This window comes from Psammomys obesus, unplaced genomic scaffold (genome assembly GCF_907164565.1).
Source record: "Psammomys obesus unplaced genomic scaffold, mPsaObe1.curated_primary_1811, whole genome shotgun sequence".
NCBI classification, from domain to species: Eukaryota; Metazoa; Chordata; class Mammalia; order Rodentia; family Muridae; genus Psammomys; species Psammomys obesus.
In genome coordinates, this window is record NW_026596064.1 from 2,926,189 (window position 1) to 2,998,277 (window position 72,089).

The 72,089-nt window shown below is 45.3% G+C and overlaps 1 non-coding gene across 1 annotated transcript; it reads right to left on the reverse strand.

Moving 5' to 3' along the window:
- Positions 1-35,802: 35,802 nt before the first annotated feature.
- On the reverse strand, positions 35,803-35,875 carry Trnak-cuu (transfer RNA lysine (anticodon CUU)). Its single transcript has one exon. It is a non-coding gene; the product is annotated as a tRNA-Lys (tRNA).
- Positions 35,876-72,089: the final 36,214 nt, after the last annotated feature.

Below are 72,089 nucleotides of genomic sequence, written 5' to 3' on the forward strand. Positions count from 1 at the left end.
CTGGGAGCATGGTCTATTTGCCACCAATCTACATAGACAGGATCAGCTTTCTTGGTTGAATTCTGAGTGCTTGTTTCACTGCTCCTTTCTGCTGATAATTAAATTTGATAGTCCAAGTAAAAGAGTGATTGATATCATTTAGCAATATGAAGTTTCTATTCAATTTCTAATTCTTCCTGGAATCTCAAAGCTATTCTGAAGGAAAATGAAAGGAAGACAGGTATTCTGTGCCTACCGGGGGCTAGGGACTGTCTCACAGGATACACCATTTCAGGCTCTCCATCATCCTCTGAGGAAAAGACAAAACCAGGACGCTCAGCTGAGTCGGAGGTTGTGCCTGAGGTCGCCCTGTGGGGTGCGGTGACAGGAGACACAGGCTGTGTTGCTGGGCACCGACCCCGGCCTCCTTCCATCTTCACACAAGCTGAGTCACGAAACCCACTTTTTCCACAAACCAAAGAGGAGTTCCCCAGAGCACACCGGGTGCGAGGATCTGTGCCGAGGATGTCGGGTAGGGGGTGTTCGTTCTGAGCTGTGGAAGCCGGAGCAGCTCCACGGGTGCCGGAATCTCCTGGGGTTGCGCAGGGGAAACCCGAGTAACCACTAGTAAAATTGTCCGCTACCTACACTGCGCAGGTCACCTGACAGCGTCAAATCTCACCGTGCCCGGCAAGGGAAGTACCCATATACCAACTCTAAAGATGAAAACATGGAGGCTAACAGAGCTGGCCTAGCTCCGCCAAGGTTGCACAGCCAGCCTTCGTCTCGTGGGAATTTGAGGCGAGGCTTTGTGCTCTAAACTGTATCCTTCTGCTCTTCCGTGTCTGCTCGGTGGCTGCTCTCTCTCATTGCAGACCGCTTCCGGGAATCCTTTCTATACGGATTGTCGCGTTATTTCCTTTTTAAATTGTCTTTGCTTATCATTTATCTTTATGCTTTGTTCTGACCTGCCCCTCACTCCCCCATCGTTGTAACTTTCTCCCCGCATCAACCGCAACACAAACCTGCGGCTCTTTCCTGTTGCAGTTTTGCAGGAAGTGACTTCTTAGAGACAGTACCAGCGTTTCCAAACCCACCCCAGCCCCAGAACCTCCGCCCTTGCCTAAGGGAAGCTTTCAAACTGGATGGACAAAGATGCTCTCAGCCAGCCTGGCTATTAATCTCCCCTGAAATAGGGCCTGGGAGTGGATCTCTCCGGACAAGGTCAGCTCAGCCGTCTCTATCAAATTGGATTTGATGCCATTAGGTAGGGAATTTGAAGATGGTACCTCACACACTGTCTCCAAGACAGAATCCATCTCATGTCCTAAAAAAAAAAAAAAAAAAAAAAAAAAAAAAAAAAAAAAAAAAAAAAAGTCGCTTTTTCACAGTGTTTGTTTTTCTTAGAAAATGGCTCACACTCCCTGTCAAGCCTTCTGAGCTAGAGACTTCAGGAATCAGCTGAGAAGTCCCTCTCCTGGGCCTCTTCTGCCTTCAGTCCCTCGGCAATGACTGTTTGACCTGCTTCCTTCTGATGCCTCAGCTTCTCCTAGAAAGACAGATGCCTCCTGGCCCCATATGCTTCTTTCACTTGGAAGCTTATCAACCCACCCTGGTGGTGGCACCAGCCCTCGGGCCACCCTGCCTACCCCCAGCAGATCAGCACGCCTCCGCACACCTCTGCACACCTCTGCCCTGCAATTTGAACGAGCTAAGTCCATCACCCTCCTGGGACTTCACCTTCTTAAGTCTCCCTGTTACCTTTTATATAAACCCTCAACTCCTGGTCCAACTGCGTGGCCGTTTGTGCTTCGGCACCCTCTTAAGGAATGGCCACTGATTCTCAGCTCTCCCTACATTCCACGCATTCCAAGTCACAGCATCCGGAACTTCAAGTATTTATCAGCGCTTGTAGCTTCCCTGTAAATAAGTACATTTCATCTCCCCTTTGGGCTAAAGAATCAGAGGCTGGCAAATTCTAAAAGTCAAGTTTTAAAGATAAACCTTGATGACTTTGATGATCATAGTCTTTTCAATAGGTGGTGTTGGGGGGAGGGCTGGCGGACTTTGGAGAGTTAGCCAGGCCTTCAGTGAGGCTGGGGAGACTGAGTGAGCCCTCTGGACTCAGATTGCCCCAACATCTTCTTTCTGTAACCCAGTCCCTTCTCTGTGTTCCACATGGGTTTGCAGATGCGATGGCCCCTGAGCCTCTGGATTAATAATTACTGCCAATCTCCCCGAGGCCGGGGAGAAGTCACTGTATTCTGTATGTGGACTGTTCGCAGATCCCATTGCTTGAGTTTAATCAGACTAATGAACCAGCTGGCTTCCTCTCGAAAATGATTTCTGCTGTTTTCATTACTGAATAAGAGCTCAGCAGGATTTGAAAGGAAGAGAGCAGAAAATTCGGTTTGGGAGAAAGGGCGTCCTCTGAGTTAGCTCACCAGCTGACGACTTAGCTGTGTTAGTGGGTGTGGAGAAAGAACTGTGTGGGCCTTGGTGTCGTCCTGTCCAGGCTTGGAAGAAGGCAAATGTCCCCAAGGAAAGGAGAGGTTTATAAAGACAACTCCAGGTGACTTTCAGTCCACTGTCTTCAAAGAAAAATAGCCAGGTGGTAAAACAAAACAAACAAAAACCCAACTCAAAAATGCATTGATTCATACAACAATGACCAATGACAGTGTGTCTCCAGGAGATCTAGTGCTAAAAGTGCAAGGGTGAAGCCAATACGGGTACCACCTCAAAAACCTGTGGACTCTTTAATTCAAACTGAGGCTTACAGTCAGCTCAATAGTAAATGCCAGGCAAAGCTCCATACAGCCTACATCGGCCTCCTTTAAAACCCACCACTGCGCAGAGGCTGGCAAACCGTGGTGAAGACAGGAATGGCGCAAGGCAGGGGACTCAAGTGTTGAATCTAAATATGGGGTGCATGTAGGTCCTGTGGAAGAAGTGTCTGCCAGTAGAAAACAACCCCAAACCTCAGAATTAGTAAACCATGTAAAAGCAAAGAAATGGATGAACCTCCTCACCCCCACCCCGTGGACAGCTGGAAGCAGGGGTTATATCAGACCTTGATTTCTCCTCCTGCTCCCACTCTGTTGTCCAGTTTTACCCTTCATTCTCTCATGCTCTAGCTTGACTTCTTCTAGGTTGCAGAACACAAGAGTAGTCTGCTGAAGGAGATCCAAGATGGCGGTGCCGGGAGGACACTGTGTGAGGAGCAGGACAGCAGTGTCACACCAGCTATTGCGTTTCCCAGGTGAGAAGAATAGTTTGCTTTGGTTCCAATATTTGAGATCTCAGGGAAGGATCTTGACTGATCTGACTTGAGTTAATTGCCCGCCCTTGAACAGCTGTGATATAGGGTGGGTATCTGAACATACTAGCTCCTGCTTGATTCATGGAGTTTGTCTTCATGACTTTTCTATTGCTATGGTAAGATGCCGTGACCAAGGCAACTTATAAAGAGGGTATTTTTTTTTTTTAAATAAAGAGTTTATTTGGAGCTTACAGTGTCAGGGGATGAGTTTATGATGATTTTGTTAGGGAACATGGCAGCAGGCAGGCAGGCAGGCATGGCACTGTATCAGCAGTTAAGAGCTTACATCTTGATCCACAAACATGAGGCAGAGAAAACTAACTGGGAATGGCGTAGACTTTTGACACCTCAAAGTACACCCCAGGTGATATACCTCCTCCAACAAGGCCACAGCCCCTATCCTTCCTAAACAGTTCTACCAACTGGGGATCAAGTATCATCATATATGAGCCCATGAGGGCAGTTCGCATGCAAACTACCCAGAGTTGGAATAAAAAGACCGGATCTCCTGAACTGCCTTAAATAACCCAAGGACTAGAAGAACTAGGGCTAGCAGACCAAGCAGCAGAAGGAGATGCCTTTTGGTTCAACACATCAAGAGTCTGAATGAAGCTGGATGGCTAGTGAGTGATCTCACATGGTTCCAAACTTCATCTCATCCCATTTTCACAGAAGCCCCTTAGAATCTTGGCACCGTTGACATGGGAGGAGATTAGGAATGAGAGAAGGTAGGTGAGTCCCTAAAGGTTATTTAGCCGGTAAGTAACGGCCCTGGGATTTGAACCTGCGAAGCCTTATTGACCACTGTTTTATGTTGCCTCTCAGATCCATTCTTCAAGACAAACCCTGAGTTGTTTCAGATCAGTACCTGCTTCACCTTCAGCTGGCCTTGAAGCTTTTGAATTCTAATCTTGGCATGAAAGCACTTTTCCCCTGTTTTTCCTGTTTGGGCTGTCAAGGGGGGTGAGGGGACATGCCCACCCCCACTGGTGAGTGCTGACAGTGGGGGAGATGATGACACCCACCCTGGTGAGGGTGATCTTTATTCGGTGTACTAACCCGAGTGCTAGGTTCTTCTGGGAACAACCTCATAGACACACCCAGAATCAATGTTTTGCCAGCTCTCAGGGCATCTTTATTCCAGGCGAGTAAATTATCACAACCATCAATGCAGTAACTCCATGATGAGGCCCAACTGAGGAAAAAGCCCTGGCCTGTAAATGTTGGGTGGGGAATGGCTGTCAGGGAGGTAGCTTCCTTCATGAGGATAGAAGAATCACACAGAAAAGATGGAGACACAGAAGGGGCATCAAGCCGATGCTAGCAGCTGCCTGTACTGTGTGGTCTCTACTCTGTTTCCCAGTAGGCTGTATTTCCTCTAGAGCCCAGGGGTCACATGCAGCCATGTATCCACACAGTAGGCTGGCCTGGATTTAGACACTGAGTGACGGAAGTGTTCTAAAGGTCTATGACGAGGACCACCAGGAGCTCCCTTTGGACTCTGGGAAAACATTTCCTATTGAATTCTGGGTCAGATGATGAGCAGCAACGGAACACAGCACGGAGGATGAGGAGAAAGCAAGAGCAACCGAAGCTGCAGTTGGGACACTTCAGTTTCTACGGCCCCATCTCTTCTCTCTTCACCCTTCGTTTGAGTTTTTACTCAGCTTCATTATTCTTGAAAGGAGAAAGTAAGAGAATTTGTCATTTGAGACAGTCAAGAGCTGTTTTACTTTTCCCCCTTAAATCCAAAGCACCCACAAGGCCACAGTAACACTACGTAATGGGAAGTACAGGACTGTGTTGATCCCCCTCTATGCCTGGGAAGGATAGTATATGGACAGCTAAGGATAAAAGAAGAGTGTGGGCACCGGAGCTCAGATCGGTATATGGTCCGTTTATTTCCTTATTTAGCAGGTTTGTAAACGTCACAAAATTTCAATGTCTCAGATCTCCAGGAGGCAGCAGCCGAAGCTCCTGGATTCACTCGCTTGGTTAGCAGAGGAAGGAACCGTGATCCCGACTCAGACCCCACAGTTCCGAAGCTCTTTGCTTGGTCTCCTTTCGTGGGTCCCTCGCGGATACCCTCAACTCATCTTTGGAATGAAGTGAGGCACAGGGAGTTAGAGAGCCTGGATGGACCAGGTATGAAGTTTTCTTTCCATCTCTCAGCCCCCTGGAAACTCAAGGGATCTCGGTGCTGTCACCGAGCCGTCTCGTCTGTGAAAAGGCAGAAATCTGTGAAAACCCGCACACAGGCTGAGTGTAGGAGCCAGAAAAATTAAGGTCGCTAAAGACACCCAGCAGTGTTCACACTGCAGGTGCCGAGTAGACGGTAACCACAGCTAACCCTGCCTTGGGCTTTGAGGCTCCTTCTTGTTCAGCTTTGCTGGTTAACAGCAGTGGTTGTTGGTGGAGTGAGGAACACTGTAGCGACAGCTGCGTTAGCTGATGTTTGTACAACAGGGAGAAGTCTTCGCACACCAGCAAGCAGCTCATTTATATTCACAATAATGCTCTTACACAGACACCATTATTTATTTGCATCTTACAGTTGGAATTTGTAAGGGTGTGGGGGGGGGGACAAAGAGGACAGATGTAGCTAGTACATAGGACAAGGATCAAATCCAGGGCTTAAGGGTTTTTGTGAGGCACCCACCTCCAGATGGACCTCAGGCTTTGGCCATGACTTCCACCCTCTGCAGAGCCCGAGGCGTTTAAACGGAAGTAGGAAGGCACCTGACAGAATGGCTGTGGTTGCTGACAAGGTAGACTCTGTTGGCTTCTTGGCTCCAATTCCAGGAAGTGACCTGAGGCGGTTGAAGCCAGGGAGAGCAGCGAGGAGAGAGGGTGGGTCATTGTTACAAATTCCCAACAGTCCAGTTCCCAACAGGAGACTCTGCCAAACCTCACTAGGACCGAAGAGACAGAATGAGAGAAATGAGCTTGAGGCTGGAGAGACCCCCGGAGAGAAGCTGAGCGGGTGGGGTGGGGTGGGGTGGGGGCTCCAGGGCTCTCATCTGTCTACTCCATGGGTGAGCGCTGCAGGGGCTTTGCTCCCATTCTCTACTTTCAATTGCCTCAACAAGAACATTGACTTACGAGTATGCATGCACTCTTGTGTTTGTGCGCCTATGTGTGTGCATCTACACTAGTGTGTGTGTGTGTGTGTGTGTGTGTGTGTGTGTGTGTGTGTGCACGCGCGCGCATCCCCACACTCAAGAGGAGAAGAAATGAAGGTCCTGCCATAGACAGCTGCAGGGAACTCAAGCTTTAGGACTGCCCGCTCACTCTCCCCTGAAGCTGAGCTAGCGTCCTCTCCCCCAGCTTGTCAGCAGAGCTGCCAAGCTTCTGATTCAGTGACATTTTACAGGATCGCTGTGTTCTTTCTTCAGAGCCATTGGAGATAGAACTGGGAACAGGAAGCCCACTGTCTTAGAGGATTGCATCAAGAACTGTGTTCCCCAAGCAGCTGATGGCAGTGGGGGTTGGAAGGAAGGAGCCAGCACCCCTGTGTTCCAATCCTGGCATCTAAAATTTTCACTCACTGCCTTTTCTTTAATCCCCTCAGTAAAGCAAGAGTTGGCCAAATTTCCTATTTACAGGTTAAAATCAGGGCTGAGAAACATGAAAATGACTTGCTTACAGCCATTCAGTGAATAAGCATCTTATAGAATATCTAATACACACACATATTATATACACTTTCCACGAGGACCCTTCCTTTGTATCACAAACCTGAATTCCCGAGACAGCCACTGGCTTGTAGGGCAGTGGGATGGTGTGGCTTCAGAGGTTTTCATGCTTCAGCTCCCTCTATAGACTAGAAATCCAGGCCTGTAGGGAGAGCCTCCCTAGACAAGCAGGCAAATATCACCTACCTCTCCGCACACCGGTAGGCCCATTCACTGGCATCCTCTCAGTCATTCCTGCCACACACTGAAGAGCCTTGGAGCTGGAAGAGGGCGTCTGGATCGTTGAGTTGACAGCTCTCTTTCATGGGCTAAAAGTTGCTTAAGGTAAACAGCTCTCTAGTCTGTAATTGGAGGACCACAGACTATGGACACGTTTACGAAAGGAGCAGTTGTTACAAGTACACAAAATGGGCTGTGATGGCAGCGATACAGGGCATTCAGCACACACGTCCAGAACCGTGCGGCAGCCTCGGGCGTGACGGAGGCGGTTTGGGTGCCAGGGATGATGGTTGTGAATGGGGCTGGGGTGGATAATGACAGTGGGAGTAGGGGAGACAGTGGCAAGGATGGTAACAGCGGAGGTGGTGGTGACGATGGCGCTGGTGATGGCGGTGGGGGAGATGTTGACGATATTGGAGTGGTGGAAGAAGTGCTGGTGGCAATGGAGGCAGCAGGTTGGTGAAGAAACCAGGTTGTCAGGAGAGATGACGGTGGTAATGGTGACGGTACGGAAGAAGGCGCCAGGGTTAGGTGGCAGTAGTAACAGCAGACATGGAGATGACCCTAGAGAGTGAGGTGAAAATGTAAGAGGTAGTAGTCTTGGAGAGAGCATCTTACTTCTTAGGCTTAGGGCAAGCCGGATTTCCCAAATATAAAGGAGCCAGCATACACAGGGAGAGCCTGAGGCTCCATGTTGGCAGAAGGCACATTCTTCTCAGAACACCACGTGATTCCTTATGTTGGCCCAGAGCTCATCTCTATGAAGATGAAACAAGAACAGTGTAGATCTTCCTGGCCTGTCCAGTATCTTCTATTCCTATGTGAGTAGACCACAGAGCCCAGGGCTTCTGTGCAAACTCACAGGAACATTCAGGTCTGTTCACTACTAGACATTCATCTTGTAGGCACACATACTCACACACGCACACACACACACACACACACCACGAATCTCCCATTGTGTGTACATCACACGCAGTCACACACACGTGCTCCCTCTCGTTTCTGCTCCTGCTTTTTGTCCTAACAAGCCAGCAGACAGAGGATGGAGTGCGGCTTAGAATGCCACAGGTCCACATCCACTGTCTCTGCCAAGGCTGGCTGCCTCGCACTGACAGCTTTGCCACTGACAGCTTTGCCACTGACTCAGCCACTGAGACACGCTCGGGAAGAAAATCAATATGTTGTTTGTCTCTCTTGAAGTGAGGGCACACCAGATGAAAAAGTCTCAATGGGTGGCTTCTTTGTAGCAGCTGATTCCCTGCTGTGGGCTCCATCTAGTGTGGTCTCACCTGTTAGCAGTGATATCAGGGGTGGTTGATAGAAGAGAACCCTCTTCTGCATAGTCTGTATTAACTACTATGGCTCGTTGGCACTCATGGTGAGTGTTGTGAGCAAGGCTTAATACAGCCAAGACCCATCAAACACCCACTGCTCCACAGTCTCTCTTCCTACAGAAGCATGTGTGGTTCATACTTCATGGGTCCTCCATGCGTTATCACCCCTAATGCTTCCTGTAGTCTGACCTAAATCATAGACTCACTGCCATGTCTGTCCTTAATAATGCCTTTCTTTTCTCCGATGGGGGAAGTAATGACACCTGGGCAAGCTGCTCCATTTCTTGGGCGTGGGCTAGTGCTTTGAAAATGTATGCTAAGGGGAAAGGCGGTGGGGAGGGTGGGACTGGGAGGAGAGGAGGGAGGGGCTGAGATAGGGATTTAAAGTGAATAAATTAACATTTTTTTGAAAAAAGAAAATATATGCTAAGTGAAGAGAACGAGGCCCGAGTGACATGCGTGTGGCAGTTCTTTAGTTTCCCCCAACCCAGGGCGCTCCCCCGTCCCCAGTTCAGTGCAGGCTAAGAGCCAGCCTTAGGCTTTGCAGCCTCCTGGAAGGCAGAACCCCACCCAGTGCTATCAGACCACAAGTAAAGATTCCAAAGATACAGGCTATGCCCTTGCCTTCCTGAATGGACACAGCAACAGCCCGTGTCGGCATCTGGCACGCTCCAGAGACTCGTACAGAGCTCCCTTCATGAGGACAAGATCAGTGGCAACTACAGGCTTTTCAAGGTTTGTGTGGTGACTCAGAAATCAGCCACAAGCAGCACCATGTCCTGTATGGATCAATGGCGTAGCACTGCCCTTTCCTGCCAGTGACATTTCTGGATTGCAGCCTTGATGAAAGGAGAGGCTCCCCAATCAACCATGGGGGAAAAATTCAGCATTTAGGGACCCTAAAACAACGCCTAGGTTCCACAGTGGGCTCTGTTGGCTGAATCCCAGCTGAATCTTGGTCATATCTGGCCATCCACCCATTACCAGCTTCAAGCATCCCACTGGCTTCTGTTGCTGGTCTAGATATGGGGATGTGGGGTGTTTCCCTAAGACTAAGGAATCACAGCCCACTCTAAAAAGCATCATGCATCTTGATTAGGATTAAACAAATCTGATAGCAATTGATTGTAGCCATCAAAAGCCTAAGAGGACAGCCAGCTTGAAGACAAAGCTGCTATGGAAACAACAGGGTAAATTCTGTGTCTCTGATACCCCACAGAGATACAGAACGCACAATGTCCAGGACCTGCCCTACCCTGGGCCTCTAATTAAGTCAAATGAGCTGTTTCCTTCCTGGATCAGTCACCTTGACTTGCCACGGCTCTGTTCCTCATAGCCCAAAGAATCTTAAGTGAGGCGCTCTGTACTGTAGACAAAGAGGAGGGCTCTTCTTGGAGAATGAACAGAAAGCAACAAGTCTGGTTGTCGATTCTGGGATATTTTCATCTGCAGTGACATCAGAGGAGAGCCCTCTCTCTACAGCAGTCCTGCAGAGCAGAAGGCAGGCCTTCGCTCACTGCCCAGGGACAGCAAGGGGAACACAGGCATGGAAGGCAGTCTCCAGTTGGCTGGCCAACTGTCCAGTGTAAGCTTGGCATTCAGACCACGGTTTTCATCCAGCCTTTATCTAGGGGGCTCCATCCAACCTTGAAGAATTACGCCTTAGAAATTCACATTCTTTGGCATGCTTTCTGCGGGCAAGGGAAAAACAGAGAGAGAGTCGAGTCGAGTCTCTCCTTTTTTTAGAATCAGATCTCAGGTGTTGCCTCTTATGATTGACCCAAGAAAGTCAACATTCCCAGCTTTAACAAAAGGCCCTGCTTAAGTTGCACTAGTTGGGAGAAATATTTGTTGGATGAGAAAGAGAAAAAAATGCTCAGAGCAATGACACCAGTATGAATTCCAGAGCCAGAACTGGATTACGAGGATTATTTCTTTGTAGAGCAGGCAATGAACCATGCCTCTCCACCAAGCGTGGGTTTCCAAATCAGCTGGGCTTAGTAAGCATGGGTCAAAAGTGGCACCATACAGCACATACTCTTGTTGTTATGTCGGCAGGAGCAGAGCAGACCCCCTTGTCTGAGTGTAACTGTTTCTGCTCTCTGCTTAGTGTTTGAGCTTCAGCAAGTCTCTTAGCTCGTTGGGCCCCCATCACTTTTTGAGCAAATTTATTACCTGTATTCCCATGGTAACTGAAAAGATAAAGTGTCCACTTGTGCCAGGAATATGAGTAGTTTCTCAATACACAGTATGTAGCTTCAGTTATTGATAACCATCCAGCCCACCTCTCTTCTTTTCTATGACTCGTTTTAGAAAGTCTTCACTCTATCTTCGTAACCTAATATTCTGCTGGCCTTTCATGTCAGCCCCGGATTTGGTGCTCTACTTATTCTTGACTAATAATGTATATACTAAGGGTTTTGGGGAATATGTCTTAGTTAATTATTAATAACTACATGGGATAGGTTCTATAACCACCTTATTTTCCCTGTAGAGGTTCATTCTGACAGGTTCCAGACATTCATGACTTCCTGGTCCCAGGCCATGACCCAGGTCCTTCCGCCTAGATAGGACTCCCTGGGTGTACTGACACATATTACACACAGACCCTGGTTATATGCAGAGGGAGCTCCATGGGGCAATGAGCCCATGAAGCAGGTCCTTCAGGGACATTGGAGAAGTACATGCTTCTCCTTGGCGACTTTGCCTTTCCAAAGACTTGAGTGTGTCCAGTGGGAAACTGTGCCAAGGGATGGGTGATGCTGGGCATTGGCAGGATACTAACAGTTTGAGCCCTTCTGGTGAGGCCCATCCCCTTAGGGGTCAGCCAGTGCCCGCAGACTCTCTTGCAGCTACTTCAGTAAGTTGCCTTTCAATGGGCTTTGCCATCAATATTAAGAAACAGGAGGCAGAAATCAGTGTGGTAAATCAAAGTAATTCTGGCTTGAGATGCTTGTTCTCAGAGAGCCTCACCATTTTGACTTAGTTCAACCAGTATTTTCAAGGGATGTTCTAGGAACTAGACCAAGAGATACTATACTCGGTACTTGGACCAGAGGTAGGTGATTCGCTCTTCTGTCCTAGAGAAGCCCAGAGCCTGGGGAGAGAGGTGAGGAGAGGGACAGTGAGGCAGAGTGGAGTGATTATTGTCCTTTATAAGGTGACCATATATAGCGCACAATCTGGACGAAAGGTCAGTGCTCCATGGAGATGGGGGTCAAAAAAATCTTCACAGAGGAAATGACCCAGATATTGATTCCATTAATATTTGTTGGCTGTCAACTGGCACTAATTTTCATGCTAGAGGATTTCACAGGCATCACCACATTTATGCGTCACAAGGTCCCTGCGAAGCAGGTGTTATTAGCCCTGTGACTTCCTAGGATGAGGAAGGGATGTCAAGAGGTCTTGTGGCTAACAAGTGAGACTGGACCTTAAGCAGGAACTCTCAATGTGGCCACCCAAGAAATGGGAGGGGCTGGCTTTGGGGCCCGTTTCAATTATGCAGACATTTCATTGGTGACATAATGGACCCGAAGGCCACTGTGTGTGTGTGTGTGTGTGTGTGTGTGTGTGTGTATGTACGAGTGTGCACATGCATGTGGGAGTGTGTGTGTGTGTGTGTGTGTGTGCTTGTGTTTGAGCACATGCTTGCCCCCTGTCTTGAAGATCTTAGACTTAAGGAGGGAAGAGACCTGAGAGAGTCTAGAAGCTGTTATGCTTCTCTGTTACATTGCAAATAGCCAGAATAGTATATAGGCTTAGAAGAGAAGGAGACAGACAGACAGAAGGAAGGGGTGGTCCAGCCTGGGCAGCAAGAGCTACAGGGAGTGAGGAGAGGAACCAGTGTGCAGTGTGAAGGCAGACACTCAGCAGTAGCACAAGATTTGGGGATGTGCAAAACAGGTAGCCTAGAGACCGAGGGGGGGGGGGAGTTCAGGAGGAAACACTGGAACCAAGCCTGGAAGGAGCCAGAAAAAAAGAGACACCACTGTTTGGCTCTGCCAAATGTCACTACACACTTAGTTAATAATCTCCATTACCTCCTATCTTGTGGGCACTGCGGCTCCATGTCTCCGGAGGTCCGAGGAATGTGAGGGGCTGAGTCAGGAGACGGTTTTGTTGTAGGTCAGTAATAGCTGTTCTGACGACGGTCAGCAGCGGGTTACCTAGTCTTCTAGATTGTTCTTCCCCCAGCTCTCCTCTACCACACCAGAATGTAGGCCAGGTCTGACTTGCAGGCTGCAGGGGGCAAGGGGCCGGAGGTTGGGGGGGAGATGCGGGGTAGAGCACCTCAGTCAATCCAACTGCCGGTGAGGAAGAGTCTTGACTGTGAATTAATTTCATGCCATAAAAGATCGATCCGTTTCTGCTCAACTATGTAGCATCTTAAGGAAGAGATTAAAATAAAGCTCCCCTCCCCCTCAAAAATAGACACAAATGATGGGAGTGTGGTTTATAGGTGATGGAGGGTCAGTATCCCCCGGGGTTCAGTAAGCCTCAGGCTCTACACCAGTGAAGGAGGGAAGCATGGAATGGCCAATATGGTCCCTAGGGACTTTTCAATTCTGACATTCCAGGGTTGTGGGGCCAACCCCTCTTTCCAGCGTTTGATTGGAGACGGTGGAAGCCCAGAGCCTGGGAACTTGAGCCAGCTCTACAGGAGCATGGGCAGAGGCAGCAGCTATAAGAACCAGCAAACTAGCTTGGGGCTATAATTACCACATGCACTATTTAAGGAAGGCTATTCTGGGCCCACTCTCCTCCACACAGTTTTCCCCCAGATTCTTTTGTTACTATATCATATTTCCTTTTCCACAGTGTATGCTCCTTTGAGCAGTTGCCCAGAGACAGAAGGGGTCACTGTAGCATTCCAGGCCTTGGCCTGGTGTGTGTGGCTTAATAACATCCTTCAGAGGCATTAGGTCCATGTTTGTAAAACCTGTAATGGTCACCTATGTCAAGGTGCTTGCTTTCTCTGTTATGTGGGTGTACTTAATTAAAGTTAAGGACATGGAATCAGAAGGTGGCCGTGTGTCGTCCAGATGGCCTACCTGTAGTCACATGTCAGATGCTGGCTTCAACACTGGGGTAAATGATGCAGTTTGAAGCCAAGAAGTGCCAAGAGCCAGCAGAAGTTAGAAGAGGTGCAGGTAGATGGGTCCTGAGAACCCCCAAAGAGAGTATGGCATTGTGGGCACATTGAGTTCTGCCTGTAATGTTGATTTTGGACGTTTAACCTCTACCATTGGAGGAGAATGAATTTCAGTTACTTTAAGGCACTAAATTTGTGACAATCTATGATAGCAGACACCATGACCACGGTAACTCTTATAAAGGAAAACATTTAATTGGGACTGGCTTCCAGTTTCAGAGGTTTAGTCGATTATCATCGTGGTGGGAAACATGGCAGCATGTAGGCAGATGTGGTGCTGGAGAAGGAGCTGAGAGTTCCGCATCTTGATCTGCAGGCAGCAGAAGGAGAGACTGTGTGGACTCTCCTTCCTGGACTCACCAGAGACTGTCTGTCTCAGTTTTCTGCATGGGATTTAGTGCAGGGTCCACAGACTTGGGAAGGGAGAAGGCTTAGAGGCCCAGGCTATGCCTTGTGGGTAGAGGACTTAACCTCTCCAAGGCAGTTTTCTCATCTACAAAATGGGAATGATCCCTGACTTGCTCACCGCTACGAGTTAACACAGACTTCAAGGCAATTTGTCTCTTTTAAAGCTCTCTGCCTCTAGCTATTATTTTTCATTAAGTCTTCTGGGCACAGTCCTGCAACAGATCCCCACGAGTATCAATGCAGAGCTCCTGGGAGATGCAATTAAGAGTCAGATTGGGGAAAAAGTGTGTGGCTCTTGCCACTGACCTTCTTGAGTGCTTGTTTTCTATCATTCCATGAGAAAATGCAATGGTCTAAAGTAGGGCTTCTCAGCCCTAAACTGTAGTCACTGATACACCTTAGCCAAAGGCTAGACAAGATTGTGAAATCCTCAGTGTGTTCATAGCTGTCTTAGTTAAGGCTTTATTGTTGTGAAGAGACACCATGACCACAGCAACTCTTATAAAAGAAAACATTTAATGGAGCTGGCTTATAGGTTCAGAGGTTTAGTCCATTATCATCATGGCAAGAAACATGGTGGTGTGCAGGCAGACATGGTGCTGGAGAAGGAGCTGAGAGTTCTACCTATTGATCCGCAGGCTGCAGAAGACTGTGTCCCCACATTGGGCTTAGCTTGAGCATATAAGACCCCAAAGCAGGCTGGCCTGACACAGCCTGCCAGAAACAGTGGCTAGGTCTGCCCAGGGCCCTCTATGCTCCACTTCCTCTGTGTGCCCCACACCCCAGTTCCCCTGCCTGGGCCATTTCTGGGTCCCACCCGATATGCGACTGCAGAGACCCGCACAGATCAGGAAGCAGCAGGAAAACCAGAAGACTGCAGCCTTCTGAGATCACGCGTTCTACCTACAACCCCAGAGACCAATTACCATCAGAGACCACCAGGCCTGATAATAACAGAGTCAACCAAATGGCTAGAGGTCAGCGCAAGAACACCAGCCACAAAGCAACCCAGGGCTACATGACACTACCACGACCCAGCTATTCTATCCCAGCAAGTCCTGAGGATCCCATCGCATCAAAAGCACAAGAAAATGATCTTAAATCTGAGGTTATGAAAATGATAGAGGCCTTAAAAGAAGAGAATAAATTCCTTAAACAACTGCAGGGAAATACAACCAGACAGGTGAAGGAACTGAGTAAACCCCTTAAAGAAATACAAGAAAATACAACCAAATGGGAGAAGGAAGTTAATAAAACAGTCCAGGACCTAAAAATGGAAATAGAAGCAATAAAGAAAACACAATCTGAGGCAATCCTGGATATGGAAAACCTAAGGAAGAGAAAAGGAACTACAGACACAAACATCACTAACAGAATACAAAAGATAGAAAAGAGAATCTCAGGTGTAGACGATATGATTGAAAAAAATGTTAGATTTAACATTTTCTTTGACTGAAAATGTTAAATCTAAAAAGTTCTTGACACAAAGAAATCTTGACATCCAAGAAATCTGGGACAATGTGAAAAGACCAAACCTAGGAATAATAGGAATAGAAGAAGATTCCAAACTCCAAGGCCCAGAAAGTATTTTCAACAAAATCATAGAAGAAAACTTCCTCAACCTAAAGAAAGAAATCCCTATAAGCATACAAGAAGCCTACAGAATACAAAATAGATTGGATGAAAAAGAAAATCTTCCCACCACATAATAACCAAAACACTAAATATACAGAACAAAGACAGAATATTAAAAGCTGCATGGGAAAAAGGCTAAGTCACATATAAGGCAAACCTATCAGAATTACACCTGAATTCTCAACAGAGACTATGAAATCCATAAGGGCCTGGACAGATGTCATACAGATACTAAGAGAGCACAGATGTCGACCCAGACTACTAAACCCAGTAAAACTTTCAGTCACCATATATGGAGAAAACAAGATATTCCATGACAAAACCAAATTTAAACAGTACCTAGGCACAAACCCAGCCCCACAGAAGATAGTAGAAGGAAAACTACAACCCAAGGAGGCTAACTACCCCCAGAAAAACACAGAAAACAACCCACAGTGGCAAAAGCATGCACGTGCGCACGCTCACACCCACTTACACACACTCTGCCACCACAAATATCAAAATAACAGGGAGTAACAACAATTGGTCGTTAATATCTGTCAACATCAATGGCCTAAACTCCCCAATAAAAAGATACAGACTAACAGAATAGATGCATAAATAGGACTCATCATTCTGTTGTCTACAAGAAAGACACCTCAGCAATAATGATAGATATTACATCAGAATACAGGGATGGAAAAAAGTTTTCCAAGCAAACTGAGACAAGAAACAAACTGGAGTATCAATTCTAATTTCTAATAAAACAGACTTTCAACCAAAATTCATCAAAAGAGATGGGGAAGGGCACTTCATACTCATCAAAGGAAAAATTGACCAAGATGGCATTTCAGTTCTGAATATATAGGCCCCAATGCAAGGGCACACAGATTTATAAAAGAAACATTACTAAAGCTTAAACCACACATCAGACCCTACACAGTTTCTCTCACCAATGGACAGATCATTGAGACGGAGACTAAACAGAGAAATAACGAAACCAACCAAAGTTATGAATGAGTTGGACCTAACAGATATCTACAGAATATTCCATCCAAACACAAAAGAATATACCTTTTCTCAGTACCTCATGGAACCTTCTCCAAATTTGATCACATATTCAGACACAAAGCAAGCCTCAACAAATATAAGAAAGTTGAAACAGCACCTTGTATTCTAGCAGACCACGGATTAAAGCTAGACTTCAACAACAACAGGAATAATAGACTGCCTACAAACTCGTGGAAACTGGACAACTCTTTTAACTTAATGACCACTGGGTCAGGGAGATAAAGAAAGAAAGAAATTAAAGACTTTCTAGGATTCAGTGAAAATGAAGGCACAACACACTCAAACTTATCGGACACAATGAAAGCAGTGCTAAGAGGAAAGTTCATAGTGCTTAGTGCTTTCAAGAAGGAATGTGGAGAAAGCTCATACTAGCAACTTAACAGCTTACATGAAAGCACTAGAGAAAAAAGAAAGCAAACACACCCAAGAGGAGTAGATGGCAGGAAATAGTCAAACTCGGGGCTAAAAATCGGTAACCGAGAAAAAAAGAGAACAATACAGAGAATCAGCAAAACCAAGAGTTGGATTTTTTAGAAAATCAACAAGATGGACAAACCCTTAGCCAAATTAACTAAATGGCAGAGGAATAGTATACAAATCAATAAAAGCAGAAATGAAAGGGAGATCTAACAACAGACAATCAAGGAAATCCAAAGAATCATATTCCAAAGATCATATTTCAAAAACCCATATGCCACAAAATTGGAAAAGCTAAATGAAATGGATCATTTTCTTGACAGATAACACTTATCAAAGTTAAATCAATATCAGCTGAAAAATTTAAATAAACATCTAATCCCTAAGGAAATAGAAACAGTCATAAAAATCCTCCCAACAAAAAGAGCCCTGGGCCAGATAGTTTTAGCATAGAATTCTACCAGACTTTCAAAGAAGAACTAATACCAGTACTTCTTACACTATTCCACAAAACAGAAACAGAAGGAACATTGTCAAACTTATTCTATGAGGCCACAGTCATCCTGATACCTAAACCACACAAAGACCCAACAAAGAAAGAGAATTTCAGACCAATTTTCCTTATAAACATTGATGCAAAAATACTCAACAGAATACTTGCAAACTGAATCCAGAAAAACAACGAAAATGTCATCCACCATGATCAAGTTGACTTCACCGCAGAAATGCAGGGATGTTTAATATACAAAAAAAAACCATCAATATAATCCACCATATAAACAAACTGAAAGAAAAAAATAAACATATGATCATCTCATTAGATGCTGAAAAGGCCTTTGACAAAATCCTATACTCCTTCATGTTTAAAGTCTTGGAGAGATTAAGGATACAAGGCACATACCTAAACGCAATAAATAAACGCAGGCCAAAGCCAACATCAAGTTAGATGAAGAGAAACCTAAAGCATTCCCACTAAAGTCAGGAACAACAAGTCTTCAGCCTTTCACCATAGCTCTTCAATATAGTACTTGAAGTTCTAGCTCGAGCAATAAGACAACTAAAGGAGATCAAGGGGATAGAAATTGGAAGAAAAGAACTCAAAGTATTGCTATTCGCAGATGATATAATAGTATAAAGTGATCCCCTAAGATTCTACCAGAGAACTTCTACAGCAAAGTGCCTGGGTACAAAATTACCTCAAAAAAGTCAGTAGCCCTACTTTATACAAGCCACAAAAGGGCTGAGAAAGAAATTATGGAAACAACACCCTTCACAATAGCAACAAATAATATAAAATATCTTGATGTAACTCTGGCTAAGCAAGTGAAAGACCTGTACGACAAGAACTTCAAGTCTTTGAAGAAAGAAATTGAGGAAGATTTTAGAAGATGGAAAGATCTCCCGTACTCATGGATCGGTAGGATTAATTTAGTAAAAATTGCCACTCTGCCAAAAGCCATTATTAGATTCAATGTAATTCTCTTCAAAATTCTAACACAATTTTTACAGACCTGGAAAGAACAACCATTGACTTCATATGGAAAAAGACCCAGGATAGCCAAAACAATAAATTCTGTACAATAAAAGAACTTCTGGTGGTACCAACATCCCTAATTTCAAGCTATATTACAGAGTGATAGTAATAAAAATTGCATGGTATTGGCATAGAAACAGACAGGTTGATCAAACCAACTTGAAGACCCAGAAATAAACCCACAGTCCTACGGGCACTTGATTTTTGACAAAGAAGCCAAAACCATACAATGGAAAAAAGATAGCATCTTCAAAAAGCGGTGCTGATCTAACTGGATGGCTGCATGTAGAAAAATGCAAATAGACCCGTATTTATCATCTTGCACAAAGTCCAAGTCCAAAGATCAAAGACCTTGACATAAAACCAGAGACTCTAAATCTATTAAAAGACAAAGTGGATAAAAGTCTGGAACTCATTGGCATAGGAGATAACTTCCTGAAGAGAACACCAGCAGCACAGGCTCTATGATAAAAAATTAATAAAGGGGATCTCAGAAACTGAGAAGTTTCTGTAAGTCAAAGGACACTGTTAATAGAACAAAACAGCAGCCTACAGATTGGGAAAAGATCTTCACCAACCCTACATCAGACAGAGGGCTAATATCTAAAATATACAAAGAATTTAAGAAATTAAACATCAACAAATCAAATAATCCAATTAAAAATGGGGTATGGAGCTAAACTGAGAATTCACAACAGACGAATCTCAAATGTCTGGAAAGCACTTAAAGAAATGCTCAATGGCCTTAGCCATCAGAGAAATGCAAAGCAAAATGACTCTAAGATTCCATCTTACACCAATCAGAATGGCTAAGATCAAACACTCTAGTGACAACACATGCTGGAGAGGATATAGAGCAAGTGGAACCCTCCTCCATTGCTAATGGGAGTGCAAATTTATATAACCTCTCTGGAACTCAATCTGGCACTTTCTCAGAAAATTGGGAATAGTTTTACCTCAAGACCCAGCTATACCACTCCTGCATATACCCAAAAGATGCTTCTCCATTCAACAAGGGCATTTATTCAGCTATGTTCATAGTGGTTTTATTTATAATAGCCAGAAACTGGAAACAACCTAGATGTTCCTCACTCAAAGAATGGATACAGAAATTGTGGCACATTTACACAATGGAACACTACTCAGCTATTAAAAACAAAGAAATCACAAAATTTGCAGGCAAATGGATAGAACTAGAAAAGATCATCCTGAGTGAGGTAACCCAGATCCAGGAAGATGTACATGGTATGTATTCACTTATAAGTGAATATTAGACCTATAGTACAGGATAATCACACTAAAATCCACAGACCCACAGAAGCTAAGTGACAAGGAGGGCCCAAGGGAGGGTGCAGCATGTCACTCAGAAGAGGAAACAGAATAGACAGCAGAGGTGGATGAAGAGAGGGAACTGGGAAGGAGATGGAATGGGGAAGGAAGCAAGGGTGGAGATCAGATGTGGGGAGAAAGGGGGGGAAGTGCTGGGAACAGGAAGGGAAACTGAGGAGAGGACATCTCTTTGTCAAGCTGGAGGCCTGTAACGGGTTAGACTTCTGGGAGCATATGGATGTGACTCTAGCTGAGACTCCTAATAGAGAGGACATGAAGACTTAAGTGACCACCTCCTAACCAGGCAGGACTAGTGGAAAGACGGGGACAACTCACCGACAAAACCTTTGATCCAAAAATTACTCTGTCTACATGAAGTACAGGGATAAAGAGGGAACAATGATGGAGGGAATGTCCAACCAATAATTGGACCAACCGGAGACCACCCAACGGTAGACAGCCAGCCCCTGACACTATTTAATGATGCTCTGTTATGCTTGCAGACAGGAGCCTAACTTGACTGTCGTCTGGGAGGCTCCAGCCAGCAGTGGGTTGAGACAGATGATGGGACTTGAAGCCAAGTATTGAGAGGAGCTTATGGAGTCCTGTGGAAGTGTTGGGGGAAAGATGGAAGGACCTGGAGGGGACAGGAACCTCACAAGAAGACCAACAGAGACAACTAACCCAGTCCCATGGGGGCTTTCAGAGACTGAGACATCAACTAAGGAGTATGCATGGTCTGGAACTAGGCCTCTTGCGCATATATAGCCAATGGGCAGCTTGGTCATCATAGGGGCTGCCCAGTGAGTGGAGGGAGGGGCTGTTTCTAACATGGACTCTGTTGCCTGCTTTTGGATAGTGCCCTGGCAGTACTGTCTTGCCTAGCTTCAGGGGATGCGGATATGCTCAGTCCTGATGTGACTTGGTGTGCTGGGGAAGATTGATACTATTGATACTATTTCTGGGGGCAAAGGGAGAGGGGAAGGAGGATAAAGGGGAAGGAAGAGAGTGGGAGGGAATGAGGGAGGGGGTCCCCTTGAGATGTAAAGTTAATGAATGGAAATTTTTTTTCTAAATAAAAAAGAAAGTGGCATCAAACCAAACAAAACAAACAGACAAACAAAAACCCTCAAAGTACACCTCCACGGTGAGACACTTCTTCCAACAAGGCCACACCTACTCCAACGAGGCCACATCTCCTATCATTGCCACTCTCTATGGGCCAGCATTCAAATGTATGAGTCTATGGGGTCCATTTCTATTCAAACCACCGCAATGGTCTTCAAACACCATAGTGAGAGGCTTTGACATGTCTGATGACTGGAAAGCATTGGCCTTGCTTTGCCATTCCAACGTCCAATGTCAAATTTTTTGAATGTAGGAATATATATGAACAAATGAATAAACTTGAAGGGATGAACCCTGACCACACACACAAACCCCCACACTGCAACCTTCTTATAACCTACAATATTGTCCCAATGCAAAAGACTGGTGTTTCCTGCCACTACTTCCCTATCTCACATTATTTCCATGGATCTCTGTTTGACTGAGACAAATTCTTGTGAGTCTCCATCAGAAATCCAAGTCCAGAACTGGTGAGCACTTCTGATGATGTGTCTTCCCTTGAATCCGTAGGGATCCCAAACACTCACTACTCTGGGGCCTACAGGCACAACACTAGGCCTAGTCTAGTCCACAAAGTAAGTACATCCTCTAAGCCATGTACTTTCTAGCTGTACCTCAGGACTGGGAGCTTTAAAAAAAAAAAATCAGGATTTTCTATCTTCTGTTTACCAAGTTCCCCCTCTTCTTCCTCAGAGGCTGTTGGAGCCTCTTCTAGATTTCCAGTCTGCTGCTTTAACAAACAACAGGCAAAAAGCAACTTAAGGAAGAAAAGGTTATACTTGGCTTCTGCTTTCAAGTCACAGTCCATCATTGAGGAAAGCTGGGGAAGGAACTCAAGAAGAAACTTGTGGTAGAATCCCCAAGGAATGAAGCTTGCTGGCTCAATCATGAGTCATGGCCAGCTAGCTTTCTTATACAGCTCAGGACCATTTGCCCAGGGAATGGTGTTTGGGCCTTCCTGTATCAATCAACAGAGGAATCATTCCCAGACATGCCTACGTGTTGACATGACCTGGGAAATCCTTCAATTGAGATTAACTTCTCAAGTAATTCCAGGCGATGTCAATTTAACAGGTAAGTTAAGTAGGACAGGGCCCCACTATGGGCTCTGCAGATTCTGTGAGAGACACACTTGGGAGGCAGAGAGAGGATAAAAACATTCTGCAATTCAATGGAATATTTGACAAGCTGTACTCTTTTCTTTGTTATTATTATTGTTATTTATGTGGCATATGCTCATTTTATAGATCTGCGAGTACCAGAAAATGCCGTCACGGCCAGGTGCACTTTTAATCCCAACACTCAGAGGCAGAGATGGGAAACTCTGTGAATTTGAGTGCAGCCTGGTCTACATAGTGGCTTCCAGGTCAGCAAGGATTACATAGTAAGACCCTATTTCAAAATAAAATGTCATTATAATTCTAATAATTCCACCATCTCATCTATTAACATTCTGATATATTACTTTTTATTCATTTTCCTGTAATTTTCATGTGAATCAAATTATAGGTTACACTCTTAAACCTGGCTCTCTAAACTGAACATTTAGCATAAACTACTTCTCATAGTTTAAAGTTTTATAAATAATTATAAATTATTTATAATAATTTTATAGTTATTATAAATTATATCTTTAGATACTTTTATAAATGATATCTTTAGATATAATTTATTTTTTACTTTATATGTTCATTTATTTATTTTTGTTTTGTTTAAGACAGTATTTTTATGTAGCCCAAGAAGGCTTTGAACTCAAGATTCCTTACCCCAAGCCTTCTGAGTACTAGATTCTGGGAGAGTACCACCTTCCCAGGCTTAGAGATCATGTGAAGACCAGAGGTCAACCTCATATGTCTTTCTCAATCACTCTCCACCTCATTCTTTGGGACACTCTCTCTCACTAAAGCAGGCACTCCACAATCATCTAGTTTGGTTGGCCAGAAAGTCCCAAGAATCACCTGTTTCTGTCTCCCCACTGCTGAGGTTACAAGCAACATGCTATCATCATTTTAATTAAAAAAATATTTGACAGTTTCATAAAACGATATAATAGATTTTAGTCATTTTTACTACCAATGCCCTGTCTCATCCCACACCCTTTCCATGAAACCCTTTCTCTTTCCAATAGGCCCCTCCCACTTTCATGACCTTTTGGGTATGACTCGTTAAGTTTAATATGGTTGTTTACACGAGCATGAGCATGAGTAGTAGATTATTTACTTATTCATGGCTGCATTCAAGAAATTACCTCCTTTCCCAATAACTGCTAACTACCGATAGTCCTGAAGGGAGATGTGGGGCCTCATGGGCCCTCCTTCCCATCCGTGATGAAATGTTGATGGATCTGGTCTTCTGCTGTTAGACATAGCCACAGGGAACTCGTGAGTGCAGTGGCCACATCTTGTCCAGAAGACATCTTTTAGTGGTACATCTCCCCATGCTGAGGTCCTTATACCTTCTCTTCTTCAGTGTGCCCTGAGTATTGGAGAGAGTGATATGGATGCCCCACATAGAATCAAGTGTTCCTCCCTTGCTTGTTCTTGGCACATTGAACGTTTATGATTCTGAGTTAATGGCCACCTGCTGTAATAAGACACTTTCCTGAAGAAGACTGAGGGCAGTACTAACCTACGGATAGGAACATGAATATTTAAAAGGCAGGAGTGCTTTCCTGTGCAGTGGCAATGCAATCAAAAAGCACTTGGTTAATCCTACAGAGGTCATGCCACTATTACACTGGCAAGCTTATCCTGCCAGGCAGTTCATTACTGTAGCTTTCAGGCTTCAGAGGAAGTGTCAATGACTTTTGTCCCTTAGCAGGCAGCATAGCACATTCCAGCCTGATGAAAGCTAGCCATCAGGGCCAAAGCTTTCAGCTTTGTTCCAGCTTGATTTCTCTGTTTTGTAATCAATGCAGGTGGTGTCTTCACCAATAGGGTCTTATGTCAAGCTCTGGGGGGCAACCAAGATCAATACATGGGTACTGGGGGTACAAACTCAGGCCCACGTGCTTGCAAGCAAACACTTTACTGACCAACCCATCTCCCCATGAAGCAGGATTAGAGGAACATAGGCAGGCAGGCAGGCAAGGAAAGCTAAGGCAAACTCCTAAAGATGATGGCTTCTAGTTCCCGGACGTCTCTGCGAGGAGGAACTTCATGAAAGCACAGGGACAAGTATCTAGACAGAACCAACAAGAGAAAGGGAAGGACCCAGGTGACCTATGAAATGACCAAGTGAGTGACTGTTTAATAGATTTCCAGCTTTGGGTTTCCCTCATCAGGAATGTGTAATGTTTTTCTTTTCTCTGAGGCTTGGTCTTCTCTCTTCTCTGGTCATTCAGTTCTTTGTGCCAGGGAACAAACTCAGCAATTACCTAGGCTATGTCCAGCCCCTGAGACATCACTTTTAATAGCCACATAAAGCCTCTCAATGTAATTTTTCCAAGGATTGCCAAATGTAAAGTGCACAGAAGCCATCCATCAGCACTCTAATTCTGTCCTATTTTCTTCAACCCACGTACATCCCATTTGCAGAATTTAGCAAGAGGATGTGTCCATTACCAAGTCAGTGAGCAGTGTAGGCCATTTTTCTGCAGTCCACAGAGAAGATTCAAGAAAGATTTTACTTATATCCTATACCATATACCAATACTCACAACTATGTCTCCTAACCACTTCTGACTTGTATTAAATCTGAAACCCCATGTAGCTGGAGTGCCAGAAAGAAATGTTTGCTTTTCCAGCTTTTTCTCTCCTTCTTCCTTAGATATCTTCCTGTTCCCCATTGTACTTTTAACTTACCCTTATAAGGATTCCCAGCTTCCCACATGTTTTCTTCTGGAAGCCAAAGTACTCAAGGGATCTCTGATCACCGGATCTACCTATCCTCCTTAAAGGGCACTTTAGTGAAAATCATTTGATTCCCCAACTGGCCTTTGAAAAATCATCCACCCCCAATGACCTCACTTTTACTAGGTGCTCCTTCCCGACACATTTTCCAAGAGTAAAGACTTGGCTCATTTTATTAAACCGGTGAAAATAGCATTTCCTTGATTTGTTTTTCATGGGATCAATTCTTATTTTGTTAGCTCTGAATGGGAAAAACTTGTCTTAAGAAGGAAATGGAAATCTGCCCAGGCAAATGTACAAAATGTTTATATGAATGTCATGGATATCCAGAAAATGGACTATCGACCAACTCCAATCGGTGGGTATTTGATTAAGGGGAGAACAGATACAATTTAAATAAAGCATTCCGGGCAACAGATAAAAACATACGGTACAGGAGGGACTGAACGAGTGAGACGGTCATTTTAGTTTGCCATTTTTGTTGCTGTGCTAAAACACCATGCCCATGAACGACTTGGGGAGGAAAGGGTTAATCATATCTCACGGGGTTAAAGTCCACCATTGAGAGTGCAGTCATGGCAGGAGCTCAAGCAGGAATCTGGAGGCAGGAACCGAAGCAGAGAACATGAGGGAATGAATGCTGCTTGTTCAGTCCTTGAGGCTGGATGTCTCAGCAATTGGGAGGTGTCCCATAGCGGCCGTATCAATCAGACCAAGGAGGTTCCTAAGTTAGTGATGGAAGTCTGGAAATCTTGGTTCTGCTATCAGCAAAGGAGTCCATTGCAGCAGGAAAAGGGTGAATGAAGTATATGCGAGAGGGAGGCCATGTGGGAGAAGGCAAATGATCTTCCTTCTGTCAGCAGCACCCCCCCCAACCCCGCCTTTTTAATCTGGGCTCTACCAGAAGGCGCCACCCACACTCGGGGGGTTCTCCCCGCATCAATTAAGGCAATCAGAACACTTCTTCAGCTGAGGCTCCCCACTCAGCTCATTCTAATTTGTAACAAGTTGACATTAAAACCAACCCTCGCAAGCCCCGGGAGGGAATGCCTTCATCTTCCAGGAACTCCACCCCTGCTCCCTAGACTGGACGCCTAGAGGCTCTTCTTCTTCAGGTGACCTGCTGGTGCTGGGTTTAGTAATCCACTCTTCGTTTCTGGGAAGCCACAAGTTGGAGTGCGCCCAGAGGGAACCTACGGTCTGAAGGGCTCAGAGAGGAGCCGGGAGGAAACGGTGGGAGGAAGTAGACTGTGTGGCAGCCACTAACAGGAAAGAAGGCCTAACCTGGGAATCCTGAGGGTTCAGCAGAGTCATTGGCTCCAGGAAGAGAGGCAGTGCGGGCAAGAGACAGAAGCAGCTATCCCTTCACTGAGCGCTCAGCAGGCTGCCTCCCCACAGCCCTTATGTTAGCCAGAGTGGCGCAGTTGAAACAGCCCTGAGAGCCTCTGCATCGCCCCAGCGACCAGGGTGAGTGGGTGGGCTAGAGTAGGAGAGAAACTTCCAAATACATTGAGAAGGGTAGGAACCATAGCTTCCCCCTTCTTGCCACCCGGGGACTCCCCAGACCTGGAGTATCATTTGTCCTTTGATGGCTGTGAGAGACTAGTTCCAAAATCCAGCACGGCACCCCAGTCCAAGGATGCTAAAGACCCTTATTGCATAAGGTGTGTTATTTGTACATAATCTGTGTGTATCTTCCTGAGTACTTTAAATCATGTGGAGATTCCCTACAAAACCGAACACAAGGCCAATGATGTGTAAAATGTCATGAAATAATACTTAGCCTCATGTATAATGCATTCGAATATTTCTGTTCTATCCCATTTGATCTTTTAAAATGCTGGCCACAACCCACTGCATAACAGCTGCTATACTGCATTGTTTAGGGAATAATGACAAGGAAAAAAAAAGTCTGTACATGGTTGGTGCAGAAGTAATTTAAGAAAATTATTTTCAACTGTGGTTGATTGAATAGGAAGATTCAGTGCCCACAGATGCACTGGGCCTCTTGCTGCCGCCCCTGATAAGAGTCTTTGCCATTGTCTCTCCTCCTGGAGAGAGGAGTGAGAGGGGTACAGCTTCAGATTTAGTTGGGGTACAGTTTCAGATTTAGTTCATGCATAGAAGCGAAACAAACAAACAAACAAACAAAAACAAACATGTGCCCAAATGAATTGAATTGTAGCTAACAAACAAGTTTTTAATATTATGTTCTAAATGTAGCATGGTAACCCAAGGATGACGGCAAAGCTCGTGGCTATCTGAATTCTCCAACAACAGTAGAGGAAGAAATGAGAGAAATAAGGAATCTAGCTGCTGGAGGAACTCTATGTATCTATATCTGTCTATCTATCTATCTATCTATCTATCTATCTATCTATCTATCTATCTATCATAATCTCTCTCCTCTCACTGGTTGTGGACATATACTTATAGATATTTCAGGAAGGTAAAAAATTATTTCTAGAAAACTTAGTTCCACAACTGAATACAAAAGAAAGCATATGTCATGAGAATGGCCACTGTTTCTGCACTTCCGACAAGAGCATCTTTGCCCCATGAGTGTACATGACCGCAGCCATATTTTAAAGAGCATGCTGGTCCTTTTTTCAGCCTCTCCTAGCCATAAAGTCACACCCAACTTTTGCAGATCTCAGAAATCTGTCATCCCGGTTAATTTTTGGTTCTGTTCAGCCGTTATCTTCCTCTTTTCTCGGGAACTTTTGTCCTCTCTCCCACGAAGCTCCTCTGTACTGCATCCGTCCCTACTTCCCACACCACCGGCTCAGCTTCCTTACTCATTGGAATTTCATCTGGAAAGATGTATCTTCTGTTTCGTGTGTTTGCTGGGTGCTAGATCTTCTGGGAGGGAAGTCATCAGCCAAATGGCTTTTTTTTTTTTTTTAGTGGATCTGCTACTAGCTTGAGTCCTAGTGTTACCCTGCTCTCTTCTGGGCCAATTAATTCTATGACTTGCACTAGAAACATCCTTCCCCAAGGCCAGGATCCAGTGTTCACTCCTCTTACGGGATTACCTACTTGTTCCTCTGCATGTTGGCACTGTGTGTGTGTGTGGGGGGGGGTGTGTGAGAGAGAGAGACAGAGAGAGCGCTCCCATCTCTTTTCTGACCTTTCGGTAATGATTGTGTTCTCCACGCTTTTATGAAGAACACCTTTTCATTTGTCTTCTCCCAGCCCGATCACTGTGACCAGAGTTCTACAAGAACTGCTGCCCCACAAGTAACCTGTCTGATTTTGTTCACCAGCCCTGTTCTGTTTATGTGTGGATGGACATCTTAAACAGCCATAATACAAAGCAATGCCTTAGTTCCCCCCCCACTCCAGTCTCCTTGGTCCTTTCGAGCTGGTGGGCACGGGACGGGACGCTGTGGTTGGCCCCATTTTCATCTCTTGCTTCTGTGGACAACAACTTCTTATCCTCAGAATCACTTCCCAGCCCTGTGCTTATATCTCTGCTAGAATGGTTGATTGCTACATCCCACCCTGTGGGCACAGGGAAGGGGCTGATGCCCAGTTGATGTCACCTGATCTTCTTGTCGTAGAGACAGACTCATGGGTAAACGTATGTTGCAAGCTGGGTTTACCTCTTCCTCCGGAAGCACGTGTGGGCCATTAGTGGGGTGAGATAAACATGGCTGAGCAAGAGCACTCCACTGGAAAGGAAAGGAGAGCAGCAGAGCACTGGAAGTGGCAGAGACCGGGTGATCGCATCTCAGTCCCCACATCCATTTATGCCTGGATCTCTTCTTGATGCTTCTTCTCCCACCCTCCCTCTTCTTCCTCTTCCTTCTTTGCTTGCGCGTGCGGCTGCTGTGGTTTGAACGTGCCCTCCCAAAAGCCTCAGGTGGGAACTGAATCCACAGCATTAGCAGCATTTGACAATGGGGCCCAGCGGGAAGTGTTTAAGTAAGCAGGCTGTATCCTCGTGAGTGGGTCTATGCCAATTAGATGTGGGCTTGAAGCTATTAGTCTGATCTCCTGACATTCTGCCTTTTACCATGACAATATAGTCAGAAGGTCCTCACCATACAGGCCCTGGACTTTGGACTTCTTAACTTTCAAAACTGTGAAAAAATAGACTTATTGTTTTCAAGACAGCTGTTTGGGGTGGAGTTAACCATTTGCAGCCCCCACATGTCTGTATACATATAGAAATGATGCATAGTTGAGCACCTATTCTATGCCAAGACATGTCTTTTCTTCTGTAAGTCCCAATATGGATCAAATCAATGGGCTGATCAACCTCATAATACACAGGAAGGAGAGAGGCCCCTGCTGAGTACACAGTGACCCGGCAGTGCTGCTGAGACTGAAATACTTTTTTATTGTGATTTGAACTTATTTTTTCAATTATAGCTAAGTAAGTACATATATTATTAAGGTGAAGAGGGTGAAACTGTGTAGATATTTGACTGTTTGGCCTAAAAGCAGTTCCATACAGTTCAGCAACTACCAAAGAGAAGCAAAGATGTCGGGAAGCAGAACTTAGTCTTATTCTATGTAATGGGCTCTAATGTTTTAACTCTATTATAGTGGTTCTCAACCTTCCTAATGCTGTGACCCTTTAATACAATTCCTCATGTCGTGGAGACCCCGAACCATAAAATTATTCCGTTGCTACTTCATAGCTATAATGTTGCTTCTGTTAGGAATCATAACATCAAGGTCTGGTGCTTAGGATATCTCACATGGTACTGCTGTAAGGGTCTCGAACCATAGGTTGAAAACTGCTGCTCTTCTAGTCAATCATTTAAAATGCGCGGGACAACATACTGCACTGATTTTAAGATACACTAATGAGCCCTGACCTGCAGTTTAAGAAGGTACGACTCACATAAAACTGTCATAGCAGCCGGTCTTCTCTGGGTTCTTTTTCCTTGCCCTTTAATCTCAGTTGAAATCCCCTTGTAATGATCTTGAGGTATGATGTCATTAACCAGTAGCATTTCAGCTGCAGCTTGCCTGCCATGACCCAGGTCTGGCTTCTCTTTAGAGGGTCCTAAAGGGGCTGATCCTGCTCAGACCTAAGGCCTGGGGATATGGCAGGCACACTACCAGGACCAGCTTTCTGGTTTTGGTGGAATGGGAAGGAAGGTTTGTGGCAAAGGTTCTGAATATAAAGAGGTGTGTGTGTGTGTGTGTGTGTGTGTGTGTGTGTGTGTGTGTGTGTGTAATAGGGTAGTGGACACCTGTGCCCTACCTGGCCCACTAGGGGCAGAGTTCAAACCCTAGGGGACATTGTATGATCTGGTGTTTGGGGGTAAGGGGACGAGGGCAGTATGGCCCTGTCCTGGCACGGAAGAGACTCTTGAGCACTGGCAGCATGCCCACAGAAACAGCTCAGGATCAAGAGGACAAAAAGGCTTGCCCAGGAGAACAGCTGTGAAATTGGGCCTGTGGAGTCGGATTGCAGGGGTGCCTGGCATGTGCCCCTAGGGGTGTGAGAAATCCTGAGAGAAACCTTTATAGGTGCAAAGACACAGCTTGAGCCAAAAGGGTAGCAGCTACTGAGATGTGTTGTCTGGCTGGCTGATAGGGCTAGGGAAATGCAGATTCCACTAAGCGAATAATCACATTACAAAACAGTGTACTTGCAGAGTGCATCACCAAGAGCACTTTCAAGCATATGTTTCTCAGTGAATGCCAGGTGGGCAGGGAGCAAGCAATGGCTGTGGGAGAGTGGTGGACATTCAGTAGGAAGGCCAAGGTCACATAGCCAGAAAGAAACAGTGCAAGGATGCTAATCTGTCTTCAGACTGCTGGTTCTGCTTCTTCTACCATTTAGGTCATCTCCACCTAAAGTCGGGTCATCCAAAGCCGTTTGCACTCGCTCAGCAGAGGATTATCCCTCAGACTATGCTGGGCCTCTGTGGGTCGGACATATTGTTGGTGGAAATAGCAAACTAAAGACCACACTGTCTGCCTTTCGATAACTGGGATTTTTAAAGAAACCAGAACTTCCACTCTACCCTCCAACTATTTCCTGCTCCCCAAGTTCCCCAAGGCAATGAGTCATCACAGAGCATTTGGCTTGGTGCTCCACAATCTGTCTTCAGAACAGATTGCCAAAACTGGACTTGGTTGTTGTTTTTCCTGGGGGTTGGAAGGGCAGGACACAGGAGGCCACTGATGGTGCCTGGTTGTTGTCTTGCCTATCGCTGGGACCCATCACTCAATATTCAACGGTAAAGCACCTGACCTCTTCCAACCTAAGTCTTTAGAGCAGTACTTATGTCTCTACTTCCCTTGGAGGGATGATAATCCAAGAAAGCTACCTGTGCTCCCGCCTGTGGGCAATTGGGAGGACGTGGAACCTTAACGTAAGAAAGTTAAGTCATTGAGGGCATGTTCTTGAGGGGATACAGGGAGCCTAGTTCCTTCTCTTCCTGTCTCTTCACTTCCTGTTTGTTGTGAGGTGAGTAGTGTCTTCTCAGATGCCTTTGTCATAATGTGATGCCTCCCAGGCTCAAAGATAAGAAGGCCAAACAACTATGAACTCAAGTTTCTGAAACCAAGAGAAAAGCCAAACTTCCTTTCTTTTAAGTTGATTGGTTTATGTTTGTTATAGTAACCAAAAGCTGGTGAACACAGAGACTGTAGGAGAGCAAGCCTGAAGATGGGAAGTATTGTATATATGAGCTGAGTGATTGGAAGTTTGGCATTACTGGATCATTTTTTTTTCCCTTGAAAAATAGTAGTGAATATCTCTAGTGTTAGGACTCAGTAGCCAGAGGTGAAACTGCAGAGTTGGGCAGGAGTCAGACTGTGGGAAAACTTAGGGTTACGTAGACCAGATGATTTATTATTCAAACCAGGATGCTTGGGGTTGGGAGTCCCCAGCTATACCTCAGGATAATGGGGTTAATGTGGAGTGGTGTGGGTGATGTCTACTCTCTCTTCTAGGGACTACAGAAGAAATTTTGCATAGGCACAATGAGGCACACTTCAGAGCTTCAGCAGGAAGGTAACAGAACCAGATTTACATTGTTGTTATGCAACCTGACTGGAAAAAAAATCAGTTATTAGCAGGACTGTTAGCTGGTCACTTGTCCATAGACAACGTGCGAAATTTATTCAGGGCACCAACAAACAGTTACACAGTGCATTAGAAGATCTATGAGTAGCCCGAGCCTCCAACAATGTAAGTGAAAGTGACAAAAAGTTTTGAAGGTTTGCTTTTGGGATCCAAAGGGTGTTTCTGTTCTCTGCATCTCTGCAGAACAAGAGCAGCAGACTCCTGTACTGGTGTGCATAAAATATGCTTCCAGTTCTGCTGATGCCGTAGACCCAATGCCAGCTCTCCAACCACATCAGTTATGAGCATGAAATATGTCAGGTAACCCCAAAAATGCTCAACAGGAATGCATGCTGACAGAAGATGACAGCCGGGCATCCATCTCCCTCCTCATCAGGTGGCTCTGCACGCTGGTTAGAGCAGTAAAGGATGGTTTAGGCTCATAATCAAGTGAGAGTGAAGGTACTGGGTGCACACTTCATGCACGCACGCTCGCATGTTTCTCTCTCTTTTTAAATCCTTACTGTTAGTCTACTCTTAGGCTACATTACAGTTTTTAAAAACAAGTATTGTCCAAAGCTGGAAGAACCTGAGTGGGAACATGTGAATGAACGAAGGGAGGTAGAGAAAATTTAAATTAGAAAGGATAAAGCCTGCTGGGGGAGCAACTGAATGAGAAAATCTTAAAAAGAACAGCAGTGTAAAGTTTCCTGCAGCTCAGATGCAGGCCTTTGTGACTTGAAGGCCACATCACATGGCATATTTCTATTGTCCTGACAATGCATTGTGCTTACCTCTCTTTATGGGTTTGTGCAATCTCTGGCATGTTGTTTTGGAATCATACCGTAGCAAGCAATGAATAAATGAGCCTTAGAGAGAGTTAAATCAGGAGACCACTAAGACCAGAATATAAGGACAAATGCTGTCATTACTGTTAATGTTTGGATGATAAATTCTTGTTATAAATATAACCTTTAGTAGCTTGACGGGGGTAGTCTGTAGGAAAATGAGTACATCACCTTGATACAGGCTGGCATTAGAGTCTATAGTCCCCAAATGGACCTGTAGAACATTGTGTTGGAGGGTCACGGCCAAATCACTTAGTTTCTATTTCAACAACATAGTTGTGCTTTTTCCCTAGCTTCTCACTCTCTTGATGTGTGCTCAAAGGTTCAGCCGAAACTTGTGATTGTCTAGGAGGTGGAAGGATTGTCTCTTTGTCTCAACTGAGGGCTTGTGTCACCCTCAAGCTGTGGCCTTGACCTCCTGCTGGTTTGGGAGCTCCTGTCCCTTCAGTCCCATGGAGCTCACAAGCACAACACAGCTACCTACATTTATTTATTTAATTAATTTCAAAGAATTATCTTTAAATATGTGTGTGTGTGTGTGTGGGTGAGAGAGAGAGAGACTTTATGTTGGACTATGTGCACATAAAACCCATGGAGGTCAGAAGAGGACATCAAATGCCCTGGAGCTGAAGTAACAAACAATGTGACCTACCTGATGGGTGGTAGGATCCAAACTTGGGTCTTCTGCAAGAGAAATATTTACTCTTAGCCACTGAGCCATCTCTCAAGTCTCTGTATTTACCTTTTAAAGGATTTTGTTGTTGGACATTGATTAGAAGATGTGTTTGGGTGATAGATCGGGCAGCCTGGAGGCAGAAAGACAACATGGGGAAGTTGGGAAGGGCTGGGGGTCACAGTGGTGGTGACATAAAAAAAGGAGGAAGGAGTTAATAAGACATGACAGCAACTGAGATCTTTGAAATTTTATAATTGGAGGCAGAAAGGAAGAAGGGAAAAGAAATCACCTTTCTTCAGTGGTCCCCCCCAGCCGCAGAGAATAGGTTCCTGGACCCTCAGCAGAAACCAGAGCCCACAAATAACACCAAACCCATAAAGCAGAGAACTTTCATCTTCTTTAGGAAACAAATTCCAAATTGCCATCATTATTCCTGTTGCACTTTGGGCTATTAAAAAAAAATAAGGATTATGCTAATGTAGTGGAAGTTTTGGTTCTTTAAAAACTCAGCTATGTTACGTAAACAGGTTTTTGTTTTAATCTCAAGTGTGGAATATGGAGCTGCTTTTAGTTTGTCCATAGCTGATAATTGCTTCATGGGGCTCAAAGAGGGATGTGGTCTTTGCCAGCTGGAGATAGTTTAATTCTAAGGACTCTGGGAAGGTATGAATACCAGAGCCGAGAGAGAGAGAGAGAGAGAGAGAGAGAGAGAGAGAGAGAGAGAACACTTTGAAGAACGCTTCCCCGAGAAGAGAGAAGGCTGGTTCCATGGTTTGCTGATTAGTTGGACTGCTGGATACCCTGACTATGAGACTGGTATTTTCCCAAAGAACCCAATGACCCTAATCAGTAGGAACTAAGTTTAAAGAGAACTATGTCCCCTTTCCCTTCTAACCTTCTTTCTCTCCGACCTAGGATCACGGGGTTGAAAGGGAGGTAGAGGTTTAAGGAATCCAAAATAAGATACTTAAAAAATAGCACCTACACGCTAATACAAAGATACTGTGATGATCAGGTAGTCATTTTGGTAGCTGAGGAGACTAGCGAGTGCCTGACAGGTTTCTAACACATGCTGAATGTGTGGATGTGCTAGACAAAGATGATCATATCCTAGGTGGGAGAGAGTCAGGAGGTTGAGGCTTCATTGAGCCACATAGATGGTAATTTACTCCACACCACTTTTTTTTTTTTTTGTCTTTTCTTCTTTGAGAAAAGTCTCACACTGTTGCCCAAGCTGTCTACTCATGAGGCAGCCTAGGTACCTAGGCCCAGAACTCAGAGTTCTTCTCTGCCTCCGTCTCCTTCATGCTGAGATTGCAGGTGGACACTGTGATTTACTCACTTTTTAAAAAATCTTTAATTTGTATGGTTCTGAGAGTTTCTAAATTTCTGACTTATGAATCTGTTGTTTCTGGAATTTTGCAGTTAATACTTTTGGACCAACTGACTACAAGTAACTGAAACCATGGAAAATGAGATCATAAATTGTAGACATTACTGTACTGGGCTTAGATTTAGACAAGCTATGTTTGGGACTCTGTGAGATATCTGGGGATGTCAGTAGATGGCTGAGAGTCCAAAACATGGAGAAAGAGCTAGAGACACAGATGAAGCTCGTCATATTGTAGAAAGATACTAAGAGGGTTGAAGGATATTTGACCCCATTGTGAACCCCAAAACTGTGAACTCTAAAACTCTGTTTCTTTGGTGTGGTTGAGCCCTATCACACATTAAAGCTCTTTAATCCAAGAGCTTTCTGTTAACTTTAATGAGGTTAACCCTAAGTCAAGAGGTGGAGCAAGAAACCAGCTGACAGGGATTAAAGAGTAGAAGGGACTTTGAGTTGAGGGGTATCTAAGACAGTGTGGAGAAGAAGAAGGGCTATTAGCTCAAGCTCTGGCTTTAGCCCAGGCTTCAGCTCCTCAGCTCCCTGGCTTTTGGGGCTTTAACCTAGCAAGCCTTTGGTGCTGGATTTTTTTTTTTTTTTTTTTGCTGCTGGGCTGTCAGCTGAGCTGGTGAGCCTTTTGGGTTTTTTCCATTCAGACTTGAGCTGAGAAAAAAGGTTAGCTGGTTACTTTCTCTACCTCTCTAAGCTAGCAGATTTTCACCCAGCATCTGGCTCCTGAGTCTTTATTGGTAAAATAAAATGGTTGGAATTTTTCTTCTTTTAAGCAACATTTTAGCACCCAATATGGAGTTTGAACCCACAACCCTGGGATTAAGAGTCTCATGCTCTACCAACTGAGCTAGCTGGGCATTCTTCTTCAAGAGCTACCTCAAATTGGAAGGCTGGTTTGCTGAGGGAAGGATTTCCATACGATTCACCTCCTCTTTGGCTTTCTCCCCCAAAGCAGATCATGCTGAGCAACAGTTTACAGCTCGCCTTGGGCTCTAAAGGTGCAAGTCTGCCTTTCCTGATTGAGCTCAGTGCCCCAGAGCATGGTCTTTGCTGTAGTTTCAGTCCCACTCGTGTGGCTTCGTTAGGTGGCTTGGCGGAGGTGTTGTGGGGCAGAAGTGTGTTGTGCTGCCAATCACGGGTTTCACCTCCAACTGCAGGTTCATATTTGGCTTCACCTAAGAGCCAGCTTCCCACAGCAGGCTGCTGAGAAGCCTGGGGTGGAGAGCTTGAGCTTATAGTCCTTTTTTCTTCTCCACGCTGTCTTAAATACCCTTCAACTCAAAGTCCCCTCTACTCTTTAATCCATGTCAGCTGGTTTATCACTCCATCTCTTGACCTGCAGTTAACTTTATTAAATACACAAAGCTCTAGGGTTAAAGGTGTGTGCTAGGGATGAGTGAACCACACCACAACCACCTGTTTACAATAAAAAGTTCTTGGATTAAAGGTGTGTGATAGGGCTCAACCACACCAAATGGGGTTTTACAGTTCACGATGTTGGGGTTCACAGTGGGATCAACATAGGAGGGTCAAATACATTCTCATACATACCTAGTGTGTTTCATGGGACTGGTAGATGCATTAGCTTCCCATCACTATAATGAAATACCCGACACAAAGTACTTATGAAGTAAAAAGGTTTATTTTTGCTAATGGCTCTGGAGTTCAAGCCAAGATTAGGTAGTTGTACTTGTTTAGGCCTCCATGTGGTTGACAGACATGATAGAGATATCTGTCTCATGCAGTACTCACCTCTCAAACCAGAAGGCAAATGCCGTAGATGTCACCCAAAACCCAGAGACCTTCCAGAGGCCAACTGCTAGCCAGTCCACAGGGTTTCGTTTTGTTTTTGAGCAGTATTTGAGACAGGCTTGCCTCAAATTTATTGTTTAGCCAAGGACCTTTAAACTCTGATTTTCCTGTCCCGGTGCTGAGACTACAGACATCATGTCAGCACTCCTGGCCAGCAGAGTCTTGCTACTAACAGCCCAGGGACAAGCCTTAATATATGGATCTTTGGAAGACAACACCCAGATACAGATCATAGCAGTGGGTTAATGCAATTTCCTATTCCCTCTTGACGACTTTCTTTCAAAAAGTAAACTTTACCCCAGTCACAGGATATTTCATTAACACTCTACTAACTTGTGAAAATGAACGAGCTCATGATTTCTCTCCTGCGAAGACCTGCCCCAACTTCTCCTTTTCCTTAATTATGTTATTATTTCCCACAGAATAGTTTGATTTATTACTGTGAGGACTGTGTGACATGGATCTGTGCCGGGGGTTTGCAGAGCTCAGTGGTTTTGATCCATAGTTGCCATGGGAGATGGGGAAGTGGCCTCCTGACTAGAGGAAGGATACTAGCTGCAAAATTGTAGGGCTAGGGCTTCTGGTTTATTTCTTTAACTTTCTTATTTTTTTTTCTTTTCAGTTTAATTATGGATCTTTAAGAGTTTACACAGTCCATATGTTAAAACTATGCAGATGTATTCGGCAAACTGTCTGTCCTCTCCACCCCCCAGACCACATCTGCACGGTTCTCATCTCCACTCCAGCCAGGGACTGCCCTCAGTCTCTCAGATGTTCTTCCATTTTCTTCCTCTTCCTTGTTTGAAACCAAGTTTTAGAGTCTACCTAAAGTTCTCACCTTGTTTTTATTGAAAACATCCTTGCTATTTCTCAGCATCAGAACTCAGATTCACCACAGTTTATTTCACAGCTTCTCCATTGGCAGACACTTGTGTTATTTCCATATGTTCATTGTCGTAAACCAAACAATGTAAATCACCTTTGTGACTGCGTTATTTGGACTTATGTAAATATAACTGTAAGGTGCACTCTAAGATGTGGGCATTTGTGACACCAGTGTTCTATTTTAGTAGACATTAGCAAGCCGTACAGCGCGGTGGCTATTCCTACTTCCATTCCTGGTATCAGTGGGGGTTATTCTTCCCTTCAGTATTACCTAACTGCAAACCGATGAGAGGAGAAAATAGTATAGTGTAGTTGTTTTGATTTATCTTTCTCTTTGTTTGAGAAATGTGGAGTGTGCTGGTTAGTTTTTGTCAACTAGAATTACCTGGAAAGAGGGAAACTTGGTTGAGGAATTGCCTAAATCCTACCGGCCTGTAAGCAAGTTTGTGAGCCATTTTCTTGACTAATGATTGATGTGGGAGGGCCCAACCCACCATGAGCAGGTCCTGGGATGTATTAAGACATAATAATAACTGAGAGCTGGGTGGTGGTGGTACATGCCTTTAATCTCGGCACAAGGGAGACAGCGGTGAGTGGATCCGAGCTCGAGGCAAGTCAGGTCAACAGAGAGAGAGTTCCAGGACAGGAAGGGCTACACAGAGAAACCCTGTCTGGAAAAACAAACAAGCAAAACCTAACAAACCAGCTGAGACTGCCTCGGAGAGCAAGCCAGTAAGCAGCACTTCTCCGTGGCTTCTGTGTCAGTTCCTGCCCTGAGTAAACCCTTTCTCCTCCCAAGTTTCTTCTAGTCATGGTGTTAGCATAGCAGCAGAGACGCAACTAGGACATGCAGTATACTTTTTCTCTGTTCCCTTATGAATTGTTATGTAAACTACTTGTTAATAACTAAGTTTGTTAGCTCCACCCTGCCCCACCCTGCCCTGCCCTGCCCCACCCCACCCCACTCCACTCCACCCCGCCCTGCCCCTCTCAATATGATAGAAACAGAAGGTTGGGTCTTTGCGAAGTAAGTAATGAATGTAAACCTCTCACCAGGGGATGAGTGTGCTTATGAGAAGATGGCCCTCCCCACCGCCCTGAGAGGACACAGATGGTTAAGTACTTCCTGTGAACCAGGAAGCCCTCACAGGACACTGAATCTGAATGTCTCAGCTACTAAAACTGTAGAAACAAAATCCCTTTTTGTTGTTCCATCCTGTGGCACTTTGTTGTAGCTTCCTGAATACAATAACCTTCAACTTTCATTGAGTTGTTACGCTTTCAAAAAAAAAAAAGAATATATATCTACATATAGGACTTTTGTCTAACAAAAGTTATTTTCTTATATAAAAGAAAAACAATATGGAAAAAGCACGTGTCCTGTATTACCATTTTAAAAGAGCGGCGTGACTATGTTAGAGCGAGTCCATCAAAACTGCCCATATTTAACATTTTCTGGCCTACAAAAATGGCGGTCTCATAGCGTAGCAGCAGTCCCGAATTTGAGTTAGATTTTCAGTATGAACTTGTGATGCCTTTTATGTGGCGTAAGTCCTTGTTTTCTAGTCCATCCAAAAGCAGATTCGCTGTGTCACCCAGTACACGTCTGGTGACTAAGAACTGGGGAACCCATCCATCCTGTAAATCTCAACCGGGGAAGAGAGGCCAGTGTCCCACTCAAGCAGGGACAGAAAGCAAAGGGGTGAGCGCCTCCCTCACCTTTTTGTTCCATGGGGGATTTCATTTACTTGGGACGAGGCCTGACCACACGGAGGCAATGGTGTGAGACCTAACTCTCATGGATACACCCAGAAACAGTGCTGAATCTGGGCGTCTTTTGTTCACTCCCTTGGGCCCAATGTCTCCATTACAAACCAGAATGCTGTTGTTGCTGCAGTTGGCAAAGCACTGCAATTGAGCCCTTGGGCTCTGAGGTCGAGTGGTCATGGACTTTTAAGGTTGTGTCATCCCTACTCTGAGCGCAAGGTTTTTTGCTTGTTTGTTTTGTTTTGTTTAGCTGAGAAGTGAAAATAACAGAAGTTTGTGGGGCTGTGGTGCGCCCTAACTTAGATGTGTAGACTAAGTGTTGACAGTTGCTAACTATTGCTGCTACCCGTGACTCCAGCACCACAGGATAGCTCAGGGAGGGAGACCAGCAGCATCTTGGAAATCACAGAAATCACAGAATTCTGTCCTCGGACCCTCATTCAGAGATGCACCCTTTCCCATGAGGACCCCTGGAGTGAGAGCTAAAATGGGTTCTTCAAATCATAGCCACCCCTATTCTCCAGGCCCATTGGCTCTGAAGACCTTGTGTCTTTAAAAAAAAAAATATATTCCAAGTGGATTGCAGCTCACAGAGCAGGGAGGAGCCTAGTCACCAAAAGGAAGGGTTTAGTGGGTGGCCACCTAGAAGGGGAAGTTGCTAGAAGAGAAAGATGGCTGAGCTGGGATTAGCACATGTCTAGAAGAGCTGGCTGCAGACCGATACGTGCATTTCCTTCCAGCTGAGCTATGGTAGAAAGCGTGGAGACGGAACTTCCTCCTGTCCCTTGAACCTCTGTTTGTAAGAATCTCATGCTTCTATGCATTTGGCTACATGGGTGTCTACGGCACCCCAAGAAATGCTGGCGGTGGAGTTGAGGCGATTCTCACTCTTTACAAAGATCATGGATAGTTTTTAGGTTTCAGAATAAAGAGCTACTTCCATTTGGGAAAAGAAAAAAGCACTTTCTGCGTGGCACAGGGAAGCGTGATTCCTCTGGCTGAGAAGTTCCAGGTTCGTACTTTCTCTGTGAGGGGAGACATGTGATCCCCAGAGCCTCAAACCCCATCAGCTTCTAGAGCTGGAGACCAGGACCTCAGGACTCACGGCCACTCCTTTCGGGGGTGAGACTGCCTGTGTGAGACACCTTGTGTCCCTGTCACCTCCCACATGGAGTCTCTTCCTTGCAATGCTGGCCCCTTCCCGATTTGGATCTCAGATCTGCTAGGTTTTGCTCCCTGGTAGATTTCCATTCCATCGATTATGTGTGTTCTTTTCCCAAGTTCCATGATGAGCCATCTCAAAACTGAAATTCTTTCTGCTCGAATGAACCGCTCATGAATTTCTGGGTTTGTGTTTCGGAGCAAGGATCCCAGAGCAGGTAGCAGGTCATATGATCACAGTTTGACAGGAGTCTCGGGCCAGTGAATAATGAATGAGTCTTTATAAAATGTGACCTGGATACAAATTCATTAATTTGCTAGAAGTTGCTGTGTTCTGATGCTGCTGAGCCTGAGGGCAAAGCCAAAGTCCTGACTGCGTCATGTTGGCACATCAGAAAAGTGGCTGAGCCGCTGTAGGCCAGGAGCACTGAGCCAGAACAGAGGTCGGGCTGTCACCATAAAAGCGGTGAGGAGGACCAGAAGCCTTTGCCCTATGCCAGCGACTGCTCTGTGAAAAAGTGCAAGGTTGGCCTCCCACCAAGACACAAGGTTCCCAAATAGAGCCCATGGCCTAGAGGGAGAGGAGAGTCAGCTAAAAATAGCTGTGACATCTCCACATTCATTTTCTTCTTTCTTTTCATTTTTTTTTTTTTTTTAATTCTTCAGCAAATTCACCCAAAATAGTCTGGAAACAGCCCTCCTTCCTCCCGACCCTGTAAGTAGAAAAAGAAAATAGAGAGAAGAGAGGTCAAGATGTAAAGAATCTGGGAAGTCAAGTTTCTGTCCAAACTCACCAAGTGTCTCTCCAGAGTGACATCCATGACTACTCTCCAATGAAGGCTGCCTCCCCAAGGAACAGGGCAAAAGCCTGTAGGGCTGCAAAAACTGGCCCAGGCTCACGTTGGCAGCGGATGGGTGGCTGGCCTCCAGTTTCTCTGTGCAGTTACCAGGTCCAGGGGTCTGGGAAAGTTGCCTTAGGTGGTGACGTCCACAGGTCACAGTCAGCGTGTTCCTTTATACTAACAGAAAGAAGCCACCATGGGGAATTTACCTAGCAATGGAGTCAGGAGAGGACCAGATCTTCAGAGTCAGCACCTAGAGAAAATGGTGGACTCTCCTTCCTCCTTGTCATTATCTCTGACACCCTGAAGGACCAGCTTCTCCAGGGCAGTTTGACTCAGACCTCTCTAGTGGGCCTCACTGAGACAGGGCCACTCAAGGGTTTGAAGGACAAATCCAGAGCCAAGGTTCGCAGCAGAAGGACAAAGTGCCAGTCTGTCCTTCACAATCCAGACATCACAGTGACAGCTTGAACGAATCTGGGCTACATAGCCACCTGCCCGGATCATAGACACAGTGATAATTCCATAAGCACCAGCAGCTTCTTTACTTTGTATGAAATGTCTGCCACAGGCTTGTGCGGCAACACTATTTTGGGGAGGTACTAGAAACTTCTTCGGAGATGAGTCTTAGCTAGAGGGAGTAGGTCACTGTGGGGTATGCTTTGGAAGGTTCTATCTGGCCCCTGGTCTTTTTCTCTGCTTCCTGTCTTCCATGAGTTGAGTGGCAGCTACCACGTGTTCTATTTCTATGATGCCCTGGCTCACCATGGGCCCAGAATCAGCAGAATCATGGACTAAGGACTTGGACCTTGGAAGCTGTGAGACAATCAGTTCCTCTCCTCAGGCTCTAACAGCCCCATAAAAAAAAAAAGAAAAGAAAAGAAAAGTTCACAAAATATGGTAAATAACCATTGTGTAAACTTGGGCAAAAACTTTCCTCCTGGTGGAGTTAGCACACTGTGGTCATGAGCAAATCAGATAAAGTATATTAAGGTACAATAGCTGACAGAGAGCAAAACATGCTATAATTATTGCCATTTTGTTAACTAGCGTTTTGATAAGATTCTTACTGTTTTTGTAAATTTAAAAATGTACTATTGTGTGTGTACCTGATGACATGTGTACTACGGAACACGTGTACAGGGCAGAGGACAACTCTGTGGCACCAGTTTTCTCCGTCCGCCTTTAACTGGGCTCCGAGGGCCAATGTCACCGGATGGTGCAGCAAGTACTTTTGTCCCCTGAGCCATCTCACTAGTCTAAATTACTATTATCTTTAAGAACGGTGTGGTGTCTTCCTGGAAAACAAAAAACAAAAACAAAAACAAATTGATCTCACAAAGATACAAAAAATAAATGAATTAAACTTCAAACTTGATATTTAAAAGTAGAAGAGAGATTTGCATATTCCAAGGTGTCATTGTGGTTACAGGGAATCTGTACCTAGACGAATAAACCTTCCCTCCCTTTGACAGATTGGCGGGCCAATGGGCCTCATGGGCTTGACATGTGCTCTTAGTCCTTATTCAAGGGTGAATGATGACTTTGAGCTAGGTCTCAGTCAGTCACCATCACCACCCGGGTACCTGTCACTTGCCCCTCACTCTCTGTAGCACCGATTCACCCCACAAATGATTTTTGAGTTCCTGCTGTGTGTTAGATGGTGAGATATGTGTCAGGCTCCTCCCTGGTGGACCAGATGCTTGGTGTCCTCCCGCTCCCCATCACTGGGGCTGGCAATGGGCATAGGTGGCATTTGCCCTGTGTGTTTTCTCTGCCAGGCGGCCCTTCCGGTGACAGAAGCTTTGTGGTTACATTGTGTGGCACGTCCCTGAGGGTGAGGTGCGACTGCCAACACACCAGCTCCTTCCCTCACCCCTGCCAGCACAGCATTGCTCTGGTCCAGTCTCACAAGACAGTCCTGTGGGATACGGTCCACATCTGCCCCTCAGCACCTCCCCACCACACAGGGCTCTCCTGCGGCCGCTCAGCTTTCTCACCACCCCCTCCGCCTCACCCTGTCTTTCCTTAACATCCTCTCCACACCTTACATTATGTCTCAACTTCCCCTGACCTTAATCTTACTCTCCTTCCTAGAGCCTTGATTCCAGCCTGAGTCTCCTCTGACTTTGACTGTCCTGCCATTTTAACCCAGCTCCTGTCCCTAGAGCATCTTGTTCTCTTAGTCCTCAAGAGTTCCTTCCCTAGGTGTGGCCCTGTTCTCCTCTATCCATTTTAATTCATGACACCCCTTCCCCATCATACACACCCAGCAAGCATTGCCTCCCTGAGAGTTCCTTACATATTTTTTTTTACGTTAAACTTGTGTGTGCATGCATGTGTGTGGATGTGGGTTTGCCACTGTGTGTGTGTGGAGGTCAGAGGGCAATTAGAGGGAGCCAGTTCTCTCCATTATGTGGATTCAGGGGATGAACACTCAAGTTGTCAGGCTTGGCTGCAAGTGGCATTTTCCCTCAGAACCATCTTGCTGGTCCCACCGGGTTTCTTCTCTTTCCCCTATTGTCCTTCCACCTGCTATAGGCCCTATGACCCCTGACCTCTTACTAAGAGCATCACCTTCTGTCTGGGTCCAAGATCCTTTCTGATTTTCATGAACATATTTTTCCCTTCTATAAAAATGTATTTTCCAATATTCTGCACTTTATAAAAATGTCAATTTTATAAATATTAAGGAAGCAACAGTAGAGAGGGGGTGGGCAGATATGTCAAGAATTGAGAACATGTAGGGCTGGAAAAAGATTCAGTTGATCATGTGCTTACTATGCAAGCATGAGAATGACATTCTAATTTCTCAGCCCAGAACCCACATAAAAGGTGTTTCTAATCCCAAGTGCTGCGGAGGCAGAGACAGGTGGATCTGACAGCTTGCTGGCTCTCCAGCTTGGTCAAATGGTTGAATGCCGAGCTTATTGAAAGACCCACCCTCAAAACACAAAGTGGGAAGCCACTGAGGAAGACACCTGACATCCACCTCTGACCTCTGCGGAGCAAACGCGCATGCATGTACAGGCAGACAGACACACATGCATACATGTACAGCTACACACACAGCTGCATGCATGCATGTGCAAATGCACACATATGAACGCATGTATGTACAGACACACACATCTACATGTGTACATGTCCACACTAGGTCAAGAATGTAGACATCGCTCTTTTAGTTATGTTTCCTGTCGCTGTGATTAAATGCCCCGACGGAAGCAACTTACTGGAAAAGGGGTTTATTTTGGCTCATAATTTAAAGGCACAGTTCCTCATGGAGGGGAAAGTATAAGGAACAGAGAAAGCCCCGAGTGACTGAAGTCCTGAATAAGTGTGTGTGTTGTTGACCTGAGCGCAGTCACGGCAAGGAGCGAGGCCTCAGACCCTTAGGAAAATGGAAGAGACGTTCCCAGTATGCGTCAGACTCAAAATTGGCAAAGCCCTCTCTTTTTGGGTCCAAGTATGAGTGTTTGTGGACCAGTGTGTACAAAAGCCATCAACTGCCACTTCTTCCTCTCAGATGTTCATAGCCCGTGACTGCTCACCTACAGACCTGTCCCACTGAGACTAGCTAGCATCTAACCCCTTCCCTCCATGCTGTGCACAATGAGCGTGCTGAAGCGCTGGGTTGCGGCGGAAGTGAGTGGGGATCTATCTATCAGTGCCCGTAGCCCACCCGACCCCAGCTTTCCTGGATCTGTGCATGCTTTGTGTCTTTAGTGTCTGTCACTTCTTCATCCCCTCACAGCCCCTAGTAAGGGTGCCAGAACCAAGCTGTGTGGCCTCCTCTGGGGGGCATGGTGGCAGGAACACTCGGGATAGCTGCATTCACAGACCGGAAGTGGGGTGGTAACTGCTGGTGCTGAGCTCTTGCTGCCCATTTCTGTTCAATCCAGCCTCCGGTCCATGCTCTGGGACCACCCACAGTTAAGGTGTGTCTTTCTACCTCAACCAGTGTCACCTAGAGACTTGTCTCCTGGCAAATTAACAGTCAATATTAACTATCACGACGACACATACGTGGCGATGTGTGTGAGCATGCACAGGTGCACAGAGAGCTGAGAGGGTGTGATGAGAACGCAAACTCGGGAAAGAGTGAATTAACATGCTCCGCTGCGTTTCAGTCAAACCTGCCTGACCTAAGTTCAGGGCTGTCTATCCTGCAACCCTCCAGACCTTTGGCACGAGCTAGTTGGTCTTAGGGTGATTAGTCAGAGCAACCCCTTATTTGACATACTTCAAATTCTTGAGGGAAATTTTACACTGTCTCCAAGTGTCCTGTATACCCATCGAGACAGTCTCTCCTGAGATTGGGTTTTACTTCCATTTTCCACGAAAACACTGAGAATGCATCTTTTCATAGAAATACTGAGAGTCCAGGCTGCATTAGAGAAACTTTTGTTCATGTGTCTCATCTGAGTGTGAGCCACTTGCCTCAGGAGCGCAAGGAAGGCTTATTTGAATGGTTCCTGTCTGGAGTTTAGGTGGAGAAGGCCTTCAGGAAGATGTCACAGAATCAGGTTCTCAGGTAAGTTTGGTTGCTGGCTTTGTTTTTTGTTCTTTTGAAGCAGTCTTGTTATATAGCTCAGGCTGACTTTGAACTTCTGATCTTCCTGCCTCAGCCTTCCAAACGCTGTGATCACAGGTCTATATCACTGTGTCTGTTGTGGTTCTCGGGGCATATTGATGTAGCACAGAATTTGAAGGCCTGGAGTAGCTGTATCCAGGGGATAAGGAAGAGGTGCTGGCTGTGCTCAGAGGGCCGCTAAGCCATTTTTCAGCCCAGTGTTTGGAATGAGCAGATTCGATCCTCTTCTAAACTCCACACTCCCCTTGTCCTACACGCTTGTCCTACGAGCTGCCTTTTGTAACTTCACAGTTGCCCTAGGGGTTCAGTAGTACTTGATTTAATTCACATCGAAGTATGTGAAGGGGGTGGGAAGTATTTTGCAGAATTGCTGAATCCGTACAACAACCATTCTGTACATTGTGACGTATCTAAATGAAATACAGCCTCAAAGGAAGCTGTATTGGTTAAGGAAACGCCAGCTCTATAAATAAGTACAGACTGAGAGAGAGAGAAAGGCAGGCACACAGACAGACATTAGACCTTTGCTTCCCCGTGATATGCTGCAGTGGAGTGGGAGAATCTGTTCCATCTGGTCCTCTGCGGCCAGGCTATAGGAGCTCTTCCTTCTTCAGCATGTGGTCCTAAGGGTGAGTGCATCCAGCCGGTGGCTGTCTGGCTGTGACCATTCCTATTTCCACTAACCTGTGAGCCTGTCTCGTGAACAACCTTCCTTCAAGAGAGGCTGCGAATTATTGAGCTGGCTGACAGGTAAACAAAAAACCAGATTGGGTCCTTTTGCATAAATGAGTCATTCAAAGTTGGGGGAATTTGAAAAGGCTCCTTAAAAAGGACACTAGCAGTAGGCTATCTGGCATGCTGGCTCAGGCAGCCGTTGTCCAGGCAGATGGAGCTCAGGTTCGCTAGCCGTATACTAAAATGAGTGGCCTTGCCTTGGGGTGCCTTGTTCTTCTCATCTGTAAAGTAGTATCACTAGGACTACATAGTTTATAGAGATGTTGAGAGACAGACTATAATGCAGTAAATGAGTCTCACAGACCCTCTGGCTCAGAGTAGGGTCTCAATGCATGTGGGGTTGGTATGGCTTGGATATGAAATATCCCACAGGTTTATGCCTTGAGCTCTTGGTTTAGGCAGTGAAGGCACAGACTTAAGATGCTGTGGACATAGCCCAGCCCCTTTTCTGGTCCCATTGCTGCTTCCTGGGTGAAGCCCCATGATGAGCCATCACAGCTCCTGCCTCTACAGACAACATCATTCACTCCAGCCTCCATACCTTCCCCGCCATGATATGCAGCCTCTAAAATTATGAGCCTCTTCTCCTTTAGGTCCCTGTGTTGGTTATTTTGCCAAAAATTTGGGGGAAAATAACTAAGACACAGAGAGGGACCAGGCTCAACCGCTCAAGTCCCTACTCTGCATACTTGAGGACCTGTGACCTCAGAGCCAGAGTCATGTAAAAATGCTGGGCATGGGGGCATACACTCAAAGCCCTACTGCTGTGGCGGGGGGAAGAGACAGAGAGAGGAACTTCCAGTCCAACCTGCCTGCTGAGCTTCAGACCCATGAGAAGTCTTGTCTCAAAATGTATGGCTGCTATGGCAAGAGATCATCACATCCAAAGACCTTCTAGGAGGGTCTGGAATACAAATACACCTTTAATCCCAGGAGACAGAGGCAAACAGATCTCCAAGTTCAAAGCCAGCCTGGTATAGAGCAAGTTTCAAGTAAAGGCATGGCGATACATGCCTTTAATCCTAACACTCAGGTAACAGAGGCATGCAGATCACTGAATCTAGTCAGTGCTGTTCAGGCAGTTAGGCTGAGAGCTGAGAGGCAGTGCAGTGGAGTTGAGTTCATGGCAGTTCACTTTATGGAATTCAGAGCCCTTTCCATATCCTACCCTAGGGCCTCTGCCTGCCTTCTGGAGCTCCCTCCTCCTTGACAGTTCCCACAGACACTCCTCATCGTAGTTCCTTTGCTTCTCTGGGTGATCAATGATGTTCTAGCTCTTTTTGCTTTGCTTTGTTTTGGGGGGGGGGGGCAAGAAGACAATCTCGGTATCATCTTCAGTCCTATAAAAAGTATCTTTTATTTTCCAGATGTACTTACTTGTCATCTTGGAAGCTTACTGCCTCTGTATTTTTCCATACATGTATAGTGAGTATGAAGCAACCTCTTTGGATTCCCCAAGTCAAGGACTCAGAAGGGTCTGGACAGTGGGAAAGAGTGTGATCTGAAGGTCAGGGAGGACTCCCAGAATTCTTTGCTTTGTTGGTTAGCCCCCCATGAGGTCAGGTGTAGACACGGAGAGCAGAGTTCCTGTTAAACAGCTTGGACTCCTGCTGCCCACTGAGGCACATCTCCAAGCTAGGCTCAGTCTCATTCAGAAGAAAAGCAGCCTGGCTTTCCAGCTCTTTCGCTAAGCTTCATCCTCCATATACGTGGATCGAAAAATACAAAAGTCCTTCATTCACCATGCCTTTTACCCTCTCTGTTCCACTGTGTCGGTATCTGGGGTACGTGCTCTAGAGAGACTGACCTCCAAGAGCCAGTGAAGGACTTGATTGAGAATTACGCATTGCAAATTTATACCAACCAGCTCAGATCCCATGAACCTAGCCTCCTCCCTCCTAAGGTTTTCATGCTCTGGGTCACTAACCGCCCGCCGTGCACAGCTGAGACCAGAGACTCTGGAATTTCTCACACTGGCCAGCCTCCTCTCCTACCTTCCCCTGTCTGCCCCTGACCACGGTGACTGTAGTGGGTGCTGTTGTCCCTTTGTCCTCCTGACAGACCTGAAGCCTTCCCGCTGGCCACATCCACGGCCCCGATGTTACTTGAGAACTATGGGTAACTAACTCTTTTCATAGTATGACTGTTATCTTCCAATCTGTTTTCCTTACCGCACTTCAAATCCTCCACAAATACACCATATTTTAAAACAATGTCCTGTTTGTTTGTTCTGTGCCGGGCGGAGAACAACTCACTTAGACAGACCGTCTCATTTTATCCTTACAAACACCTGTGAGGAGGAGTCAGTTCCTGTTTCATGAATGAAGAAACTTAGACCCAGAGAATTTAGGCCACCTGCAAGTGACCTGTGAGTCCAAAGACACAGGTTCTTATTTGCTGTAACTCTATAACAAAATGACCTACGAGGAGCCAAGACATAAACACAAGATGGAAGCAGCCAAGGAAGGTAAAGAGCCGTAGGAGGTTGCCAGTCACTGGAGATGGCCTTGCCTGCCTTTCCTTCACTGGGCACTTGGCTGTGTCTGTGCTTGGACCATACTGAAGGATTCTGGGACTACCCTGCCCTTGCTCCTTGCTTTTCGGGGAAGATGAGGGATTACAAATAAACCACATTTATGTATCCGTGAATTCTCCGTACCTAACAGTATATTTTTGCAGAGTGTACAATAGCACAAAGGCATCTGGGAAATACTAGTGGTTAGAGAGGTGTGGTGGTGGTGTGGGGGTGGGGTGGGGTGGAGGTGCTGGCACCATGCTTGCCAATTACCATCTTTAGGAGAGCTAGAGCTTCAGGGAAGGAGACAGCCTGGCGTCTGGAGTGCTAATCTACGGCGTATCGATGTGGCATTGCCTTTCTTCTGAAATGGAACGCAAAATCTACTTCCTCCGAGGGGACTGCCAAGTGGTGTTCCAAAGCGGGACAACTTGTACCTGCATGAGAGAGAGAGATGGGAAAGCTAGAGGAACGTGGTCAGTAACCCACAAGCAGTGTTGGGGTACAGGGCAGAAAGAAAGGAACAGGGCAGGAGCTGCTGCCCTCCAATGTCTTCACACCACTGTGAAGGACTAAGGAGGAAGCAGAAACCGTTCCAGTTCGTTTTTAAGCCTCTGACTATTTTTAGTTCATTGATCCCATGGCAGGCAGGGAGGCAGGAGGTGGGGTGGGGCTTGGAGGGCTCTCACTCTGAGGAGAGCTGGGAAAGCTGCAGAATTCTTCTCACAGAACAGGTAATCCTCTCACACCATTCACTCCCCAAGGCCTCAGAGAAGCAGTCAGGGCAAGCAGGGGCTGGGATGAGAAAAAGTGCCAGTCAAGACCTGAGGAAGGCCCAGCGCCCATGACCAAACTGAGTCAGGGTGAACAAGCCTCTGAATGAGAATCAGAACATGTGACTCCTCTGCACAGTAGAGCCAGGTGGCTGCCTGGTGAGTGCCCTTTCCAGCCAAAGAGACAGTGGGAAGTGTGCCTGCTGCCATGTGAGCCACTGAACTAGGGCTATGGGGAGTCCTGCTGGCCATTCTTCCTACTGGTGTGTCCGGGGGCCTGTTCATTTTCTATGCAAAAGCATGGAGGAGATGCCGCTTGTTTTCCTTGTCTCTAGCTAACCACCTAAATGGTGGAAGAGAAAACCACTGCCCATAAAAGAGATTGCCCGTGGACTTTGAATTGTGGTGATTCCATTATCCCTATTCTGTCTGTCTGACTGCATGGATATGGATATTAAAAAAAAAAAAAAAAAAAAAAGACCCCTTCTGTCTAGGACTGCTACAGCCTGGGGGTAAGGGAAGCAGGCCATACTTAATAAAGGTCTGGTTTTCCCTTCTGGAGTGTTATCTGCTTCATTCAAGGCACTGTGGAAATGCCTTTGTTCCAAGCAGTCCTGTTCAAAACAGTGAGCCACAGCAGTAATTTAAAGCTTGCTGATTTATGTAGCTGGGGAGGTGCGAGTAAATTGAATTTTTGTGCTCTTGTAAACCGAACCATACTCTGAATGTTCTGAATAGCTCAGCAGACGTGGAGTTCCACTCATGGGCACCACTGAGCAGCTTCCTCCCAGCTGGATGATTTGGCAAATCCAGGGCAGTTGCCTGAGGCTTTCTCGAAACTCACAGTCCCTTGGCCTTGACATCTGCCCTTTTCCCAGCCCTCTAATCTCACTGTGCCTTCCCAGCCTTGGCTGCTGTCCTTCCTGTCTCTGCAGCGTGGTTGCCAGAGAGGGACCCGTGGTTCTGCCTGAGTCCTCCATACATTATCTCAGTTCTGGCGTGCACTCATGGGTGGTCTGAGGAGGCCTGTGCGTGGGCTCTGCTGACTCCCAAGTCTCTATCTCTAGCTGGAGTGCTCCTCGAGGTCTAGATGGGCAGATATTACTGCCTGCTAGGCATTCCCACCTCCATACGTGATGGGCACCTCAAACTTCAGCAGGAGTAAATACAAAAGGTTGAAGTGACCTCGGAACACAGGTCTCCACCAGCATTTCTCATTGGGCTGGTAGCCACAGCCCCAACCCAGACGTAGCCCACTTCTCTTTCCTTCATCCCTCACATCCAGCTCAGCCATGTCTTGCTGGTTCTAATCCAGTCTATAACGGGGACGGGCTCATTCTCCACCTCCCTGCTGTAACAGCTTCACACTGCTGTCATCTGTCTGCTTCAACTCACTGGTTCATTCTCCGAAGAGCGGATGGGTGCCTTAAAGCTGCAGGCCAGAGTATACTGCTCCCCTGCTCCAAACCTGAGGATACAGTCCAGGTTCCTCATAAAGGCCTTCAAGACACTACATCAAGGACTGACAAAGTAAAACCTATGGACGAGATATGCCTCGCTCCAGTCATTTATGTATTACGTATGACTGCTTTGGCACCGAAGGGTGGCTTTGAGCGGTTACAACAAAAACTATGTGACCCACAAAGTCTGACCTGTTTACTCTCTGGCCCTTCAGAGAAAGCATTTTGCCACCTTCGCTCTAAATCTTCTAGCTCCTGCTTGCCTTTCCAGCTGTGACCCGCTGTCCCCTCTGCCTTCCTAGCCGTGGCCTGCTGTCTTCTCTGTCTCATCGTAATGCTGCTGCTTCCTTTCGGCAAGCTGGGCCCTTCATTTGCAGTCTCTGCACTAGCTGTTTTGTCCCTGCCCCATCTACAGGTGACTGCTTTCCCACCGCTTAGGTCCCATCTATTAGCTGTCGTAAGAGTAATAAGGTTATGATTCAAGCTAATGCTAGAATTACGCACTATTATCTCTATAGCACAGGCTTATCGCCAGGGGAACAAATCTGTGCATATGCCTCTTACCTATAAATGTATGCCTATGGATGCACGTGAAAGAATGGGGTAATTATCTGTCTTTCCCATCAAACTATAAACACCCTGAGAGCAGAGACTTACTCACCGCTATATACCCAGAGTCTTGTACTGTGCCTGATCCATAGAAGATACTCAATAAAATAATTATTGGCGAACCAACTGACCTCTTGCAAAGCATTCTGTCCCACATGTTATAACCAGTTAAACTTACTTTTTTATTCAAGTTCAGATGTTCCTGTACCAAATGATACAGTGTAGATTTGCATGTGTCGCTGCTGGCTAAATTCGTCTAAAAACCTATGTGTTGCTTACTTCTGTTGTTTTATAACTAATGTTTACTGTTTATTGAGTGCTCTGTGGTGACTAAACATATCTATTATTCCATTTTAATTCTTGCAGCAGAATTAATCCTCCTTTTATACGGAGGAAACTGGGCCACGTTGTGACAATGTCTTGCCTTGGGCCAAGACATCTAAAATCTCACTAGGCAATCATCTTAACCCTTGGATACCGGACACTCCAAACTCTATGTGATTTCTGTTCCCCTAAGCTGTGGAGGAGACCCACCTCAATATTGCTCCCCAGTAACCAGCAAAATTTTTAATGAGGGTGGATTCTCGTAGACCATCCTCTAGGTCTGTGGTATTCCTACCATCTTCAGATTCTTCCTCGGAGTCCACACTGATATCACAGCGACTAGTTGAGGAATGTGAAAAGTGCCTGCCCTTTGGAGTGTTCTGTCTCTGACATGTGGCCTTTGACTTTTCAGAGATGAGCTGACAGCTGTCTCCGTGTAGGGAGAGGACGGGGACCTCAGAGAGAGTGAGAAAGGGGATGTTGAGTTGCCGCACAACATGCACGTCTGTTTTGTCATCCTGAGTAGGGCAGAAGAGTTAGGTATGGAGAAGGGTGTCCCTCCAGATCCAGATAAAAGAAGGCTGGACCTTGATCTCTACAGCAGGATCTATTTATCTGCGGACATAGGAAGATCAGAAGACTCCATACCTACTAATGATTCATAAGTCTGGGCATAAGCAGGAACACCAGTGGGCTTTGAGAAAGAGACATTCTGGCAGCCACCAAAACACCACATCTTTAAAATTATTACAGTGCTGACTGGAAGAGAGAGAGAGAGGAAGAAAGGAAGAAAGAAAGAAAGAAAGAAAGAAAGAAGAAAAGGAAGGAAGGAAGGAAGGAAGCACTGTTAGGAGATAATTCTTTTCTAGTGAACCCTACAAAAGTTTAGAAACTAGTCTTTAAAACTGAGAGCAGAGTGTAGGGTCACACGTCTGTAATCTCAGCTCTTCGGGGGGCTTAGGTAGATGGATCATTATGTGTTCAAGGCCAGCCCTATGCTACATAAAAAGACCTTATCTCAAAAAAAAAAAAAAGCAAAATACATTCCTCGAAGAAAATCCAAACATAAATAAAAGTGAAAGTGGAAAAGACTACTGACTCCTAATGCCCACATAGCATGTACTCTTGGCCACCAAGCCTTTAAGAAAGCCTTTCTCAAACTGTGGGTCATGACCCCTTGGGGGGGACGCCACCTAAGACCCTCAGAAAACATAAATGTTTACATTAGGATTCATAGCAGTAGCAAAATCACAGTCATGAAATAGAAACAAAAATAATTTTATTTTTATAATTTTATTTTGTTGTGGGGGTCACCACAACATGCGGAACAGAATCTGGAAACAACCCAGATGCCCCTCAGCTGAGGAATGGATACAGAAACTGTGGTACATTTACACAATGGAATACTACTCAGCAATTAAAAACGAGTGAATCATGAAATTTGCAGGCAAATTGTGGGAACTAGAAAAGATCATCCTGAGTGAGGTATCTCAGAAGCAGAAAGACTCACATGGTATATACTCATTTATAAGTGGATATTAGACATATAATACAGGATAAACACACTAAAATCTGTACACCTAAAGAAGCTAATCAAGAAGGAGGACCCTGGCTAAGATGATCAATCCTCATTCAGAAAGGCAAATGGGATGGACATTGGAAGAGGGAGAAAACAGGGAACAGGACAGGAGCCTACCACAGAGGGCCTCTGAAAGACTTACCCAACAAGGTATTGAAGGAGATGCTGAGACTCATAGCCAAACTTTGGGTAGAGTACAGGGAATCTTATGAAAGAAGGGGGAGATAGAAAGACCTGGAGGGGACAAGAGCTCCACAAGGAGAGCAACAGATGCAAAAAATCTGGGCACAGAGATCTTTTCTGAGACTGATGCTCCAACTAAGAACCACACATGGCGATAACCTAGAACCCCTAGAACCCCTGCACAGATGTAGCTCATGGCAGCTCAGTCTCCAAGCAGTTTCCCTAGTAATGGGAACAGGGACTCTCTCTGACATGAACTCAGTGACTGGCTCTTTGATTACCTCACCCTGAGTGGGGAGCAGCCTTACCAGACTACAGAGGAGGACAATGAAGCCAGTCCTGATGAGACCTGATAGGCTAGGGCCAGATGGAAGGGGAGGAGAACCTCCCCTATCAGTGGAATTGGGGAGGGGCATGAGAGGAGATGAGGGAGGGAGGGTGGAATTGGGAGGAAGTCAGGGAGGGAGCTACAGCAGGGATACAAAGTGAATAAACGGTAATTAATAAAAAATTAATTAACAAAAAAAAAAGGTCACAGCATTAGGAAGGCTGAGAACCACTGATCTAAGAGGTAATGTATAATTACTTGGAATTTCTATAGCCAATGTGTGTTTCTATTTATGACCTAAAAAGTTAAAAAGAGTAACAGGTACCCAAACTAACAAGAACTATGATTCTGTGGTCTTAATAGTTCAAATTTTTATAAATTAGCTGGGCATGGTGGCACATTTCCTTAGTCTCAGCACTCAGGAGGCAGAGGCAGGCAGAAGCCAGCCTGTTCAACACAGCAAGTTCCAGGCCAACGGGGGTTGTGCATAGTGAGACCCTGTCTCAAGAGAAAACAAAGAAACAAAACACCATATTTAATTAAAACACAATAGTTGTAGTATTTTGACACAAACATTATCAACATAATCAATGTTGCTTATACTTTTTACCTGCCCTTGCGTGAACATAAATTTGTACTCTAGTTGAAAATCTTCCTATACAGGTCTAGAACATATGTATATGTTCATTCACAGCCAATACTGGCTGTTTAATATGTTTGTCTTTTTAAGCTAAGATGAACACACATATTATGGAAAAATTTTTTAAAATGCATTTTCTTAGCGAAGACTGGGATACTGGGACATAGCTGAACTATAAATGGTTCCTTAATAATTATCATTTAGCTAATATTGACTAGCCATTAAGCCTGGCACACAGTGACAATTCTCATCAAAGGTAGAGATAGGTGCTCAATTGAGCATGGCATCTGCCTACACCTGATCTCTTTTTTTTTGTAACAACTAAAGGAGACCAGAATCTTGGACCCAGGAAACAGAAGAAAAACAATCCAACACCTGTATTTTCCAAGTCAAACTTGCCTGTTACAACTTAGAAAAGTATAATTCATCTTTTTAATGCACACAGTTGTATGACTGCCATCAAGATACAGAATATTTCCATTGTTTATTCACTCCTTGTTTTCTGCTCTGTTTGGAGACAGAATCTCCCTCTGTAACCCAGGCTGGCCTTGAACTCATGGCAGTTCTCTTGCCTTAGCCCTCTAGGGGCCAGGATTATGGGTGTGAATAATCATGTCTGACTTCTTCACTTACTGGGTAAAGGGCAGTTGATGAATACTGCTTTAAGCTTTAAACCACCATGGCTTTTTTGTTTTGTTGTCAGTGCTAAAGGTTGAACCCAGGCCTGTGCATGCTAAGGGTGTGCTCTACTACTGGGCCTTGTTTTTCTGGAAATTATACGTAAAGTCATAATTTTTGCTGCAGGTTATATAAATGTTTTTATCAGTTTGCACCTAGGTATAAGATTGCTGAATTGTGAAGTATATGCCTACTTAACTTTACTTAGAAATCTGAAATGGCGCTCGGATGAGGTAATAACAGTTCACATTTCCGCCAGGAATTTGTGTAGTTGAAGATGGTCAACGTCTTGGCCAGCACTTGCAGATTGTAGCGGTTCTAATAAACTGGCAGGCCAGGTTCTACTTCATCTCTCTCCTAATTAACGATGATGGCGTTTTTCAGACACTTCTTATCCCATGATCTGTGTTGAGTGCCATTTTCCAAACTGTTGGTTTGTGGGGCTGGAGATGGTTCAGAGCACTGGTGGCTCTTGCTGAGGACCTGAATTTGCTTGCTGCCACCCGCCTGGCACAACCATTTGTAATTCTGTTTGCAAGTAGTCTGACAGCCTTTACTACTCCTAGGGCACCAGGCAAGCACACGGCACACATGCACACAAAACACTCACTACTCATATGCAAAAAAATAAAAACGAATCATTTTAAAATTGGGTTTGCTTTATCCTTTTTTAATTATTTTAATTTATTCATTTTACATCCCGGTCATAGTCTCCTCCCTTCTCTCCTCTCAGTCCCATCCTTCCTCCCACCTTTCCTTTATCCCCCATCTCTTACTCTTCAGAAAAGGGGAGCCCCAGCATAGAAGGACTGTGCACATCCTCTTCCCCAGTGTCCTGGTGAAGAAGTTCCACCAGGTGAAAGTGATCAAAAAAAAGCAGGCAGCAGAGTCCACGTCAGAGTTGGCCCCCATTCCCCTTACTAGGGATCCTATATGAGGACTCAGCTTCCCCTTGGCTACATCTATGTAGGGGGCCAAGGCCCAGCTCATGCATGGCCCTTGGTTGGTGATTCTGTCACCCCCTAGGCCCTCATTAGTTGGCTCTGTTGGTCTTTTTGTTGAACTCCTGTCCCCTCTGGGTCCTTTTATCCTTCCGCTACTCTTCCCACAAGACCCCCTGTGCTCCATTCAATGTTTGGTTGTGGGTCTCTGCATCTGTTTCCATCAGATGCTGGGTGGAGCCACTCAGAGGACAGCTGTGTTAGGCTTCCTCCTGCAGGCATAGCAGAGTATTGCTAATTGTGTCAGACGTGGGCTGTCTCCCACGGGGTGAGTCTCAGGTTGGACCAGTCGTTGGCTGGACACTCCCTCAATCTCTGCTCTGTTTTTGTCCCTGCACATCTTATAGGCAGGGTAAATTTTGGGTCAAATTTTTTGTGGGTGGAGTGGTGTTGCCCTCTCTTCACTAGGAGTCATGTCCAAGGTGGGCTCTTCAGTCTCTATGACCCCTTCTATTAGGAGTCTCAGCTAGAGTCACCCTCATAGTCTCCCAGGAACTTACCATATCATGGGTCTCCAGCTTGTCACAGAGAGGTCATTGCCTGAGGTTTCTCTTTTCTCTGCAAGCCCTCTGTCTTCCCGACTTCACTCTTCCCAGGCCTGGTATCAACCCTCATTTCTCTCCACTCTCCCTCTCTTACCCTGTCCCCTCTCTTCAACCCCTTCTGTTGTCTATTCTATTTCCATTTCTGAGTGGGACTAAAGCATCCTCCCTTGGGTCCTCCTTGTTACTTATTTTCTTTGGGTCTGTGAATTGTAGTATGTTTATCCTGTACTGTATGGCTAAAACCATAGAAGTGAGTATATACCATATATGTCTTTCTAAGTCCGGGCTACCTCACTCAGGATCTTTTCTAATTCCATCCATTTGCCTGCAAAGTTTTGGGTTTGCTTTATTCTTCTCTGGAGAGTTCTTTGTATATTTTAAAGTAAAAAACTTTATCAGACATATGTATTGCAAATATTTCCCTCATTATGAACCTGTATTGATTTTTTTAGTTTTAGCTGCATTTTTAAATTACTTGTGTGAGCACTATGACACGCCTGTGGAGATAAGAGGACAACTTGCAGAAACAGATTTTCTTCTTCCACTTTGCAGGACACAGGGATTGAACACAGGTTTTTGGACTTCCCAGCAGGTGCCGTTACTGCTGAGCCATATCACCAGCCCATAATCGTATGGGTTGTTTGCTAGCTTGCTTGCTTTGGAGACCTTTCTTATCAGGTAGCCCTGGCTGGCCTGGAACTTACCATGTATCCAGGCTGGCCTTGAACTTACAGAGACCCACCTGCATCTGTCTCTTCGGTGTTGAGATTAAAGACATGCACCATCATGCCAGACCTGTGAATGTTTTTATTTTTTGGTTTTGGTTTTCCGTGTATCCCTGGCTGTTCTAGAACTCAAATTCATAGAGATTTGCTTGCCTCTGCCTCCTGAATCTTGGGATTAAAGACATGACCCACTGTGCCCAGCTAGATTTACATTAAAAATATTTTTATGCATATGGGTGTTTGAGACCAGAAAGGGTGTTAGATCTCCTGGAATTGGAGTTAAACATAGTCATAGGCTGCCCTTTGAGTGGCGGGAGCAGAATCTGGATCCGCTGCAAGAGCAGCCAGCGCTCCTAACCAGTGGGCTATCTCTCTAGCCCCTATGCTTGTCCAACTCTCCCAACAATATCTTTCGAAGAAGATTTTAATTTTGAAAAGGCCCAATATATAATTTTTATGAACTACGTTTTTGTACAATATCTAAGAATATTCCTCTAACCTAAGGGCACAAAGGTTTTCTCAGAGAAGTGTTATTGTTTAAGGTTTTAATTTAGAACTATTATTTGAGTTTAGCTAATTCTGGGCACGGATCAAGTTTCTCTTCTTCTCACTTGGATGTCGACTTGTCAAAAACACCTTGAGTGACCTGTGTGCTGGCTTACTTTGCAGTTAAACACATCGAGTTGACTTCCATGTATTTACCTATGTGTCCTTGCAGTTCTTCCTTCCCTCCCTCCTTCCTTTTTTTTTTTATTTTTTTAATTTTTTTTTTTTTTTTTTTTAAGCAGCGTCTTACTTTGCAGACCCTGGCTAGCATGGTACTTGCTTTGAAGTCTAGTCTGCCTCCAATGTGAGGGCAATCCTCCTGTCTCATCTTCCCGAGGCTGGCTTGACAGGAAAGTGCTACCACACTTGGCTCCCTGGTAGTTTCCCCTTTCTCCAAGGAGTTCTCTTGGCCATTCAGTTGCTCGGCATTTTTAAGGACTCACTATCATCTTAGATACTATTTGGGAACCCTTGAGTATCCCACAAGGGTCCAATGTGATTAAAGTCTTGATCCCAATGTGTCTCTGTTGGGAGAAAGTGAAACACTTGGGAGGCAGGGGCCTAACAGGAACTCCTTGGGTCTTTAGGGGTATAAGATAGTTCATATGTACCCCTTGAATTTCTGCAAAAGAGTGATTTTAAGGACATATCTGGCTCTGCATGCCGTCCTCCTGACTCTTCGAAGACGTGACCATTTGGTCCTCCTCACTCTTTTACTATTGTGTGCCGCCATCCACTGTAAAGCTGCATTCACCATCTGGGCAGGAGAAGTAGATCCCAACAGCACGTACCTGTATCGTGACACAAAGAAACCTGCATAGCATCCGCTCAAGCATAAAGCCAGAATCACTTCATCGCTGACGTCATGAGCCTAGCAGAGTATCAAGAAGCAACGCACAGGCTGAGAGTGAAGAGGCTGCTAACCTGCTCCTTTGGGTGGTTGGCCTGTGATGGGCATGGCAGAAATGCCAAGTGAGGAGTTCTGCATGTTTCCTTCTAATGGGAGGGATCTGAAAATGTAAACCATTGGAGAACTTTCACCTGACAGCTTTAGTCAAGTCCCATCAGCATCCTGGGCCTTGTGGCCACATCTGTAATGTGAGAAACTTGGACAGGGTGCTCTGTGTGCTCCTTTCAGGATAAAGATAATATAAAAACTTGGAAGCTGGTTGCCGCAATACAGAAATAGAGATGATGATAGCTGCCTACCGGAGTTGGTAGGTGCTAGACTGAAGGACACAATTGTTGAGCCCAAAGGCAAATACAATGTATTCTTGATTAGGAGCTGAATTGTTATTTCTTATAAGGTAAAACGGAGATAAAGGGTGTAGTGTACTGTCTGAGGGCTGAAGAGTAGAAGGAAGTGAGTCAGGTTACACTGGGTAACAAGATCTGTAAAAGCTTCACAAACCATTCCCCTACATCACTGGCCACTCTGGTTTCTCCCATTGTATCCAGAACATGTAGAGACAGGAAGGAAAAGGTATTTTTATGAAGGGCATTTGTTTCTGGATGACTAACAAGACAGAGCAGAGATTTAATTAAAAGACTGGCCATACTTAACATTTCTATGTGTCACCCAGAAGAGGATGAAGCAGATATGAAACATCTCCGGTTTGTAAATGTCAGCCCAATGGGAGCAGTGTTATAATCTCATAAAACAAGGTGTTTGGGGGAAGCCAAATTATGTTAATGAAATGATGGACAGCCAAGGTTTCAGTTAAGGCAGTGACTTGGGAGTGACAGCTCTAACCAAAGACAGTGACCACAAGACTTTCCTAATGCGATGCAGGTTGATCCTGAGTGGACAATGGATTTGAAGTACCATCCTCCATAAAAGCATGGAGGCTTCTAGACTAGAAAATCATTAGCCAGATCCAAGTGGCTTAATATCCAGCTATGGTGCTGAATATTAAGGAAGACACACACAAGGTAAAGGACTTCCATAGGGGGTAGAAATGTGGCCATATACCAGATTTTTTTTTTTTAAGGGACTTGATCTAGAAGCAAAAGGACTTGACATGAAATATGAGCAACTCTGAAACAGCATTCTGGGAGAAAAAAAAAACCCTCACAAATGTTATTACTCCATGAAGACTAAGAATGATAACTTGTACAATTTCATATAAGAATTAACTAATGAGCTATTAGGCCCAACCATCCAGGGACTTAGAGAGACCACGTGTTTGCAGGATGATTCCGTGGAAGGGCTAGTTGCCATCTTAGTCACAGATGCCAAGGGCTAAACAGATTTCCATTCCCATTCTACTAGATCATAAAAAGCAGCGACTTTAATGTTGAGTTCTCACGAAGCTCAGACTGCTGAAGCAGCTACAGTCCATTACAGCTAAAATTTACATCAGGAGGAAACAGCTTTCTACAGATTTACCTTCCCCCATCCCAACCTCACAACAAAATGAATGGTCAGCTCTAAGGGTGGGGCCTCCTCTTGCAGCAATAGCTCTGGCTGCCTCCCCAGAGCAAGGAAACAGTATGCATTATTCATTACTGAGCACCTCTGCTCCACTCTCTTCTTGACCCACCAAAGTATTTTGACGACCGACCGCAGCCAGCATCCCAGGGAATTATTACAGTCCCGCGTAGAATCTAAAGCAACGCCACACTTTAGGCAAATAGTAATAAATAAAGGTAAAACTGGAGTCATGAGGTTATGTGTGTTGGTCAGGATGTTTTTGGATTTTTGATTTCTTCCAGTGCTAGGGATTAAATGCACAGTGCTACACACGAGTTGTAAGTGTTCTGCCACTATAATGAGGCTACATGGAAAGGAGAGGACAAGATGCAAATGGTTTGGTCAAATGTTTCTGAAACTTATAACAAAGGTAACCCAAGGCATTTGTGCTATTGCAAGGTGGCTGTCCTTAGTACATTGGCAGTCACAAAACAGCTTGTCAAGAATAAAATGTTAAAACAGTTTCTTGTTAAAGCTTTGTATTTTTAATTTCTTTCTCTGTGTGTGTGTGTGTACGTGTGTGTGTATACATGTAAATGTTGGTGCCCTTGAAGACCAGAGGCATTGGATTCCCCTGGGGCTGGAGTTACAGGTGGTTGTGAGCTGACTGGTGTGGGTGCTGGGAACAAAACTGTTGGGGGATGGTCTTGTGAACTGTGTATTCAGATGCTGATTTCTGTGTCCTGAGATCCCCTTGCAGTCAGGATGTGAACATTGTCATTTCTTATGAAGAGTCTCCTGTATCAATGTTGTGTAAAAATTATCTCTGATTGGTTAATAAAGAAACTGATTAGCCAATAATTGGACAGAGGAGACAGAAGGCAGGGCTTCCTGTCCTAGTCAGGGGTCTCAGATAGGTACTGGGGAAAGAGTAAGAGGAAGAGAGAGAGAAGCCATCATGATGAGGACAAGGAGGAGTTCACCATCAGGACAGAGAGATACAACAGAAGGTCAAGGCAAGACCTTCTGAGGTGGCAAGTAAAAGGGCACATGGCTGGGAGGTGGCCAGACTAGCGTAAGTGGGTTAGAATTATGCCTAACACTTGCTGAATAAATCTAATAGGTCTCTGTGTCTTTATTTGAGAGCTAGGGTAGATATTAGGGAAGGACCTTACTAATACCATAATCCAGCACGAAACTCAGGTTCTCTGCAAGTGCAGTGCTGTTTTCTTCATTGCTGACTCACCTCTCCAGCCCCTAAAGCAAATTCTTTATGATGGTCAGGGGCTTAAGAAACAGGTGGATGAGCACCACGTGGCCAGTAGCGGCAGTGGCTGCAGAGTAAAGCAAAACTAAGTTTTAGGGCGCCGCAGCTCTGCTTGGTAGAGCTAAACGCACCACTCCCCAGTGAGCCATCTCTGGAGAATTTGCCTTTCTGAGAAGGTGCGTTTCTGGAAGCACAGCATGTCTTTGCACATCTGTTTGTATCCCAGCAATGGACGGACTGCGTATAACGGGTTCCTGTCTTTTCTAGCCTAAGCAGCCCTAAGCCCCAGGGTGCTGCTTGTGTACCAAGAAGAGAAGGAAAACAGAAAGAGACTCGAAACCACCTGAACTCAACTGAGACCCAGCAGTAAGAACCAGATGCCAGACTTGCTCAAACTATACACCTCCAGCAAATGTGTTGAGTAAACTGCCTTTGTTCTCATTCCTGAGACTTCTCTGACAAGGATTCTGGATCTCACTTGCTCATGGTCAACACATACAAAGGTGCCCAGCCATTGAAACCACTGAAATACTATTTACCACCTGAGTGTTGCTACTGCCCACCTCCGCCCCAGGTCTCCAGCAGACCCCTGAGACCTCTCTACCAAGTCCTTCCCTCCAGGGTGAATACGTGAACTTGAAGGACACTGCTTCTGGCAGGCGACCGTCAGTCAGTGACCGGTGGCCAAGCCAGAGGACTGTCGGGATAAGGTAGCGTAGAAGATGGTGGTGCTGGAGAACAAAGGGAGGAGGTAGGGTTGCCTGAGATGGGTAGAGGGGCTCTGAGGGCTGAAGCATGTGGCCCCATCTGTTCTTGGTGGCATGACAGCGCCTCTAGGAGTTGAGAGGAAGGGCACAGGGGGCAGATGAAGGGTGATATGGCCCCACAGATTTCTCATGTTGTGGTGACCCCACCCCCACCCCGCCATAAGATTATTATCATTGCTACTTCGTAACTGTAGTTTTGCTACTGTTGTGAATCATAACGTAAATGTCTGTGTTTTTCAGTTATCTTAGGTGACCCCTGTGAAAGGCTCATTTGACAACCACTCCCCAAAAGGGGTCGAGACCCAGAGTGTAGTTGAGAACCTCTGCACTAGAGGAGTAAAATATGAGAAGAGAAAGTTAACTTAACTGAAAGTGGTCCTGGTCCTGAGCTCCTCTGTCTTATGTACCTCCATGTTGATTGATGGTACTCTTCAAAGCAAGAGGGGATTTGGTTCAGGCGAGAGACTCATGGGGAAGTTGAGGGAACGGTTCCAGATGAAGGCATATGAAAACACAGAAAGAACAAGTAAGTCCTTTGATGAGTAAATGCCACCAAGGGCTCCCACTGAGCATATGCATGCCCTGTGCCTGGAAAGCCTGCTTCCTTTACAAAATGGGCCTGCAGGTATGGCAGGAAGTTTGGCCATGCAGTTCAGATTTCATTCACTGATCTTATTCTTACTGTGCTTACATATTCGGTCTCAGAGCCCAAAGATGGAGAAGGAGGCCCTAGGTCAAACCTTCAATCAAATGATGTATTGTGGCCTTGTCCTCCATGTACCTTTCTCACCTGTCTTTGTCTCCTGCCCCCCAGACCCGATGCATGAGTGCTTTTGGCTGAAGGGTATCCCTTACGAGAAGGGAACTGAAGTTCACATCCCATTTAGGACCCAGAGGACTAAGTCTTTAGCAGGTTTTGAGGCACCTTCTTGGTGTGTGAGGAGGAATTACTCTAATTTTCTTGGGCTAGGTTGGAAAGGTTCCCCAGACGTAGATAGCACATGTCAGGCCATGAGTATGGGTTGCCTGTGCAGCCAGCTTTATGTCATGCTATACACACGCACACACACACGCGCGCGTGCACACACACACACACACACACACACACACACACACTGATGTGATAGCATTTGAGCGAAGCATACCTTCACTTCTCAAAATCATCATCAGAGGGGCAGGGTATCGAAGGAGTATATTTAGCAGAATGGGCACTCAAGTACTCAAGGGAAGATGTGGAACCAGTGAGGACTATTTTTCATGGTCAGAGGAATTGCTGATACATGACTGCAACAAGAAACAGGTTGGTTTTAAGTGGGTTTTAGTTACTGGCTTCCCATATATCTTAGTTGTGCCCGAGCAGGCCTCACGCTCTGGCCATGCACCTGCCAAGCCTACTGTGGCACCGAAAGGTATGCTGAGCACCTGCCGTCATTCTTCCCAGGAGCTGGTGTATGAGAAGTCTTTTCCAAAAATACCCAGCAGTAGCCAAGTTAGATGCAAAGACAGTGATAGGGTGGGAAGGTAGCATTGTGGTTCCATCTTACGGCAATCCTGTCCCATTTGCCCAGTCTCTGGGGACTGCAGCATCACAGGAAACCCAGCTTGTGTTCTCTGGTTGCTAGGGCAGTTTAAAAATAGCTTCTGCAGCTGGGGTGGGGGCAGGGAAGGAAGAGACAGTGATAAGTGGCCTTTTGGAGGAAAACCATTGGCAAGGAGTCCTGCCTTGGGAGGACCTGGGAGCGAGGCATCTTGTATTTCTTGGGCTTCTTGCTATAATGAGAAGCAGCCTTTTTTTGTGTGTGTTAGGTCAGCAGGGGGCTCTTCCTGGGAATGGCCCCGCTTCCTCTGGAGAGGTCCCTGGTACTCCGGGATCAAGAAGCCAGGAGGATGGGCTGGGTATACATTAAAAAAAAAAAAAAAAAAAAAAAAGTACAGTGGCATACACAGAAAGTTTGCTATGCCAGCACAGATGACAGGCTCTGTAGCTGGGTTTGTCAGCATAGCAGTTGTCACAGCAGATATGGGCAGGAGAAATGCCATGGGATTCCTGTGACAACGTCTCCAGCTTCATAAGGAAGGGCATCTTGGAATCCTGGGAGAGGCCAGTGCCGTTCACGGGATGATACCAACTACAGTCTCAGACCGAGGCCCTGGTCCACCCGCTGACTTCCCAGGAAGAAGAGGTACCATGGCTGATTGTGACTACTCCTTGCTGGGTGTCCAAAGAGGTTGCTCTGATCTAAGTAGCACTCTATCTCACCAAGACTGCACTATTTGGTTTTGGGGAGAAGTTGAGAGCATCTCTGTTTTTCATGAAAGAATCAAGATTCATGAATTAGGCTGTGTGAGAAACTTTCTGGTTTGGCAGTTTGCAGCCCCCTCAAAGAAATTGCCAAAGTGGATTATGATACTCATATCATAGGATAGTGTACACTGTAAAATATGTGCCAATAAAAACACTCACAGTAAAGCTAAAATAAGGTAACAATGTTAGAGATACCATCTCAGTTTTTAAGAGTACGTCATATATGAACATTAAACACTGAATCACTAAACATTAAACACTGAATCACAGTTATATTAATAAAATATAAACATTATTTCAATTTTTCGAGATTGTTTGATTATAGCGGGTTTTTTTGCTATTGATTTTTTGCTATATTTTAAACTTCCTTTCCCCCCGGGTTTCATTGTACAGTCAAAGCTGACTTAGAATTGACAATCCTTCTGCTTCAGCCTCCAGATCATCAGATTAGAACACTTGTCCCAATAGCACATGTTTAAATGTTGTTGCTCAAGTTTTATATGTCAGAGCAACTTAATGAAATTAAAAAAAAAAAAAAAAAAGAAAGTCCACAGTACCAAGGTACGTGATGTTGACATGAAGGCAGAGAGTAGTGGCTTGGCGGCAGAAGTGGCCTTCTGTAACCCTTTATACCCTAGACATTTTTCAGAGGCGAGAGAAAGTTTGGAAGGGTTTGCAGTAGTCCAAAGCAGCGACTTAGGAACTAGACGTGGTTTTGAAGGAAGGGGGACACAAAAGCAGGGCGGCCCCATGAATGCCCTCCCACGCCCACAGCCTTCCAGTCACACACAGGGACAGCAGCTCACTGTGTGCAGGCTGCAGGCTGCTGCTTCCTCACTTTTCAGTTCGCTAAGTGAGGAAACTAGGCCTCTCGAACCCGGTCCTCTCTGGATGTTTTCACAAGGGCTGTTTGGATGTGGCCACACCTATCTAAAGTATTAGGATATGCAAAGGCGCCCTTTACCCTCTCAAATCTTTGTAGTGAGACACAGAGATCTGGGACATAATCCTGGAGAGTTTGGTTGCTAAATGTCCTGAAAGGCTCATGAGCTAAAGGGTCCGCTTCCTCCTGCCTCTGCTGAGAGGTGGGAGAAGCTCGTGGTAACCCCAAGGTCTCTGGAAAACATTCATCTGAAACGGATTATTTCGAGACCCGGTTTCTTCTTCTCTTCTTTTCCTTCTTGGCTCATGACATGATCTGCCACATCACTATACTCCAAAAGTAATGGAGCCGTGCAATCTTGGATGGGAACCTCAAGACCCAGGATCCCAAGCTAAGCTTTTCTTTTTGTAAGTTGATTGTTTCGGGTACTTCATTATAGGAACAGGAGGCTTATATGCACAGGCATATGCTGAGGCCCCAGAATGTTTCATTAGTTTGGTGATAGTTGTTTTGGTTTGGTTTGGTTTGGTTTGGTTTTTTCAAGACAGAACTTCTCTACGTAGCCCTGGCTATCCTGGAACTCACTCTGTAGACCAGGCTGGCCTAAAAGTCACAGAGATTCTCCTGCCTCTGCCTCCTGAGTGTTGGGAATGAAAGGCGTGTGCCACCACCACCACCAGGCATTTTATTTGTCTTATGGTGTTCTGTAAGGCAAAAGGTTAGGAATTTTACACAAGAGTATATAAAACTAGGAACATTTAGAATAGAAACTTTTCCTAGAAAATAAAAAATCTAGTCGTGGGCCTTCCTGGAAATAACCTGCTAGATCTGAATGGTGTGTGTCTCCTCTGGTCTCAGCAGCTGTCCCAGCTACATAGTACACTCCGGGCTCGGAGGCTGAACGTCAGCCGCTGTTATCATTTTCTTACACCGGGTCTTCATTCATTCATGTCACCCACTTGGTCATTGTAAGCATCTGAGCTTTGGAATTCTGATTCTCTGGAATCAGGGACTGTCTTAAGCTGGTCACCTGGATCATCTGCAAGGCTTCTCTCAGTGAGAACATACGGGGACCCTCAGCAAATGTTATAGGATGTAATTAGACTACCCACACCGCCTGAAAGGAAGGAAGCTTTGTTTGATGTTCTGTATATTCTTTGGTAAGTCTCTCCTCTTCCCTATAAAAGCAAAAGGATTTGTCCATAAGAGTAAATTCCTGGTAAACTAAGGCGCTGCTTTTATATGGCCTTGTTTCTCAGCTTGCATTTCCTTGGACTAGGTCTAAGGATGTTTGGCTCAGCCCAACTTTTCTTTTAGAAAAGGGATGTGGCAGATATTTCATCAACACAGGCATGGGATTCCAGAATCCTCTCTCTCATATCTCCCTTTTGACACTTCACTGAAAACACAAGAACACATTTTTCTTTTCTTTTTAATATTATAATGTCATTTCTCTCTTCCTTTTCCTCCTTTCAAGCCCTCCCATATACCTTTCCTTGCTCTCTTTCAAAGTCATGCCATTTAAAAAAATTGTTAAATAAGTGTGTGTGTATACACACATATATTCCTAAATACAACCTTTTCAGTCTGTATAATGTTACTTGTGCATGTGTTTTTGGAGCTGTCCATTTGGTATTGGATAACCAGTTGGTATGGTCTTCCTTTAGGAAGACTATTCCTTCCACTCTCGGCATTCCTTATTGCCTGTACTTCTTTGTGTACGGTTGAAGACTCCTTGGCTGTTCACTTTGGCCTCTCTGTTGCTATTGTCTTTGTAGAGCTCAGGTTTGGGCAGTCGTGTTGGTGAGCTTTGATGAGTGTAGTTCCTGACATTACTAGGAGGCACAGGCAGCAGGTCCCCTAGCTCCTGCAATCTTTCCACCTCCAATTGCATAATGAAGAATATGATTTTTTAAACATGGCCACCATTTGGAGAACAAATTAGCATCCTGTTTGTTGATGCCAAGGGTTTAGATGAGCTACAGTTTCTAAAGCAGTGGTTCTCAACGTGTGTGAAGATGTTTATGTGACGATTTGTGACTGTAGCAAAATTACAGTTATGAAGTAGCAACAAAATAATTTTGTGGTTAGGGGTCACCACAACTCAAGGAACTGTATGAAAGGGCTGCAGCATTGGGAGGGGTGAAAACCACTGCTTTAGAGCAATGTCACATTGGAGAGTGAATCTCCTTGTCTGCTCTCAGTTGTGAATGTGCATCATGGAGCCTCCGATATTTTACTTTAGGTCCAGGTACAAATATATGCATAGGACAGCCATAGCCAGTCAGCTTAAAGTAAGTAAATCAAGGAAAACACTAGGCAGATTTCTTTAAGAAATAGGGTAAACATGTCTTTGCAGACTGGGGAAGACAGTGCTAACTGGTCACCATGGCTGGCGGGTATAAACTGAAAGGTGGCATTTATGGACATCCTAGGCATCGTTATTTAAAGAAATCTCAAGGAAGTCACTTCATGGGAAGGTTGGATCTACTGAAGCAAAAGCCACTGCAGTTGGGAAAGACTATAAGCTCCCACTCCTGTGACCTCATACTGAGATAATCACCCACAAAGCAGTAGAGGCTGCTTGGGGGGAGTGCGAAGCTGCTCACAGCCAGCATGAAGGACAGAAGGCCTGCAGTGTGCTTCTGCAGAGGGGTGAGCTGGTGACCTGCTGGGATTTTAGTCTTGGGATCCAAGTTTGAGGGATTTTTGTCCAAGGTTGCCTGACCTCATCACACTGGACGGCACAGTGCATCTCATCCAACTGGACGGCATGGTGCGTCTCATCATGGATGAGTCTGCCAACTACACAGATGTTAGCAAGGTTGAACTCCTCTGTACAGTGTCAGGAAGTAAGAAAGATGATGGGGTTAAGTGATAGTGCCTGCTTTAAGGGCACAACCCCAATGACCTCACTTCCTTTCACTAGAGGTCATTTCCTAGAGGGCAAGTCTTTTTCCTACTAGCACCACAGGTCAGGGGTCAAGCTTACAGCACATGGGCCTCTGGGAGACATTTGTAAATCTCAGTCAGAGCCAGGGGAATCTTCTAATCATGGCACACCTAACATTTCTCAGGTACCACTCTAGTTTTCACGGTTGTCGTTTTTGTGAACCAAGACCACGGCAGCAACTGTAAACACTTGTGTCTAAGAATTCAGCTTCTACCTGAGGGGGTAATCTAATCAGTTTCTGACCTTATTCTGCAGCTGCCTGTAAGACAACAAATCCTAAGTAAGTAATACTTCCTACACAGTGTCAGTCTCCTCCTCCTTCTGGAGCAGTGTAGTCAGGGCCAGCTGATTCCTTTCTCACATGAAGTCACTCAGTCATTAGAAATAGCCCACTTGTACCCACACAGCCACTTCTCCGCATTTCATGTGTCTGCCATGGCCACAGAGTCACACTCTTTGTGGGTACTTCTCTGGAGCCCGAGACTGAAACAGGAGGCTTTATTAATCCTTCATTAGTGTTCTAAAGACCACAAAAGATTTCAGCCGGCTCAGGCTTCACTCCAGTGGCATGTGAATTCCGTTCTCACTTTTGTCACACCCTCTTGCCATTTCACTCAATGCTAATTGCTCTATCAGCTTTTTTTTTTTTTAACTTCAGTTTCCCTTTGGCGTGAGAACCGCTTCGAAGACTGCTGTTGGGAGAGTGACAAAAATTACCACCTTAGGTGCTCGGTAACTTTCGGTCCACCTGATACTAAAACTGAGTGTACCAGACCTAATGGAAAACCAGAACAAAAGTTCAGTGTTGTTTGGGTTACAGCCTTCACTAGAGGAGATGTGACATTTATATTTCTTAAAATAGAAAATTTGACTGAGTCAGGTGGCTACCTTCCAAACGGAATGCTTCCACTCCGGGAGGGATGCATTCTGACTTTCTTCACAGTGTTTAGGGTTCCTCGTGCTTAGTCAGCCCATGGGCCCATTATTTCATATGAGGTCATAATTGCACCCCGTGGTTCCTGTGACAAGAGCCACAGCAACTGGTGCCTTCTCTAAAGTGTACTTGTGGGCCAGTCATGTGATGAGCCTCCCTAATCCATTAATGACCTCTTCAACTGGTTCAGTGTGATTAACCTTCAGAAAACATTTTTTTTTAAACTGCTGTAGCCAGCATCCTAGTGTGCTAATGTTTCAAAACATTGACTTCAGTTTTAAGGCAGTGTGGAGTTCTTTGAATTGATTTTCAATATCTCTGTTACTGGGCAATTTATTAAAAGCAAATGTAGGTATCAGCTCAAACAGCTTTTCTAAATGCCTTACACACACAGTGAACATCCCCTCGAACCTTTTTAACTTTTAAAGATGCCAATCAAGATTGCTGGTGCTTCAGGCTGGAGAGATGGCTTAGACGTTAAGAGCACTTACTGTTCTTGCAGAGGACTTGGATTCCATTCTCAGCACTCACATGATTAGCTTACAAGCATCTGTAACTCCAGTTACGGGGGATCCAGCGATCTCTTCTGATCTCTGCGGGCACCGGCAGAGCGCTCATACACATAAAACAAAAATAGCACATACATCCTTTTTAAGTGTCAGCTAATTCTCTCTAGATGTGGACTTCCATCTCCTCAGCTCAACAGGGAATAGCTGAGGAGATACAGGTAGATGGCTGCTTCAGAAGAGCCTAATGGATGGAAACTGTCAGCCAGAGGTGGAGGCACAGAAACCAGAGGCAGCCGAGTAGACAACTGTGTGAGTCCAGAACCGTAGACATCAAGACAAGGAAGATCCTCACACCAATAGGCACAAGGAAGGTTCATAGGCCCTTCATTTGTGAACAAACTTCATTGTCAGACATTTTCTTCCTTGCCCTCACTGGACCTCTTCTTTGTAAGCAATCAGGACAGTGACTCCTTTTCTTGTTCATCATTGATGTAGGAGGCAAAAGTGGCCTTTGTCAGCACAGCCAGATGGGGAGCTAGAACCTCTAAACATTGGAGTGGGAACGAATTCCACATATGGCTTGGTAGGAGCGGCAGGGAATGGGACAGCATTGAATTCTTGCCTGTGGTTTCTTGGGCCCACATGTTTTGCATAACTGAGTGCCCAGCACTGTACAATGGCAGTTCATCTAGAGAACTGGCTTTCAACTTTTTAGTCCCAGGACTTCTTTATGCTCTTAAAAAGAATGGAGGATGCCCCAAATAGCTTTTGTCTGCATGAGTGATAGCTGTTGATACCGTACTAAAAATTAAAACTAAGCATCTTCTGAAACACTGCTCTTCTTTTTTTCCATTTATTTATTTTATTTAATCACTTTAACATCTCTCTTCCTTTGAAGATAGCAGTGAGGACTGCATTGCACAGAAACAACATCATAATACAAATTAGCACGCTGGTTAATTTTGGCCCATTACTCATGAAACCTGAAATGAGTGTGTGACGGTGTTGGGGTGTTTCTGAATATGAAGACCATGATAAAGGACACAAATTGGTAAGTGAACTTTGCTTGTTTTGGTTTATAGTGCCTGGTTCCTAAGAGAACCCATGAGATGTGTTACCATTCTGGTAAAGCCCGCCCTACAGTCTTGAGACTGCTTTCATGACTTGGTGGCTTCCTTTGTTGACAATATGAGTGTGCTACTCACAGCTGTCTGTGCCATCTGCCCGGTTCTCTGTTTCATCAGTGGCAACTCAGAGGAAACTATTGCCATTATTAAAGTATATGCGTATTGTTTTATGTCGCGCGCGGCCTTTGCCGATAAGGACGACGCAACAACC